Source organism: Coenobita brevimanus, chromosome 95, assembly GCF_032717465.1.
Source record: "Coenobita brevimanus isolate Jiangsu-jjx chromosome 95, ASM3271746v2, whole genome shotgun sequence".
Lineage (NCBI taxonomy): Eukaryota > Metazoa > Arthropoda > Malacostraca > Decapoda > Coenobitidae > Coenobita > Coenobita brevimanus.
In genome coordinates, this window is record NC_137048.1 from 1023628 (window position 1) to 1095716 (window position 72089).

At 42.0% G+C, this 72089-nt stretch overlaps 1 protein-coding gene across 1 annotated transcript; it reads right to left on the minus strand.

The window, feature by feature from the left end:
• Window positions 1-5698: 5698 nt before the first annotated feature.
• LOC145413169 (dipeptidase 1-like) lies at window positions 5699-51748 on the minus strand. Its single transcript, XM_080282895.1, has 12 exons — window positions 51566-51748; window positions 45394-45523; window positions 30676-30856; window positions 26991-27147; window positions 18329-18461; window positions 15726-15876; window positions 14662-14737; window positions 13614-13790; window positions 12985-13069; window positions 12728-12803; window positions 7440-7578; window positions 5699-5818 (listed from the first exon to the last, which is right to left on the minus strand). Exons 1-12 carry the CDS (start codon window positions 51746-51748, stop codon window positions 5699-5701), a joined length of 1608 nt encoding a protein of 535 aa, XP_080139021.1.
• Between the last annotated feature and the right edge of the window lie 20341 nt (window positions 51749-72089).

The window sequence follows — 72089 nt, forward strand, 5'->3', positions numbered from 1 at the left end:
TATACACAGTCCCACCTCAGTGTGGAGAAACCCTAAGGCTCCTTTCACACATTCGTTTTCTGCCGGGCAACATTTGTCACGCGACTTAGATATACATGCAGTTAAATAAGACCATTCATACGAGGCGTGAGCGACAAAACTGTCGCCACGACAGCCACCACCACCGCATACCCGGCCAGCAAACCACAGGCGTGGTCAGTGGCTACATGGGGCCACGGTTATGAGTCTGTTCACACGAGCGTTTTCTGTCGCGCAACAGTTGTGTGCACCATCCTTCCCAGCATCATACAACTCAAACATTTGTGCTTTGGTAATTTCTGTTTGATATTAAGTCTATTTTTCAAAGAATATAGTTGACCCTAGAACATATTTCATTATGCTGCAGATGTAACTTTTCGTTTCACTATATAATTCTGTTAGGAATATATCATTATGCATCAACTATTTTAATAACAATAAAAGATATGAAAAATGTTTCTTTGATTAATTCGGCGGAACAGAGAACAACAGCATTAGTTTGTCACATTTTCGTCTTACCTGACGCTAAGAGCCACTGCTTCTTTAGGTGGAAAGGATGGCCTCTTGTTTGTGTCTTGTAGCTGGGGTTTATCTCTCGCTTTTGGCCACAAGTTCTACAAATATAGGGTAGGACACGAGAAAATAGTTGAAAACTTGGCATCATTAGATTTTAGGTCTTCATACAAAGAGTAAAATGCACCATATAAAAGTCTATTGCTATTCAAGGGATGGATCTATCATTTACTTTTTTTTTTTTTATGACCTCAGTCACTAGATAAACACAGTTCTCTTCCTCATGTCCTTCACCACGAAGAGACGCTGGCACACTGACCGAGGACAATATTCGCGGGCGGAAAAAAAACGCTCGTGTGATGGGATGACAAAAAAATAAATAAATAAATAAAAATAAAAAACACTACCGGTATGCTGGAACCCGTGACAAATACTGGGTGACAAAAAACGCTTGTGTGAAAGGGCCTATAGCTTGGTTTACATAATCAGTGTCCACACATGGTTTGAAGCACATGCTTAAAGCAGGAACTCGCACAAATGCCTTAGCTCTCTGAATACTCCTTTCCAACAGAGCTGGTGGTTCAGCATGCTTGTCTTCACAGTTTAGGCTATTGTACGAGGGTAAATAAAACGGTAAATGCATTTTTTAAAACACATACGAAATGGAATGTACAGGATAGCAGTAACTTTTTCTTAGCATATTCTTCCTGTAGTTCCACATAATTTTTTGTAGGGATCTGCTAGTTTCTTAATTGCATCGGAGAAAAACGCATTAGTTTATTCCCAGAACAACATATGCAGCACGACTATCAGCTCATCATCTCTACCAAACCCACGGCCGAAGACATGGAAGACATGGAAGTCGCATGTATGAGGTCAGGACTAGGCTGCATGGCTGAAATATACACTTGAGGTGTAGAGTCCAGTGTTGCAGCAGCTGGGTGTGGATTAGAACTGTCGTGGTGCAGGAGAATAGTTTTTGACAACAGTCTTCTTCTGATGCGAAGTGCAGATTGCAGCTTGTCTTCAGTCAGCTGAGTAAGATGCACTGTTACTGTTTGTCCAAGTGTTTGCACATTTTACAAAGTAAGCCTCTTCTTATCCCACAGTAAGGTTAACAAGACTTTGTTGGCAGAGGGGACACTTTTGAATTTTGCTGGGGCAGCAGGATGTTTCCACTCCATGCCTCGTCTCTTGCATTCAGGGTGTGTAGTATGTATCCACTTAGTGTCACCATGACATTCCTGTCCACTATACCTGGTCATCTTCGTGACGCATCATGCGACGTCCATGTCTCTGGCTCATTTAAAGAGACATTATGTAGTCATTAGTTAGGTAGTGATGAGGTACATGAAATTGTGCAGACGTGACTCTGAGTACAGTCAAGAACGTTCTTCTCACATGGAATCAGGAACCTTGTAGATCACTACAAAAAGTACGTGGCACTTCAGGTAGAGTACAGGATGTTAAAATAATAACTGGTGTCTTCATTGTACTATGTTTGTATTACAGAAAGATATTACATTTGCTTTTATCTTTAATATTGTACCTTACCATCTGGACAGGGATGCATTCCTGCGATGGAACAAACAGAACAAGACAACAGTTATACCAAAGTGCCTCGTCGTCCTCTCTCTCCCTAAAAGCAAGCTGGTGGACTGCAACAGGACAACTTGCTCTTGCTGTCCATTAGGTTCTTGTCTAAATGAGACCGATGTCATAACAACAGCAACAATGTTACTTCAACATTATAGTTTAAAACTGATCATACCAGCCTGGATGAACACACGTGTGTGTGTGTGTGTGTGTGTGTGTGTGTGTACAGGACAGGAGTGGACAGCATACTGACGCTGCCAACAAGCACTGGACAGACTACACTGGCTACACTGAAAATCCAAGACAGTAACCCAAAGGCTGCACTGACAAACCTTGCTGAATTTGTGTGTTAAATTGCTTGTTGATAATTTTGTCTTCTTTCATACAACTACCATAAACATCGCAATATACAGTGATTATGAAAAGGAGAAAACAGGAAAATTCAAATGATTTCTGACGATAACTAACTGGTTGTATGGCACTTTCCGTGTTGCATGGGTTGCACAGTCAGTCTTCTCATTGTCTACCCTGTATCATTTATTCATTTATTGTTTCCACTGCCACACCCACACCCAGAACTGAGCCGCCACCACAGCATGTAAGATACCGCCAGAGGAGTGTCGAGTGAATCTTTGTTTACGCACACTACCACCCTGTATACAAAGCCAGGTGTAGCTGTGGCAGCAACGGGTGGGAGGAGGTGTGGTGAGCAGTAATGTTCAATGTTTTTTTTTTTTTTTTTTTTTATTACCCATATTAAACTTTTTCAATCAAATTTTTTCAAGCACACTTTTAATCGATGATTATTCGCATTTTCAAACTATTTTTTTGTACCCTTTATTTTATTTTTTTTAATTGAATCAAACTTTTGAGCTGTGTGGAATACAGCATTTTTTTTTTTTTTTTTGCAAAATAAATTCGGAAAACTGCAGTCTCTTTTTGTAGTTATAATAGGAGCACAATAAACTCTAATATATACCATAAATCTCACATGCTTCATTGAAAGCGCACGCACACATGCACGCACATGCACGGCCACGGCACGCACACACACACACATACATATACACACACAGCAAATAAGTTTAAAAACTGATGAAAATTTCAAACTTCCAGAATCGAATACCAGTTTAATCAAACTTTTTCACCGTTTCAATCGTTTCCAATCAACCAAACTTTCTGAAAAACCATTGTAACGTTGAAATGTTTAAACGATTGAACATTCCTGGTGGTGAGCTGGTAGGGTGGCACGGCACAGACACTTCCAGGCGAGTTTGCACCAGACTGCATATGGCGGGGAATTCAGAGCAACAACACTTAGATTTATGCCTACCGACTACATGAAGGTCATTTAGACAGACAGCCAAACTTGCAAGATCTCCCTTTGGATCAAAACTCGCGATAGTCGATATTACTCTCAAATCTCCGTTTGTTCTGGTGCCATGGGTGAACAGGGACAAAGGGGGAATAGTGCAAAAAGCTCCGGGTTCTGGACCTTGCATCACCACACACAAGTAACTGTTGACAAGTTTGTGGACATTTTTTTCTATTTACAGTTATTTACTTAATAATATCACTGCCACAATGCACAATAGGTAAAGTATGTGACTGTACAAGTTGTGTTTCCGTGACACAGTAACTCCTGATGTAAAAATTGCCATTTCTCTTTACTCATACAATATCATCACCTCACACTGCATCACTTGGAATATGACAGGCGGGAAGCTTTACTGTGTTTCCTCATCCCTTTTGTTACAATACTTATGTACAGTCAAAGAAACACTGCCTTCCCTGTTCCGTCTGTAGAAAGTTTACAAATGGCTAAATACAATGAAAACCCTATCTCTACCAGTGCGTGTTTCTGATTATGAGATTTTTTTTATTTTCGTTATGTATCGTCAAACTTTGGGAAGATACTTGTGTCTCTGCCTGTACCACTGTTATTGGTGCTCTAACACTGGATATAGTAAACAATTCTTCCATCAAGCCACTGACTGGTCTCTAAACTAATACTGTACCGATATTATTCACTAAACATCATCTGTAAAAAAACTGTAGAGCTTTTATTAGCACATGTTGTTAGTTCGTCAAATTGATAATGATGTTGTTTTATATTTTTAATTAAACAATAATTTGGAATAACAAAGGCGTTAAAACCTGCGCCTCCTTTACCACCATTTGATCAGCCGTGTTCTGTGTTGTGTGAGTTACGTTGAATATTAGTGAAGTCATCTTATCTTAAGGGCAACATAAATTTTGCTTGAATAATTTGCTACTCAGCGTCAGTCTTTACCAATATATATTCATGAAACTGACGCTTTCTCTGAACATGAAACAAGCACATATTTATCTTTCTACCCATCCGATTTACTCGACATCAGGTAAATTGAACATTATCTGATATAATTATCTTCTCAGCCTTTCCTCCTTGACATTTACTTTTTATCAGTGAAGGTAAACACACTAGCTCCCTACAACCTCCGTCATTTCGCCACACTATTGCATCTTTATCTCTTTTCTATCGCTGCTTTAATGGTCACTGCTCTCTTGGACTGTCTGCTTACCTCCCTCTCCATTACGGCAGACGCGTATCACTCGCCTGGCAGGAAACTTTCACCCATTTCTGTTCTAGTCTCTAATTCTAGGGTTAACCGATACTCCCAGTCCTTCATGTATGCAACTGGTCAACTATGAACTGTCTTCCTCTGTCTGTACTTCCCTCTGGCAATGACCTCCAGTCTTAAAAGATTGTTCAGGCATCTCGAAATGAATAGGTCTTGAATTTGACTCTTTTTATTTTCTTGGAGGGAACTTTCTTGCAGATTCTAACCTTTGGATCATTCTTCCTTGCATTAAAAAAAAAAAAATACTTTACTCATACTCCGTCAAAAAATGATATTGATCTTGTTTTCTTTTGATCATCACTCGCTGTAAGGAACCTGATTTGCATTGTACCACCTTTATTTTCTTTTCTTTTATTATACAAAAATAAAATGCTCTTTAGTTTATCCTAGCAAAGACACTCATCCCCTTCATTAGCATTATGTCAGCACAGTTCTTTATTTCCATCTCATTCCATAATCTTTTTCTCCTTTATTATTTTCTCAAGTCACTGTATCTCTGTGACTCCAGCGACTTCTTTTCTTCAGGTTAGTGAAAAATTCCCTTGAGTATTCTCACTCACAATAGCCAGACAATAACGTGTACGTTAAGACCTCCAACATATTACACAGCATAATAAACCAGGCTTCACTTCAACGGCAAACGAAAGCCTTTCATGTCTCTGTTGCTCTTTTTTTTTTTTTTTATACTTAAACCACTTCGATGATAAAACATTGCCTTTATGTAAACAAAAGTATAATTAGTAGCTCAAGACAAAAGAAGAGTAGAGTAACGGTTTTCAGAAATTAAAGAGAGAGGACTGCATGCAATATAGGCAGTGAGGTAGGGTCATTATTTGTTGAACAAGGGGTTCCTCTCCACAGGTGTGTGGGAGGTGAAGGGCGGGAAGGCATACGGGAGTTGTAGTGAAGGAACAAATCATCCAACAAGTGGGTGGCGGCGCGTTGGGTCACTCAGCGTCATCAGGCGGCCTGAGGAAGCGATAGAAGCAGGCCTCATGGTGGCCGGCGGTGAGAGGCACGTCCTCCTCGTACGGCACCACGCCCTCCTCCCGTAGCTCCACCCGCACCTGTGTCAGACCACCACGCCACGCCACGCCACGCCGGAACACGTATATGCGATTATTAACCTTCTGCATCAGGCAACTATGTAGTGATACAGAGACACATGTACAGTGATATAGACACACATGTACAGTGATACAGACACACATGTACAGTGATACAGGCACGGATGTAGAGTGAGACAGGCACGGATGTAGAGTGTGACAGGCACGGATGTAGAGTGAGACAGGCACGGATGTAGAGTGAGACAGGCACGGATGTAGAGTGATACAGGCAGTGATACAGGCACGGATGTAGAGTGTGACAGGCACGGATGTAGAGTGTGACAGGCACGGATGTAGAGTGAGACAGGCACGGATGTAGAGTGATACAGGCACGGATGTAGAGTGATACAGGCACGGATGTAGAGTGATACAGGCACGGATGTAGAGTGTGACAGGCACGGATGTAGAGTGAGACAGGCACGGATGTAGAGTGATACAGGCACGGATGTAGAGTGATACAGGCACGGATGTAGAGTGAGACAGGCACGGATGTAGAGTGAGACAGGCACGGATGTAGAGTGAGACAGGCACGGATGTAGAGTGATACAAGACTCGTCCATACACAGGTTCAGACATGGATGAAGCATAAGAGACATTTGTCGAAGTTGAAATGAGGCTCAGTCTTTGAGAGCCAGATGTAGCGCATAGACATCAAAGTTATCCCCTTACCATCTATATATCTATCTCTGGCTGTATCTATGTCTATCTATCTATCTATCTATCTATATTTGTATATCTATCTATCTATCTATCTATATTTGTATATCTATCTATATATCTACCAATCTATACAGAGAGAGAGAGAGAGAGAGAGAGAGAGAGAGAGAGAGAGAGAGAGAGTGCGTCCCATGAAGATAGGTCATAACCTTTTGATATAATGAATGAAAGTAGCCCATTCCAGGTCTAAAACATTTTCTGAACATATGCTGCATTCTCAATCGTTACTTAGTACAGACATTTTAAAGTTTGGTGCAGCAGACAGATGTAACCAGCCTCCCCTGCTGGCCAGTGGCGGGGCCTTATTTGGAGGTTCATAGGAATACTTCATCGTTTTTAAAACATCTCAAGTTCAGTCGCATTGATAAAGTTTCTTAAAGCTATTTATAATTGCGCTATTATTACTTATTAATATGACTTCCCGCATACTAAGTGGTATTTTTAGGTCCTCTTTTGGGTCTCTTTGAGCCAAGCCTGAGTCCAGTGTTGACCTGCTTTGTCGTGCACAAGTGGAATTGAGCTGATTACTGCTGAGTGCACGATTCACCATCTGGATGATTTTATTCAGCTCAGCAGGGACTTGTTGAACAAGAGGGTTTAAATATTACCTTCACTAACCCTGTTCTGTCTTGTGGCACTGTGCAAAGCTGAATACAGTTGTCTGGCAGCAGCACAGATATAATGACAATGACATCCTCGGACTGAAGTTTTAAGAAAGTGGTGATTTGCTCTGCCATGTACAGTGCGTGTGGGACAGGGTGGGTTGCCTGTGAGCCAATGAGATATAATAAAGTACTGACTTGCCATGCACATGTGGGACAGGGTGAGTTGCCTGTGAACCAGTGAGTTGCAATGAAGTACTGACCTGCTCTGCTGCACGCATGACCCTGAGCAGGTTGTGTCCTGCTAGCTTGGCCAAGTCATCCATCGACCACGTGGGGTCACTGAGCAGCTCCGCGAAGAGGCGAGGGTACCCAGACACGTCCTTCAGACCCTCTGGCAGCCTGGCCACACACACACACACACACACACACACACACACACACACACACACACACACACACCACGAAAAATATGTTATAGTTGCATGTCTTAGGTAAGTACAGTAGGTAAAATGATTCTTACCGCGACACCACGACGGTCCAACGGTGTTTTAGCTCCATCATCACAAGAAAGTCTTTTAGCATTTATATACATTTTTAAATTCTTCAAAAGCCCAACTAATTTCCCGACCACAACAGTTTTACCATCCTAAACAACGTCCCAGCTGTGCATGCTGTTGTCTAACTTAAATTTCCAACATTTGGTGAATTTTGTATAATTTGTAATGTTTCTTATTTGATATAACGACGGAAATTGACTTAACAGAGATGCTTCTATTTTTTTTTGGTAGTTAGGATTAATGTGGGAGCAAGACAAAAATCGATACGAAGAGTAGAACATTTCCACAGTGCCGTAGAACAATAAATGTGTTTAATACCCAATTTATTGCAAAGGAAAAAAAATCAGATTCAAAAGAGTAATTAAAAGTATTGAAAAATTAGAGAAAAAAAAAAACGTTTCTCCAGAGAGCTCTGATTACTGGTTCCCCATCAGTGAAGGCCTGACAACGAACTGGCTCTCCTACTACCAAAACAGAGTACAGAAACAAACCCAGTGCCACCAAACTACTGCCCCATAGACAAACCCACCGCCACCAAACTACTGCCCCATAAACAAACCCAGTGCCACCAAACTACTGCCCCATAAACAAACCCAGTGCCACCAAACTAATGCCCCATAAACAAACCCAGTGCCACCAAACTGCTGCCCCATAAACAAACCCAGTGCCACCAAACTACTGCCCCATAAACAAACCCAGTGCCACCAAACTACTGCCCCATAAACAAACCCAGTGCCACCAAACTACTGCCCCATAAACAAACCCAGTGCCACCAAACTTCTCCCTCATCCATGCACATTGCCACAATCCCCATTCCACCTAAGCAACACTTCCGTGCCGCCAGTTGAGTGATCTCAGCCCAGTGGTTTCCTGGGATGTAACTGTTGAAGAAATCTTTTGACCCGTCGCAGACGGATCAAATTGGCAGTAGGAAAATATGGTTATAGTCAGGCCAGATCCGAAATGGTATAACGACTTAATGAATTGAGTTCCCAATGTAGGGTTTAGATCATGAACCCTCACTCATGTCTTGATTATCCAACCTTTTTATTAACTAGTTACACTTGTAAAGTACCGGTACGTGGGCAGCTTTATGATTTACCTAATGTTTTCTGACCCATGACTTAACATTATGTTTTGAATATTGCCAGCTTAACAGAAGTATACTTGGGTGCTTCATGTACCTGTTAACTATGAACAGCTTTCTATTCGTTCATTAATTTAAATATTTTGTTTATGTTTTCGGTCAGTACTTTATTCAGCATTATGCTGGGTACCAAACACATTGGAAGGTCATAATAAAGAGTGGTAATAAGGCGAGGATATAACAGAGTGACAGTATCTCTATTATGCCTTTACTTTATATAAAGGATGTAATTAGGCGAGGTTGTAAATGTTAATTATTACCAAAGGTACCACTGATAATTTATACTACTGTAGTAAAGTGCGCTTTGTGAGCGCGTGACGAGCGAGCGAGCGCCATGTTATCACAGTTTCCCTCTGATATATTATTTCTTCATGATGGTAGCTGAACACAGTAACAATGGCTAAATGCATGTAAATCGTAATATAAAAACTGAATCAAGTAAACAATGTCACTCGCGTAGCAGGAATAACAGAGAGAGGATTGCCAAGCTTGGTATTTCTCAAATTCGAGTCAAGAACTTTGGTTATGTCGTTTCCATAGTAACTGCGATGAGGTTTGAATATTCAGTGGCGCATCGACGTACACTGAAAGAAACTCACACGTTGTGTTTTCAACTTTGCTCCTGCATAACAGAAGCATCGCATCGTACGAACCAAGCAGAATATTCACAAAGGCCGAGTAGTGTCAGTGAACTACGGCAAACTGTCGGCTATCAATCACGGGATGAAATTATGAAACAGGGTTTCTCCTGGGTGATTCTCGGCTATTGATTAAATTTAGATTCGCTCTGAGTAATGTGGAGCACATATTGTGAAGTGATAAAAACCGAAGTTCTTAATATAGTGCAGGGTTTGTTTGAGCACAATAGGTTCCAACGCTACGCTAGTGCTGGTGTAAAGCGAGGCACCGTTGCATTCACCACACGCGCAATGCTAAATTCTACAATCTCCGCTGCCAACCTGCCATGTCGACGAAACTGAAATGATGAAGACTTGGTTGTTGATGAAAAAAAGCCTGAAACTGGAGTTTTTCCTTGGTGATTCCGCCACCAAAACATAGCAAAAACGTTTATGTATAATTATAGGCGGAATCTCCGATATTTAATTGCTGGAGGTGTTGCAAAAAAAAGTGTTGCGCCGGAAAAGCTTTTTAAATTTGATTTCGTAAATGAGGCTTTCACCGATTAACAAGGAACATTCCCTTAGAAAACTGAGAGATTTCAAGGGGTTTCTAATCCTTTATGGGTGAGTTTTTAGTTTATAAAAAATGCATTGAGTGAATGTACCTCAAACAGAAAGAATTTCGTCTCTGCTTCACATAGGAGTAATGTTACTAACTTCTGCTTAGCATGAAGGCCGGGTCGGGTCGGGTCGGCGCGCTCATTTCCAAGCTTAACTGACAGTAACATTGGTCGCTCGCTTCACTCGCTCGCTCGTGAAAAGGGTAATGGGGTGTGGGTGTAACAACTAGGATTGCTCAAATTAATAGATCAGTACTGGTGTTATACAGTATAGTACGGTGGTGATGGCATGATCAGAAAGTGTAATGCTAGGCTACCCTTGCAAACACTGGAAAGTTACAACATACAAGTGTGTGTGTGTGTGTGTGTGTGTGTGTGTGTGTGTTCACAAGCACTGGAAAGTTACAACATAGTAGTGAAGGTAGGGGAGTGTTCTTACCTAATTGTTCATACTTAATTGTATCTTTACAGGAATGAGTCAAGCTCGTACTGTCCCGTGTCTTAAACCATATTAATCGTACATATCCTTAAATTTGTGAATTGTTTTGGCGCACACTATTTCATTCGGTAGTGCATTCCATTGATCAATTGCTCTATTTGGGAAACTAAATTTCCTCACGTCTTTATCACCTCTCTTTTTATGCAGTTTTTTCCAGTGTCCTCTCGCTGATGCTTCCCCATATGTTAAGTAATCATTTATGTCTATTTTCTCCTTCCCTGATATGCATTTATATAGCATTATCATGTCACCTCTTTTCCTTCTCTCCTGTAGTGTTGGTAGATTCAGTTTATTTAGTCTTTCTTCGTAGCTTTGATCCCTTAAGCTTGGTATCCATCTTGTAGCAGCCCTTTGAACTTTTTCAATCTTGTCTATGTGTTTTTTGAGATGAGGACTCCAGACTACTGATGCATATTCCAGGGTTGGTCTGATGAATGATGTTATTATCCTTCTTAGCATGTCTTCATTTATGTATGTGAATGCTATTCTCATATTTGCAGGCAGTGTATACATGTTCCGTACCTTCTCGCTGATGTGGTCAGCCGGAGATAGTCTCTTATTGATAATCACACCTAGGTCCTTCTCTCTTTCTCATGAGTGTAGGGTTTTATTTCCTAACGTATAATCCCAATCAGGTCTTTTTCCACTTTTACCAAACTTGATTACATGACACTTGTCCACATTGAATTCCATTTGCCATGTATTACTCCATTCATGAAGTTTATTTAATTCTTCTTGTAGCTCTTTACAAGAGTCTGTGTTAGTAATTCTCCTTTGTATTTTTGCATCATCTGCAAACATATTTAGATAGCTTTCATTTCCAGTGTTACTGTTTATATCATTTATACACACTAAAAACATGATTGGTGCCAGCACTGAGCCCTGTGGTACTCCACTAATCACTTCTTTCCATGATGAGTAGTTTCCCCTTAGTACTGTTCTCATTTCTCTTTTTATGAGGAAATCTTGCATCCAACAAAACAGTTTGCCTCGAATTCCTCCTTGATGGTACAGTTTCCATAAAAGTCTTTGGTGTGGTACTGTGTCAAATGCTTTCTTGAAATCTAAATAGATACTGTCCACCCATCCTTCTCTTTCCTGTATTGTGTCTGTTACTCTGTCATAGTAGCTCAACAGATTAGTAACACATGATTTTCCTTTTCTGAAACCAAACTGTCTTTCTGTTATTATATTGTGTTCTTTTAGATGATTTACCCAAGCTTTTCTTGTAAGCTTTTCTAATACCTTGCTTACAACACTGGTCAGTGATACTGGTCGGTAGTTGAGTGGATTTTGTCTATTCCCTTTCTTGAATAAGGGGACAACATATGTGTGTGTGCGTGTGTGTGTGCACAAGCACTGGAAAGTTACAACATAGTAGTGAAGGTAGGGAATGTGTGTGTGTGTGTGTGTGTGTGTGTGTGTGTGTGTGTGTGTGTGTGTGTGTGTGTGTGTGTGTGTGTGTGTGTGTGTGTGTGTGTGTGTGTGTGTGTGTGTGTGTGTGTGTGTGTGTGTGTGTGTGTGTGTGTGTGTGTGTGTGTGTGTGTGTGTGTGTGTGTGTGTGTGTGTGTGTGTGTGTGTGTGTGTGTGTGTGTGTGTGTGTGTGTGTGTGTGTGTGTGTGTGTGTGTGTGTGTGTGTGTGTGTGTGTGTGTGTGTGTGTGTGTGTGTGTGTGTGTGTGTGTGTGTGTGTGTGTGTGTGTGTGTGTGTGTGTGTGTGTGTGTGTGTGTGTGTGTGTGTGTGTGTGTGTGTGTGTGTGTGTGTGTGTGTGTGTGTGTGTGTGTGTGTGTGTGTGTGTGTGTGTGTGTGTGTGTGTGTGTGTGTGTGTGTGTGTGTGTGTGTGTGTGTGTGTGTGTGTGTGTGTGTGTGTGTGTGTGTGTGTGTGTGTGTGTGTGTGTGTGTGTGTGTGTGTGTGTGTGTGTGTGTGTGTGTGTGTGTGTGTGTGTGTGTGTGTGTGTGTGTGTGTGTGTGTGTGTGTGTGTGTGTGTGTGTGTGTGTGTGTGTGTGTGTGTGTGTGTGTGTGTGTGTGTGTGTGTGTGTGTGTGTGTGTGTGTGAGCCCTGGAAGGTTACAACATACAAGTGAAGGTAAGCAGTGCGTGACTCACAAGTTGATGCCGTCGAAGTCAGCGCCGATACCGACGTGGTCCACCCCGGCCACCTTGCGAACGTGGTTGATGTGCTCTGGCGGCGGCACAAGCCAACACTCAGTGCACCATACACTTCAGTACTGACACTATCATTAATTTCACCAGGCTTTTGGGCAGCGATTGAAATGACAATGACATGGTTTGAAAGAAAACCAGCACATAAAAAACTTCAGTACATTTTTATAAGTGTGGAGAATAAGAGGCTGTGAACATACCGATGACGTCACTGATGGTTGCGTCCTTGGTGCAGGTGAGGAAGTAGTTGTAGAAGCTGATCATGACCACTCCCCCGTTTCTGGCCTGACACCCCACACCATTGCACCGCCCAAACAGACCAATGCACAGTTAACAACACAGTAACATCACACACTCAAGTGTACCCAGATATTTACTCATTATAACATACACTGTTATATCCACTTTTGCAGGGAGGCATGGAAATCACTCCTACCACCAAAAAGTAAGTACTGTATCTAACTATCTATATACAGTATATATATATATATATATATATATATATATATATATATATATATATATATATATATATATATATATATATAATACTATGTGTGTGTATTTATAATATATGTAGATTGATTATAAGAAAACTGAGATTTTCCGAAGTTTACAATTATGATCATACGAACAGATATAGTTTCCTCTTGTAAAAGACATATTGACCAAAAATGCTACGATATTTTTTTTGTCTGAAATGACAATATTCTTGTCTTTTTTGGCTTTTAATTCTCAAATTCACACAAGAAATTGACTCTGTGCCAGTGACACTCACCACTTTGGTACCCATCGTGTTATGTGAACTGGTAACCAGTGTGACACTCACCACCTTGGTAAGGATGTCGTCGGGCACGTTCCTGGGGTTCTTGCAGATGGCGTAGACGGAGGAGTGGCTGAAGATGACTGGCGCCCGGGACACCTCCAAGGCTTCCCTCATGGTGGCCTGGGACACGTGTGACAGGTCCACCAGCAGGCCCAGCCGGTTCATCTCCTTCACCACCGTCTACCGATTCACAGGCATTGATAATGATACGTTAATACTGCCATTTATAACTGTGGACTGAAAATGCCTTCATTCATCTTACCATCAAAATTTAATGTAGACCCAAACCATTCACATAAAACTCATTATTACCTAGGCACTACAGCAACCACTGTTCTTCCCCACCTTCACAAATGAGCCACAATGAGCCACACACACACACACACACACACACACACACACACACACACACACACACACACACACACACACACACACACACACACACACACACACACACACACACACACACACACACACACACACACACACACACACACACACACACACACACACACACACACACACACACACACACACACACACACACACACACACACACACACACACACACACACACACACACACACACACACACACACACACACACACACACACACACACACACACACACACACACACACACACACACACACACACACACACACACACACACACACACACACACACACACACACACACACACACACACACACACACACACACACACACACACACACACACACACACACACACACACACACACACACACACACACACACACACACACACACACACACACACACACACACACACACACACACACACACACACACACACACACACACACACACACACACACACACACACACACACACACACACACACACACACACACACACACACACACACACACACACACACACACACACACACACACACACACACACACACACACACACACACACACACACACACACACACACACACACACACACACACACACACACACACACACACACACACACACACTCTTCAGCCAAGTACCAACCTTGCCAAAGTCGGTGAGTCCCCTGGGGGCGCTGGGGTCCTCCTGGTCTGACTCTGTGGCACGCGCACACTCGGCCCTGAAGACACAACGGCACTTGAGTCAGGGTGTGCACAACTGGCTGTGTGTGTCATGTGGCTCTGTCCTGGGAGGTCATTTATTAATTCATTGGCATCAACAGTATTGCCAAGAGAAATCTACGCATTTATGTCCACCTATGAGTTAGCGGCTGACGAGGAGCCTACACGTGGTGGCGCTGTGTATCCTGGGTGGAGCAGCAGCGGCATCCACCCAAGAGCTAGACCTCTCATACATCCCTGCAACTTGTCGTGGGGAAGGACCCTGGTCTGACTCTGGCAAGGCGCTGTCTATCACAGAGGGGCATCGGATCCCTATACGGTGTATATACTGTATTGCACCTGTAGAACGCCACCAAAGAAGTACTTGCTTACCTGTTGTCAGTGAGTCGGCTGGGTCAGACGAACAAAATAAATGCAACAACAACAACAGCTATTAGCTTCATCATCACCTAACGCACAATACAATACTATGATTATCTCAACGTTCAGACATTGTTAAGCGTACTTATTTGTGACCAACCAGAGCAACTAAATATTCATCAGGTAATCATACACACAACTGGTAAACAGTGTTACTTAAGGCTGTTTTTCCCAATGTTTTTAACTACCGTAGGAGTCATTCAAAGGTAGTAATTTCAGGCTTCCTGAAGAAAGTGTACAGTACCTTCAGTTTGGCTTGATGATGCCAAAGTATCAGTAGAAAGATCTGTTTTAATTGCGTAGATGCATTTGTTCCATGTTTAGATTGTGCACTATAGCTACGAGTTAACATATGATGACAAAGAAAATGATAATGAAGGTGAGGATAAGGATGATGCCACTAACCATGGTGTGCTGCAAGAGCGAGTTAGGGAGACGATGATGATGATGATGATGATGATGATGATGATGATAATACTAAGGTGCAGGTGTATTTTAGGGTGACAATGATACCACAAACCATGGCGTGCTGCAGGTGTGTGTTAGGGTGATAATGATACCACAAACCATGGCGTGCTGCAGGTGTGTGTTAGGGTGAGGTAGCGAACTCCCAGGTCCCTCAGCGCCCTCAGCACGCCCAGTGAGTTCTGTATAGCGTGGCCGCCCTCCACCCCGATCAGGCTGGCTATCACACCCTCCTTGAACGCCTCCTCCACCTCTGAAACACAAGCAAGTATCTCACTTCCAGCCTCCGTGCAGCTGAATTTTTAAGTGAGTATTGTGATATTTGCAAGGTAAACCACCAGAAATATAGACTCAGGGTACATTTAGAGGCGATGACGATGGACATTATTGTGGTTTTTGAAATGGTGGGGTAGTTATATGATATATATTGACAAGTGGAGGGAAGGAGGAATTAATTAAAAAAAAAGATTCTATTGCATCAGTTAGATTTAGCAGGCAGGTTTAAAACCAGCTGTGTCATAGCCTTAGCAGCGATTGGTGAAGTAACTGGAAAAGCGAAGGGAGGAATCATTAATATATGAACAGCCTGGGTTAGATGTACAGCTCAGAAGGACATAGATAAATGGCTAAAACTGAGTTGGTGAAAGAACAGAACTGTCAGGAGCATCGTTACCAACAGTTTTATAAGAACAATGGCTGCCCACAACAGCAGCTACAGAACACTTAGAAACTCGAGATGAAAGCAGAAAGATGAATAATAGCTGTAAGAGGGTAGTTTACAAATCAAAGCTTTATACGAATCCCGGCTGAGGGCATCTGAGGTGCTTAACACAATAACAAAAGTTTCCCTGAAATTGCAAAAGTAGTGTGATCAAGAATCTATACTGAGGACAGAGTGTGCTAATGGACATCTTTAAAGACATTTCTGTGACAGGCATGAAAAAATCAAGAATGGAAGGAGACAGAGATATAACACTGGAATTATCCAGAGTAGAGGCGAAACTGCAATAATTTCAGCTTTATCATATAAGGTTTCAGCAACAGAGTTGTTTGACTGGAATAAAGGGGCAACAGAAGGAAAACTGTTGGGGAGGTTTGTAACAAGATGCTGAAAAAATAGGAGGAGTCTGTAATGGAAAAAAAAAAAAATGGCATTTAGGACACACGAAGTTTAGGGCGGGAAGACGAAGAACATATTTTTTCAGGACGCCGCGCAGAGTTAATTACCTTTTGAAAGCTTTTTTTTTTTTTTTTTTTTTTTTTTTTTAGGCATAAGAAAAATAAATGTATATTTCCATGCCCAAGAGAATAACTTTGGGAATTCATACAGCACAGTCTGATGACTCTCGGCCATCCAGGCAATAATCATTTCCGAACAAGTAATAGAAATACTGCCTAAGGGTAAGCTGTGTTTGGAGGAAGAATGAGCCGTGAAGTGAGGCCGGGTATAAAGCAGGAGGTGAGAGAGGGTGAGGAGTGTTTTTGAAGTGAGACAGGGATGGTAAGGTGTGAAAGAGGAAGCAGGATAGTGTGTAAGGTGGGAAAGAGTGAAATGTGTGTGTGAAGGGGGCTTAGGTGTGTGAAGTAGAAAGGGATGAAATGAGGGAAGGGGGAGGACCAACAAATGGTACCTGAAGAAGAACCTAACTAAACAGTACAAACGTAAGAAACAGTAGGGAAGAAAAAAAAATGATTGACGAAAGAGGAAAATAATAGACTGGATAACTGAGGAGCAAAGGTATAATATAAAGGAAAAGGGGACTAAGAGCGGCCTATGAAAAAGGGGAAGGGAGAGAAGAAACTAATGAGGGAGGAATAGAGGACGTAGAATGGTGTAGGGGCTGAGGGGTGGGAAATGACCCTTGAAGATATCTGCGACCACCTCCCAATTCGCCTGCCAGAGTCAGTGTACACACGATCAGAGAAGTATCTTTACTCAGGTAATCGATGGTTTCACAATGAACGTTGCTGCTGCTAGCGTTTTCTATCAAAGGCAAAAAGTTTTGAATGTTGCATAAATTTCATACTGTAATAGGTGTTTATAGCAATAGCAGGCATACACATAAATGAAAATGACTGAATAACAGTATCAAATGGTTCGTCCACAGTTTTAGAAATTAAAAACGGGAAAGTGAAGATACTTTTTGGATCGTGTGTACCTGTTTGTGCATCGTGAATGTGTGTACAGGAGAACATGTAACCAGTTCTGTGTGCTAGGCGTGTGCTCTGATGATGAACTGTTCAGATTTTGTAGTCGCCAAGCACATTACTTTGCTAACTGGAGATTGATAGCAAACTTCCTTTACTGTCTGTTTGTCGGGGGGAAGTAAAAGCAATCGTTTATCTTTCATACCTAGCGTTGACGTAGAGGACAACTACATAAAACTATGAATATTTTCATACAAGAAGACATAAAATTTAGATCATGCAGCCGAGCTCATCTTCTTTTATTCAGCTAACAATAAATCACAGAGGTCTCATTGCTCAATGCTCATACAAACATTATTAACCTTCTCATGGTCAGGACAAATCTATTATTATCTTCGAGCAAAACTCAGGCGATTGTATCTATGTGGCAGTGAATCTTTGGAATCTGTGAGTGTTAAATAAGTCATATTGCATCATGAATAATCATAATGATTACCTTTTATAATTAATCACTAATGCCAGTCACCAAGACCCTTATGGCTGAAACATAGTCTTACCATCAGCCGAGGTGACAAGCCTAAGATGTTGTGGATACTGGTCGATGAGTCGCTTGATGAGGTCGATCTGTTCTATGGTCAACTGCACCGCGTTGAGCAGCTGACTCTCACACGGCACGTAGCTCACCCAGAACTGCAGCCAAATACACATGACTCACTTCACACAGTTCACTGACAGCAGTGACAAGGCAAGAAAACATTACACTTACTCACTGACTTTTACATCACTGTGAATAGCTAACAAACAACCCATCACTGCCAATGGGCAGGGTGTCATGTGTGCCACACCATTCATTATGAATCTTTCCTGTGAGACTGATGGAGCTTGATGACTGGTAACTAAACTGAGGCTATGAGAGATATGGGAGAAAAATTTCCATACCTACCTACCTATCTATCTATCTATGTATCTGTCTGTCTGTCTATAAGTATATACAGTATATGGATGTATATTTACAGTGTATATATATATATATATATATATATATATATATATATATATATATATATATATATATATATATATATATTGCCAGACGCCTCAATCCCGTTTGGGGTGGCCACAAACAAATCGCCGCCAAGTCGCCCTGTCCCCCGCCATATCACTGCCCTGCTCACAACTCACACCCCCCTCTCATATACCTCCTCCACCCCATCCTTCCATCTCATCCTCGGCCTCCCCCTCCCTCTTCCCCCCTCCACCTCACTCACATACACTCTCTTCGTCAGTCTTTCACCCTCCATCCTCTCCACATGGCCAAACCACCTCAGTGTGTTCCTCATAACGCTTCCTATCACATCCACATCCACACCACAACGCTCCTTTATATCCTCATTCGTCAGCCTGTCTCTCCACGTGACTCCACAGGCTCCTCTTAAATAACTCATTTCCACTGCTCTCACTCTTGACTTGTGTCCTTCCAACAATGTCCAAGCTTCACTTCCGTACGTTAGAGTTGGTATCACAATACTGTCATGTAGTAACTTTTTCACTTCCATGCTCACTTCCCTGTTTCTTATCACTGCTTTCAAGGAACCAGCAACCTTTCTTCCCTGCTGTACCCTTTCAAGCACTTCACCCTCCAAACCTCCATCCTTACTCATCACACTACCCAAATACTTAAACGTACTCACATTTTCCAATTCCTCACCATCTAACCTCGCTGTACATTCACTAACTTCACCTCTCTCAAAGACCATCACTTTACTCTTCCCTACATTCACCTTTAGGTTCCGTTTCATACACACTCTCTCAAACTCATCCACCAAGCCTTGCAGCTCCCCTTCGTCATCACTCAACAACACAGTATCATCTGCAAACAACAGTACAGGGAGTTTCCAAACACTATCCTCTCTCACCAGGGCCACTCCAACATCCACTACCCTACCTTGTACCTCTTTTATTACCCCATCCATGTACAGATTGAACAACCATGGAGACATGACACATCCCTGTTTCAACCCAACTTTCAAAGAGAAAAATTCACTTAGTTCACCATCCACACGCACTGCAGCCTTCGCACCATCGTACATACTCTGCACAGCATTCAACAACTTCCCATCTACTCCATATATTCTTAACACTATCCACCCTGTCATATGCTTTCTCCACCCTGTCTATCCACCCTGTCATATGCTTTCTCCAAATCCATGAAAGCCGCATACAACTTCTTTCCCTTCTCTAGAAACTTTTCCACTAAAGATCTAAGAATGAATATCTGATCTACACAACCTCTTCCCTTCCTAAAGCCTCCCTGTTCTTCTCCAACTAATTTCTCTGTTCTTTCTCTAACTCTGTCTATAAGTATCCTACCATACACTTTTCCTATTATACTAAGAAGACAAATGCCCCTATGATTACCACACACTTCTTTTTCCCCTTTTCCTCTGTACAAGGGAATAATTATACCTGACTTCCAATCCTCCGGGACTCTACCTTCCTCCCAGGCCAATCTGCACATCTTCCACATCCATTCTACTACTATCTCTCCCCCATGCTTCAGCATTTCACCACACACTCCATCAATTCCTGGGGCTTTCCCCGATTTAACTTTCTTCATTGCTTCCACAACTTCTATCCTACTGATTTCTTCCTGTCTTCTCACCTCCCTCCTTCTCCCAGCCATTCCCCAGCCACTTATACTTGCATTACTTCCATCCTGTATGTTCAACAATTCCTTAAAGTGTTCTTTCCATCTGCTCACTTTTTCTCCCTTCTCCACTAGTAATCTACCATTTTTATCTTTCACTCCCCTGCTAACTTCACTTCCACCCTGTCTTACTCTTTTCACTTCTCTCCAGAACATTTTCTTACAGTCCCTCCACTTCACACTCAAATTCCTTCCAAATTCCTCATCCACTCTCTTCTTACTCTCTCTTACTAATCTTTTCACCTCTCTCTTCCTTTCCACATATAACTCTCTCTTCCGCCTCTCAACTTCTTCCACGCCCCTATTTCTCACCCATTCATTGTATGCTTTCTTCTTTTGTGCCACAGCCTGTTTCACCTCTTCAGTCCACCACGCTGTTCCTTGCACCCCCCTCCGTCTTCTCTTCCTTCCCCACACCACATCACATGCTGCACATATTTCTTTTGTAAATATCTTACACACACCTTCCACGTCTCCCATCTGCTCCAATTCATATTTGCCCAATCGTTCCTCCACTTCTCTCTTATACTCTGCCTTTTTCTCATCCTCTTGTAACCTTTCCAATCTCCTTGCAACTACTCCTTCCTCTCGTCTTTCCCTTCTTCTATTCCTCCATCTCACTTGCATCCTAATTCTGGCCACCACCAAGTAGTGGTCAGAAAGTCCACTCCCCCAACCTCTATACACTCTTGCATCCTTTACACATCTTCGCATCCTTTCATCCACACACACATAATCAATCATTGCCTTCCTTTCATTCAGTTTACCACCCACCCTTCTCATCACTCGCCATGTATACCTGTGGCTCATTTTATGCCTGAAGAGGGTATTGGCTATCACCAACCCCCTCCCAGCACAAATGTCCACTAACGCACTCCCATTCTCATCTATCTCGGCAGGCACACCCCACTCACCAACTATTCCATCCACCTTCACATTACCAACTTTACCATTCATATCACCAATCAAAAACACTCTCTCATTCCTTCCAAACTTTTCCATGCACACTTCCACATTGTCCAGAACTCTTCTCTCACTCTTCTAGCACGATCTTGCGTTGGCGCATACACACACACAATCGCCCACATTTGTATTCCAACTTTCAACTTTACCCACACAATCCTTGACCCAACTGATCCATACTGTCTTATGCTCTTCTTCTATCTTTTACTCACAACTATACACACTCCTTCCTTTGCCCTCTCATTCTCATCTACTCCTGCACATATACCCCATCCATACTCCCATTCTCTCACACTTTCTCCTCTCCATTTTGTTTCAGTTATTCCACATACATCCACTTTCGCACCCTCAAGCACCTGGACAATCTCTCTCTCTTTCACCTCATCATTCGCTCCTCTTACATTCCATGTACTCATTACCAAGTCCTTTGTCCGGTCCTGGGTCGTCGTCGTTTAGTCAGTCCTTGTCCGAGGCTTCTTGTTTGTTTTTTTTAGTTAGTTGTTTTCCGGGGAGGGGCACTAACCCTCCGCCAACCCTTTTAGTCGCCTTTTACGACAAGCAGGGATACTGGGGGAGTATTCTTGAAAACCCCCCTACCCCCAGGGGGTGTATATATATATATATATATATATATATATATATATATATATATATATATATATATATATATATATCGGTGGAGAGGCGGCCGCCAGTCCTGATGGATCCTGGTTCGAATCCCGGCTGGGGCAGGGAACAGTTTAAGGACTTGAATTTCATAAAAGCAGACTTTCCTGATCTACCAGATGACCCGCCGACATGTCATAAAAGTACCCCCGCTAATACCAATACACCAGTCCTGTATGAGACAGCCCTAGCATGTATTCAATATGGACGGAGGGTGTTTAGCGCCGAAGTGGTGACATGTAGAGAGGTGTATGGTATGTAGGAGGACTACTGGGCCTTGAGAGCTGGCTGTGAAGCCTATGCCCAGAGTCGGACACATAATATATATATATATATATATATATATATATATATATATATATATGTTTATTTATTTATCATCATCATCATCATCCGGACCTCCTTTCCCACCTTAGGACAGGGTGAGGAGTGACAATGTCCAGACAGCCCAAATTTTCCCAATCCACTGGGCCACACTTCTATTCGCTCACCACGCACTCCCGGAATCCTGGTTCTGTCTGATACGCCAGAAACATTCACCACGTTCTGTAGCTTCACATAAATGTATCCGATAGAGTCAATCCGGACGCTGTCACGTTAAAAAGGAGTGCCCAATCCCCGATCATGCGCTTCTTCTCACAATATTCATCCGGCAAACTCAATCTCTTGTCAATTTCCTAGCCTCACCAACTTCCAAATCTCTCTTCCTCACACACTCATCCACCATATCTCTCCACCTTCTCCTTGACCTACAGTCCTTCGCCTCCTCCCTCCCTCATATTCGCTCAGATATACCTTTTTCACCATTCTATTGTTGTCCATTCTCTCCACATGACCATACCATCTTAGAACACTCTCTTCGATTCTTGTGTCCACAGACTTCCTCACTCCACATCTTTCGCGAATCACATTATTTCATATCCTATCCACTCTCTGTACTCCACAAACATTCCTCAGCAGTCCCATCTCCATTGCTCTTACGCTTGACTTCATTTTCATGCCACACCATGGTCTCTCATCCATATGTTAAAGCTGGCACTAACACTCCTTTATGTAAGCCTCGTACAGCTGCAACACCTAAGCCTCTGTTCCTTATCAAGGCCTTCATAGCACCATCAACTGTCCTTCCTTGTGTCATTCTACTTTCCACTTCTTTTGCACGTTTTCCTCTCTTTTCTCTCACTGTACCCAGGTATTTAAATTCTCTCGCCAATTCCAGTCTCTCTCCATTCACTGTTTTATATATATATATATATATATATATATATATATATATATATATATATATATATTTATATATACACACACACACACACACACACACACACACACACACACTGCGTAGAGAGAGAGAGAGAGAGAGAGAGAGAGAGAGAGAGAGAGAGAGAGAGAGAGAGAGAGAGAGAGAGAGAGAGAGAGAGAGAAGTAGGTGGATCTAGCAAAGGTTATGCATATGTAGCTAGCAACCGTGCAATGAAAGATTTCTACTCTACCTTTTAAAGCTTCTCATCTACTCAATCATTGTCAACGCTTTTTCTTATTCGGACTGGTCTATTAGCCGCCAATAATCACATTATGTTTTAAAGCACGTTTGCAAGAACACTAGTTACTCACTCATCCTAGCTTGTAAGGCAGCTTGACTTCACGCTATATACTTGATTCGTCTCACAGGAAAAAAAAAAAAAAATCAAAATGTGAAACACAAACTGCAGGGATTTGGCTCATAAATACCATGTCCTCTAATCCATTTCATTGTGAAATGATAGTGCCGCCATGAGTGTACAGCCTAATGTCTGCACCGTGAGGACCGTCCCGTCCTGCATGAAGCGAAGAATTTTCATGTTTTTCCCACAGCGAGATGACTGGACACACTCACACTCAGTAGACTGCATCATTTGCGAGTATTTTTCGCCATTCATTTTGCCCTTAAAATGAAGGCTGTTACAACCTCGGAGAATATGTCGCTAGATCTGATTGATATGTTTTGATTATCCACACACTGGTCTGAGTTTTCTGTAGCTCAGTGACGAAAATTGTGTTCCTTCACGATCTCAGTAAAGTGAAACACTGGATTGTTGTTAAACATCGTCGACCAGTCATAATCCCCGCTCTTAAAACTCCCAGCAAGTTCCACCCCCCTGCCGTAGTCATTAAGACGCAAATGACGCTCATAATGAGGTTCCAGAGCTTAAAAGACAAGTATTTTCTGGGTGTTACAAGTCAATCCACGGACATGGACCCTGCCAGCAAGCACTGGTTTTCTTAGGCGTGTGCTGAACACTGCATTCATTTACCTCTGACTTGCTGTTGGCAGTCGGAGAGGTTATGGTCGCCTGGATTTTTTTTTCTGTACGTGACAGTCTGTTGCAGTTCTGGTGACAGTTTTTAATAACTCTTGCATTCATTATTTTTTGACCTTCATGTTTAACCCACTACTCCCTCTGAGCTCGTTGCATTTGCCCCCCAAACTCTTGTGTACTGTACTGCGCTGCCATTTTGGATCTGTGTCAAACTTCAGACTGTATACATACAAGTAATTCACAGGGAAGAGAAAATCAGGTTAGTATAAGCACATCGTTCAATAATTTATCATCTGCAGTCCAGATTGCTATAACCAACTTGTAAACAAAGTACTAATACCATCATAGCGGAGGCACCGAATCTTTAACCACCTTCAATGTCACTGTTGATTTGTTTGTTGTTCGTTATGCATGGCAACAAGTTTTAAAACAGAGTGTTTAGAAACTTGCCAAATTAGAGATAGGTGGCAGAGGCAGGTTTTGCACAGAGTAGGGAATGTAATGGCTGTGTGCGGGTACTGAGTCCCCTTGAGCTCAATATGTTTATTATTTACATCTTGAAATTTTGTACGTGAATTTCTGGCAGGAGATACATTTTTGCCTCATAATATTCGCGTACCTGGGATCAAAGGAGGGGGACAGATTTTTCTTTCATTTTACTCTGTGGAAGTTTTGCAATAGCCCTCGGTGGACTCCGCGATTATACTTTGTGTAAAATATATTCTTAACACTGGTAGCACTAGCACCGCCATACTCATATAACACTGTCACATGATCCACAAGAAGAAAAGATACAAGAGGAGAAATAACAAAGTATGAATCTGCAATTAGCACCGTGGAGGACCACCCTGCAAAATTAGGTCAGGTGCACACGTGGGAAGACACAAAACACAGAGCCTACCGTGCTGTCCCAAGCCATACTAACATCTACTTCAAACCAGCCTACATCAGTATTAGCCTAAACATCAAGAGGTCTCTGTCACTTCTGTGGAACAGTAATCTCACCGTTACTTGGGACACTACAGCCCCAAATGTCTTCGAAACTAAGCTTATGAATGAACAGATGCCTTATTTAGATAGTACAGCAACTTTTTAAAATACCCGGATACTGTATTATAACCCTTTTTTAGAATATGAATGTTACTGAATGTTAGCTTGAATATTTTCATAAAGACTAGACTTATTTTACTTCTTGTATTGTAGACAAAGTTATAAGTAGAACACATCCTGTAATTTTTCCAGGAATTAAGGAATTTCTTCTTCTTGATTTCCCTTTCACTATTCATCCACTCGATATAAGGTATATTTACAGCCTGTATTGGCTACAGTATATGCAAGGCTGTACGGTCACATACGCCATCCATGCAGCAGTACGTCTTCTTCAGCTGTCTGCTGGTGGGGACCAACTTCAGTTTTCTATTGAAGTCACTGAACCTTCGCCATTCCAACATCACTTAGACAGAAGCAAGGTTCAGCCACCCACCGGATCCAGGCCTCTTTGGATTCATTGGCGTAGCCCATCCTATTCTCTCACATCTGTTTTGCAGTCTTCGTCTTGTCTATTTCGTCTTCGTCATCATTGTCATCTGCATCATCGCTACCATAACCTACTTGTCACCCACACTCTAATTATCGTCATCTTCAGGCATTTCTTGTCACCTGTGCTGATCAGCCAACTTTCAAATCCAGGACAATCAGGATGCCTTTGGTCTCTCACAGACATCTATATTAAGCCTGGTGTAAAAGTGGGTCCTGTGAAAGGAAGAATCACACATGGAGTGCCAAAGCAAGGGCAACGCCCGACCAAGGAACAAGATTCACACGCAATTACCTTAAAGTTAACTACTTCACTAAAGGTGCTCCTCTAAAGATGGTATCCAGCTTTAATTAGGATATAATATGAAAGACGTTAACGTACTGAAAAGAGGAACATGAAAGACACTCCTAGTCTCTCTCCCAAGGACCCTGGCACACCATCATGCTTCTCCTGACGCATCTGCCCTAACCAGTTAGCTCCCTTTCCAGGATGATCACACCAACTTCATCCACAGTTAATTCTAACCTCACCCTAACAGACAGCCTAACCTTACCACAATAACCCAGACTAGCCTAAACCCACCTATCTTCCCTCCAGTGATCTAACAGACCAGTCTAAATTAGACTAAAAAAACTCACTTCCACACTAGTCAAACCAACCTAGCCAAGTGTAACATAACAACGTATTCTATCCTATACTAGGCTATTCTTGCCTTCCCTAAACCTAACCACACGCCAGTCCAACCCACGGGCATTCCCACCGTGCCTCTCAGCTCCATCCACCCTCCAACCCAACCCACCTAAACCCCCACCACCCACCCCAACCCAACACACCTAACCCCCACCATCCACCTCCAACCCAACCCACCTAAACCCTCACCATCCACCTTCAACCTAGCTCACCTAAAGGCCCACCATCCACCCCCAACCCAACCCACCTAAAACCCCACCATCCACCCCCAACCCAACCCAACCCATCTAATCTCCCACCATCCACCGTCAACCTAGCCCACGCAAGCCCCGACCAACCTTTCCAGTCCAACCCACCTGCGCCCCCACCATGCCCTCCCTCAGCCTGGGCAGGTCAGTGTGGGACCAGGAGGACCTCGACCACGGCCGAAGTTTCTTGAGCTCGGCCGTGAAGTTGAAGCTGTGCAGGCGGTTGTGCATGAACTTCCGAATGTTCCACGGCAGGTCGTTGTGGCTGCGGCAGAGAGAGGCGGGAGGGGTGATACACAGGGCAGTTATTATGAAAAGGCGTTACTGGAAGGAGTGAAGGAATAAAGAGAAATGAGAGGCGGAAGGATTGTTACACAGAGCAGTTATTATGACAAGGCTTTATTGCAAGGAGTGGGGGAATACAGAGAAGTGAGTTCTTAACTACTGCAACCAAAGGACGTTTTATATATATATTATAATCCTACTCTTTCTGGATGGTTTTATTCAATTTAGGAATGATTTCTGAATGTGAAGACTTTTTGGAGGTGAAGTTATACCTTATTTTGATTTACAAAGTCTCCCGTAAGCTGAATTAAATTACCTGTCAGCTTTAATAATAGACGGCTCGAAAGATGCCCTCGAACTGAAGGGGTTAAGTCTTACCTGAGAAATGGGGCTACAGTGCATAGGAGAAGCAGTACAGGGTATAAGAACAAAGAAATAAACGTCATATGCAGAGAAGGGACGCGAACTCATGTGAAGTTTTTCCAGCCCTGTCACTACTTGAGGAGGCTTACGGAGGCGAATCTTAAAATAAATATGGGTCACGTCTCTGCCTACAGTGCTTGTTGTCAGTAGGGAAATAGAATGAGTGAGAGTGAGAAAAACTTGCGTAAAAAAAAAATAATAATAATAATAAAAATGGAATCCCGGATGATGAGTTTCGTGGGATGAGGGATTAGAAGCTTAGAGACGGGACTTACATGGGTTAGTAAATGAGAGCCAAGATTGTACACTACGTCTTATCTGAAAGGTAAACAGGATGGAAAGTTTAAGGAAGGAAAAACTGAAAAGACAGATTAATCTGTGCGTCGCGATATTTCAATGATGTTTGGGTGTTTTTGAGACCGTGACTGAGATAAGAAGTTCGAGCTGAGGCCCAGGTGGACAGATGAAGAGGGAGACACTTTGAAAATAAAGATTAGAATGTACAGCTGATATACTTATATGTTTTGGTATATTTGAGAACGCAGTTGATAAAGAAGGTTTTACTGAGGCCATAGAGTCACCCCTTGGCTAATGTACCAGGTACTGCCTGGTGATTTTACTCAGCGTAGGGTAACCGTTATTAGACAGAAAATAAAATGGTTTGCTACCTGTTTTCCAAACAAAAGACGCCATGACCACAAATTTGGGTTACCAGCAGAGGTTCATTTTCAGTACAAAGCAACAGCACTCTAGTAAAGAATAATGTTTGTCGGATATCCAGTGTTTGTAGCCAACCTAAACGAACAGATTCTGCCCATGGACTTTTAACTGACATTATTAAAAAATCTTATTTTGTTAATAGCACACGAGAGTCCCAACTGAAACGTACAATCAACTCACAAGTAGACGATTTACAAATCCTTCCAACATGCAAAAGACACAAACATCTGTGGACTAACTCATTCCACCAGTGAGATAGCCACACACCTTCCATCACACGCTCTTGGCCAGCCAATCACGTGTTGACACGTGTCGGCAGCCGCAGCATAATGAGGTCTTGCGGCACCGCCATCACACACACCACAATGCCAGCCAGGAGACAGGCCGTGTGTGCTGGGCAATCCCCAGGCCCTGTCATCCCCCCTTACTGTTTTCTAATCAGCCCATACCCCACTGACCGGGCTAATATATGGCCCGGCCTGCACTATAGGTGCAGGAAATCTACGAACGAAGGAACGAACGCACCCGCCATCAGACTGGTCTGAAGATGTTCCCAAGAAGGAACGACGCGTTACCAAACACACCATCTTTTAGACAGCTACTCAGATGTCTAAATGAGAATCAACGAAGCTTAGCCCGACGCATCATAGGCAATGAACAGAAGTCAAATAATGCAGAAACAGCAGCTGCAGCCAACCTCGTTTGCTTACAAGAACAGAGAGAGAGAGAGAGAGAGAGAGAGAGAGAGAGAGAGAGAGAGAGAGAGAGAGAGAGAGAGAGAGAGAGAGAGAGAGAGAGAGAGAGAGAGAGAGAGAGCATTACATTTTCCCCTGTGTTTCCAATCTTACAACTCATCCTGTGTTTCTGTCTCGTATCTTCTTTTCCTTGGGATCCTGTGGGAGTGAATTTGTATCTGATTGTGATAAGGCAATAAACAGACCTATATATCTAGCTAGTTACCTACAGCCAGACACCTTAATCCCGATCACCATGTTACCCTGCCCTCTGTCATGCTGCCCTACCTCTAACTCACACCTCCCTTCCTCGTATATCTCTCCATCTCTTCCCTCCACCTCATTCTCTGCCTCCCTCTACCCCTACTCCCCTCCACCTCACTCACACACACACTCTTCTGATCTAATAAGCTTAAGATTTTAAGCAGGCTGTCATCAGATAATATATTATATTCAGCGTGAAGAATTCAGTAGCAAAGACAGGGTCGAGAATTACCTCAGTTAATATTTTGGCGATTAATAAACCCACTGCTGGCTATATTTAAGGCTGTCAGGAAACGACTGTCCTTAAGATTACCTTCAGATGATTTTACTCAGACTATCTTCCAATGTCTTTATTCCGGTATTTGGATGTCATTTTATTTAGCACAAAGAAAGTCTGACTGTGTAAAAACTATCTGTCCATATATAGCCAGACGCCTTAATCCTGAAAGGGGTGGTCAAATTTTTTTTTTTCCCGATGTCATCGTGTTCTCTGCGATTAGGTCGCCCTCCCCCCGAACTCACACGCTTTCTCTCATACATCTATCAATCCCATCACTTTAAGCTTGGGTCACTTCCACGTCCACACCACAACGTCGCTTCGCTTCTTCGATTGTCTGTCTGTTGTAAAGTGAAATTTTGTGTGGATCGTTTGGCTGGAGTGAAACATTTCGAAAGCTTGTGTGATGAGTGAATGGATGTGTGGCCCAGTTTACGGGTGATCTGCTTGCTAGGTCCTCAGCCTTTTTTTCCGTTTCTAAATAATTCTCATCATGTGTTTTAGTTTAAGAAGTTTGTGATGATGATGATGATGATGATGATGATGATGATGATGATGCAGACCGCCCACCTAAAAGAAATTATCATACATATCCATCTCTTACAAGAAAATCAGGAAAATGAAAATAATATTCTTTTTCATATTCAGTTGTAGAAATGAATATGAAAAGCACCCACTAGTATTATTAAATCATGGAAGATTTCAAGTAATAAAGTCTTGAAAATTATGTAGTGAGGCACTATGGCGCCACAAGTTAGGAGAGGACTTACCTTGTCGTGGATGCTGCTTACCGGTATTTCACTTCTTCGCCTGGTGCCTGGTCTGGCCGCCACACATTCCCACGAGGGCATAATTGCCAGCGACAGAATTACTCTTACTCTTGTCATTTTAAAAAATAATACACTGGTCAAATATACGTTCCGTGCATACAGTAACTAAGAGTTTTACGTTCATGAGGAGACTGACAGATCGACTCTGCACCCTGACATACAAAATAAAACTGTTATTGGTAGTGAGGCAAGAATGAGTTGTTGAGTCGTGATGGGTGGCGCGGGCAAGACCTGAAACGCGTTTTTAGCCAGGCACCTACCCATCGACGAGTGGAGTGTCCCTGAGCAATGACTTGGCGGTGGAGAGTCGCTCTTGCAGGGAAGCCCCGGGGTCCACACGCAGGGCCAAGGGCACGCCCACGCCCACGCCAGCCACGCCCGCCAACACCAGAGCCACGCACACCCACACCCGTCCTCGCACGCCAGCGCTGCCACCCTCACCTGTGGTATAGCCAGTGCTTACCATGGTGCTGGTATACAGTCCCTTTACCACAGTACCAAATATTCGGAAGTTATTTGAGTGCTAATGAGATGACTCTACTGTCTTCACGTCATCACTACTGTAGGACTGTGTGTGTGTGTGTGTGTGTGTGTGTGTGTGTGTGTGTGTGTGTGTGTGTGTGTGTGTGTGTGTGTGCATTTTTCTCCAGTACTAGTAATTAATGATAACTCGAGCGCACTTGTGGTAGGCAGTGAAGGAGTTGATGGAGTTTCGATAACACATCAAGGCGAGGCACAGCTGTACTATGGTAAGTGACTAAAAATCTTATATATGAAACAGATTGAAACGACTGAGGTAGGACGTTTGTTTGGCGTGGGAGTCTGCGATACAAGAAGATGAGAAGGTAAACCTTAGTGGAGGGCAAGAACGTAAGGAAAGCGTGCTCAGAACGAAATGTAAAACTCAAGTGAAGGATGAAAGTACGCTCGATTAACTTATGAGACAAGTAAAGGAGGGAAATGTATAATATAATGAAACACTATAGGCTTCATCGTCAGGCGCTATGTCCCTAAAGACTGACAGAACACATGTAGCGTAGTTATGTGCACAGGCAAACACGACACAAAAAAAGGAGGGTGGGGATGAGAGTTTTAAAGATATAATATTTTTAGTATATCAGCAGGATATATAGGAGACTGGAGATTTACAGGCTTATTCAGGACACAGACCACTATATTAGGGCAAAATCTGGGAACGTTTATTTTAAAGTGCGTGGCAGGTGTATGCAAAGTACTGTACGTTGAGAAAGATGGACACAGATAATGAGTATGACAAATAGTGTGGCACTATGGAAAGTGTTATAAATGTTTAAAATAGAGTGAATATGCTAAGAATAATGAAGATCTGGGCATGTAAGTAAGTCATGGGTGTAGGTGGGATGGGATGACTGTGGATTGCATCAGGCTGAGGTGCTTTAACAACAATGATGTGTGACGTTTATATAACCACTGAGTCTATTTGTGTTCATGAAACGGTAATGAGGAAAGCGGAACTTAAACTAGCTGGATGGGAGGGAGAGACTGAAAGATGCATTGCCTTTTTTTCGTATTCAACATGGCGCTTACAACAAACTCAGAGGAAAGTTTGAGTGAGTAGTGAGAGAGGGAAGTTATGGCTATGAAAACAAGCAAAAAACTGCTGAGGTTCTGGAATACGAAAGCAAGATATGAAGAGAAAAATACGGAGGGAAAAAAAAAGAAAATTGGAATACAGTGTCTTTGAGTATTACGGAGAGGAAAAAAATAGCCTAAGATAAACGATTAGCCTGGAAAAGGAGGATGATCAGTAAGAGGTATATGAGAGATGGGGGTGTGAGCTGCAAACAGGGCAGTGAAATAGCGTGGGACAGGGCGACATGGAGGCAATTTGTCTGTGGCCACCCCTTACGGGATTAAGGCGTCTGGCAATAGATAGATAGATAGATAGATCAGTAGGAACGAATGATTTGATGGAATGAGAAGTCAGTGTCGGTTTGGGCAAAAAATGAGTGTTGGCGGCACAGTGGTAGTGGCTGTGTTGTGAAGCTATCAGATACTTATTGTGAAAAAAAAAGAAAAGAAAAAATGAGCGGGTGCAGTAACAGGTTCTGACATTTAATGGAAAAAAAAAGAAAAAAAAGATGTACACGTCGATACAAACTAAAGGCATCTGAGTGGTGAGGGGCAGCTGAAGGATGTACTGTAATGAGCAAATCGTTGAAACAGCAACATGACCTTATTTTCTACATTTCGAGTCGGAAAACAATAGCACATAACATGGGTTGTTCACCTTGTAACCGAGGTCTTTGAGCCCACGACTCATGGACGTAAAACAAATGGCCTTCAATTTTAAAAGATTGCTGTCACTGTGGAATACATTCGTCTTCCATTTACATGTTTATGCAGTCTGCCAAATGCAACATGTTGTGCAAAAGTGTACAAAATATTCAACGTGACCGAATATTTAGGTCAGTGATGTCTGTTGCAGTTCTTAAGACATCTGTTTACCGATCCTATATTGGTAACTTTGTCGACATTAATAGTAGAAAATATTTATTATAAGTAATTGTAACTCTGTCAACATTAATAACAGAAAATATTTATTATAAGTAAATTAAAATACAACCTACATTTGGTTCTTATATTATATTACGCATAACTACCATTTTATTCAGTTATATTAAATATATGGTGCGGCGGAGAAGTAAAATTAATTACAGTATATGGATGGGCGACATCGAACTTACACACACACACACACACACACACACACACACACACACACACACACACACACAAGTGTGTGTGTGTGTGTGAGGAAGGAAAGGAGGGAGGGCATAGTTGATACTAACCCGAGTAAAGAGATGTTACAGTACAGTATTGTGGAAGTGCTGTCGAGATGAACTTAATTGGCTCTGGCAGATTTACTGTATACGCAGACAACAACAACAACAACAACAACAACTCTTTATAAGGAGCCGATACAAATGAAGCGAAGTGATGCTGCACACTGGACGGGGAACCGCTGAGAATTCTGTTCCTGGTAATTCTTTTATGCAAATCAGGAAATCGCCGCCTCCTGCCCCACACTCCCGCCAAAAATCTCACCCCCCCACCCCCACCTTGCCTCACTCCAACCCACCTCAGTGAATATTAATAGCCATGGCAAACCTTTTTTTTGTTTGTTTTTGTTTTTAATTACATGCAAACAATATCTTACCATATTTTTTTGAGCTTTCACTATATCTGCCCATCCGGCCTTCTATAAATTCAGCATAAACACAGCAAAGAGGAGGGCTAGAGGAGTCAGATGATACAATATACTTTACAGAAACCAAATGCTGAAACAACACATAATAGGGAAGAAATGAGCATAGTGGTGGAAGCATTCTATGGCAACTATACAACTCAGACGGTAGACCAGGAGCCGCAGGAGACCCAGTACATCAACAGAAATTCCAGCCTTAACTGTAGAAGAGACAAAAATAGCTTTGAAAAGTATGAAAAAATGTACAGCATCTGGAGAAGACAGTATCACAGTAGATTAAGTAAACGATGCACAATGATTGCCCTGGAAAAACTATCAAAACTCTTTAAGAATTGTCTCAGAGAAAGAAATGTCCCAGCAGCATCTGAATACGTGGGAAAGAACACCAACTAGCCTGTTGTCATTTATATAAAAATTATTCATAAAGATCAATAGAATTTTAGACGTGCCAGGCTGGGGAACAAGCAGGCTTTCGAGGTGGATTCTCAACCATCGATCACATACATACAGTATATCAAATAACTGAGAAAGACAAAATACAGGAAACCTTCATGTATGGCGTTCTTTGATTACGAAAACGCCTTCAGCTCGGTAGGAAAAACAGCAGTGTTGAGTGCAATTTGTAGACAAGGCATAGGTGAGATTTATTTTGGATTATAGGAACACACAAGTCGCGTGGGCCCTTCGGACCCCTCGCACTTGCTCCTGCGGAGGGCTCTCGCATTTATGTGCTGTTCTAGTGTAGCGTTGTCACTTGGATTTTTTGCAGCTAACCAACTGATCATGTTATTTGCAGCTTCGGGAATGGAACCCAAGTTGTCCGAACGCAAGTCCGAAGTACACACACAGGCACACGGCTACTGCTACAGTTTATTTTAGTTCTACCTCTGGGCAAAAAATTTTAGGGAGATCCTATGCCTGGCTTCGGGAGCAGTGATTTTTGGTCAAAATGTGATCGCTTATTAAATATAGTAAAAGTTTTTCATTTGTGATTGGACCAAGTTTTTCACATCAGCGATTTTTTTGCGATTTTTGTGCCACTTTTGGTGCGATTTGAATGTGTAGTTTTGGCTGCCCAAAACACACACACACACACACACACACACACACACACACACACACACACGGCTAGTTCTATAGTATATTGGATGAGTGCTCGTGAGCCCTTCGGGCCCCTCGCACTTGCTCCTGCAGAGGGCTCTCGCATTTATGTGCTGTTCTAGGGTTATGTTGTCACTTGGATTTTTTACAGCTAACTAACTGATCGTGTTATTTGCAGCTTCGGGAATGGAACCCAAGTTGTCCGAACGCAAGTCCGAAGTACACACACAGACACACGGCTACTGCTACAGTTTATTTTAGTTCTACCTCTGGGCAAAAAATTCTAGGGAGGTCTTATGCCGGGCTTCGGGAGCAGCATTTTTTTTTGGTCAAAATGTGATCGCTCATTAAATATAGTAAAAGCTTTTCAATCGTGATGGGACCAAGTTTTTTCACATCAGCGATTTTTTTGCGATTTTTGTGCCAATTTTGGTGCGATTTGAATGTGAAGTTTCGGCTGCCCAAAATACACACACACACACACACACACACACACACGCCTACTGCTATAGTATATTAGATATTCAGAGACGGAACAGCTATCATTAAGCTCCATACAGATACTGGAAAATCCCAGTTTAAAAAAGTGTAAGAAAGGACGATACTCTCTCACCAAAATTGTTAACAGCATGTTTAGATGAAGTATTTAGATATCTGAACTGGAGTAATAAAGGGATTAAAGTAGGCGATGAATTTATGAGTAACTTTAGGTTCACAAATGACAATTCTCTCTAGTGACTCAGGCGGACAACTGCAACTGATGAGAGAAGACCTAAACAGGGAAAGCCTTTGCTTAGGACTGAAGATGAATCTGACGAACACTAAAGTCATGTTTGATAACCAGGCTCAAATTAAGAAAAAAAAAAAAAATGAAGTTTTGAATTTGTTGATGAATTTGTATACCTAGGGCAGGTGGTACACACCAACCCGTCCATCGAATCTGAAACAAGTCTACGTATGAAGCTGGGCTGGAGCGCGTCTGGTGGACAAAATAACATATTTAAGGTCACTATACCATTATATTTAAAGGGAAAATTTTAAACTAATACGTTCTTCCTGTAATGAATTATGGCTGAAAGACATGGACAATGAACGAGTTCCTGGAAAGAAAGTGAAGACGTGCCCAGAGAGGTATGGAACAAGAGTACATTTGCTCTGGGACCTGGGGCGAGGCTCTTTTATGTCTCATTAGGGTTAGATTAAGCACTTCTGTTAAACTTGTCGCTAGGTGGAGCCACCTCAAGTGTCAGCTGATGGCAGATTTGGATTCTCCATGCCAAATAACCATACTTGGTACCACATTTACGTCTCCAATGGCCTCCTTTTAACAAATCCACCAGAAGAAGAAGAAGAAAAAAAAAGAAGAAGAAGGAGAAGGAGAAGAAGAAGAACGCTGGCCACTCACTGACCTGCAGACTATCGCCACAGGTATAAAGCGAACTAGAAATCATTTTAAGCGATAGGAAAGAATCAGCCTGGATGAGGAAATGGACTGGAGTAGAAGACGTAATAGAGTCAACGAAAGAGAAGAAATGCCAGTTAGACAGCCATATCTGTAGAAGACGCAAGTGATGTCATAGGGAAGGTTAGGGCAAACTGTTAATGGGTGAAGGGTGGTGTGGTATACACAATACCATAATCAATAGCACATGAATGGTGTCGGTTCTGAAGGCAATCACTCTGTTCTGTTTAAACTTGCTTTTAAATTTTTATGACATCTTTTACGATAAGATTAAAATCACCCTAGCATCATCTTGCTACAACTGCAGCGTTAAGATGTCTGAAACATTTGATTGCGTAATATCACAGTAACCTAAGTTTGTTGACAGTTAAGTACAACCCCTCATTTCTGAAGAAATCTTAAAAGCAAATTGTTAGGCGGTGAGAAAACAGAATGGAAGGTGGCTTGTAGTAGTGGGAAGGGGAGGGGGGGGTGTAGCGTAGAACTTTTTTTGGCTGCTGATGTTCTAGGGCAGGGCTATTCAACTGGCAACCTGCGGGCCTAATTCGGCCCTTGAGTCGTTTTTCGTTGGCCCTTTGACAGACTAGGAGGAATGCAAAAAGCAAATAAACATAAAACAGACAATTTTGCATTTTTCTTTCTATTTATGTGCTTAGCGGAAAACGCAAAAGCATATTATTTGTGAATATCTCCTTCCGTTCTATGTGTATGTGTTTAGAGAGAGGAGAAAATGGAGCTAAAATAAATGTGTCCCTTCAATCAATCTGAGTTTCATAATCCCGTCCTGCTCCTAAAGTACTTGAATTGCTCTGATGTACTGTAGGGAGTTAATTTTGTTCAAATTGAAGGCATTTACCAAACGCATTCAGAACATGGTGGCATGTTTATGAGATTTTCTTTCTTTGAATCAGAGGTGAAAAGAACATTCTTTTACCTTAGTAAAATTTCAAGCATTCTCTTGTTAGCATAATCGACTAACGGGGTACTTTTGTCATGTAGTGACATTTGGGTCATCCCTCTTCTTGACCTCCTGCCTGTCTCCTCTGAGGCCTGTCTCCTTCTCCTCCTCCCTGTTCTTTGGCTAATCTCCGTCTGAGCTCTCTTTCCTAAATTCTGGTGTAGCAGGGGTGTGTCACGTGTGTTCCTCGTGGATGGACTAGGTCTTTGTTCACGAGAGGACTGCTGACAGCTAACTGCATCATCTCCTTACTGGCCGCTGTTGTCAGCTTTCCTCAGTGTAAGCATGTTTAGCATTGCTCGATTCTCGCAGACACAACACCTCTCATCATCTGACTCCCTGCTTCTATCTATCTATTTATCTATCTATCTATATAATATGTAGTTCTACATACTGCTCGGCCGCGCAAAAATGGCGTACCATCGACATTTAATAGTCATAACATATTAATACATATTATATATATATCATAATGAACTTATAAGCTAATTAAGTGAAATACATAATATTCTAAAAGTAACATAATTGTATGAATATTGTATACATATAATATTCATAGTAAATAGTGATTATTCAGTAATAATACATTTAAACAAGTTGTATACATATTTGAATAAATGCAATGGTTGTTGTATAACACTTTGTAAGACGTGTATGTACAACAGACGTACGCATATAATTGTGCAATGGTAATACTGCTAGGTTATACATTACATATTTGAGTTATCACTTTAGTAATGTCTAATATTTCACCTAACTTGTATGATGATACTGGTAATACAGAATTGTGCTATAATTGTATGACTTATAATATTGTACTAACATTGTGGTACTACATAATTGTAACACTTTTACAGCCTTCCTTTTTGGATATCGTGGAGTGACTTATTCACTTCTCTCAGTTTCGTTTGCCCATACGAAATGAAATATAAAGAAGAACTTATAATTTTCCACTCCGTATAGAGGTAAGTGAAAAGTAATTGTAAACAAATAGAAAATTTCCAAACAAAGCAAACTAGGAATAAAGAAAGTGTTTAACTCCTAGATACAATGAACACCGCAGCCCTTCTCGGCCGTGATGCACGTACAGTCAGTTTATTCACAAGCTGTTGGTTAGTGAGAATAAGATTGAATGTCGGTCGTTGGGACGGACAATAACACGCTTAATATAAAACGTGAGGAAATTTATGAGTAATCCTGGCAGTCTGCTAAGAAGTGAGGTGGGAGGGTGGGTGGGGAGAGATACTGGCGGGGAAGCAGGAGAGGGAAGAACTAAGTAAAGGGGAAGTACTGGGAAAGGTGAAGAACTGGGATATGATGGAGTGCTGAGACGTCATGTATTGATGTGGAAAGTCGAGATGAAGTGATGAAGGTGGCGATGCGGAAGGAGCACTGACGATGAAATAAGTGAAGGGAGAACTGAGACAACCTGACGTTATGAACAGGGATGAGGGGTTGGGAAATAGTGAAAGGCTTAGAGAATGTGCTTTGATGGAGAAAGTTGAGGAAAATGGAGAATAAAGATGAAGTGTGAAGAGTTGGAGAAAAAGCACAGGATAGGGCACACACGCACTCACGCACACACACACAGCACACAGAGAGAGAGAGAGAGAGAGAGAGAGAGAGAGAGAGAGAGACACACACACACACACACACACACACACAGAGAGAGAGAGAGAGAGAGAAAGGAGTATGAAAAACTTTGGCAGACAAAAAAAAAAAAGTTAAAATCTGAAGGAAAGAAAGGGAAGAGAAGGAACAAAAAATTAACTAGTAATTGCAGAGAGAAGGGAGGCGGAAAGTGAACAGGTACAGAAGTAGCAAACAGATGAGGGACCGTATGGGGATTAGTTCAAGTAAAACACCATATGAGGCTTAACTAGAGTGAAGCACCTTGCGTGTGAAAATCCTTAGAATGCCACACTGCTCCACCACATGGGACTTGGTTAGAGTGAAACACCTCGCATGTGAAAATACTTAAGCGTGATTGACTAGGCCAGTCCTAGATATGCTCTTTCATCTAAATTGTAACACCTTGGCAAAACCAATGGAAAAGCACTTCTTGAAGACTAAGGAAAAAAGAACACAGGTGAGAAAACAATTGTGTAAAGTAAGAGGACAATATATTTTGTGTGGAAGAAACAGAAAAGAAGATGAAGAAAAATAAATATAAATGATTGTTCCGTAGGGAAGAAGAGTGATGCACTTTTGAGCTTATCAACGTACAGAAGAACGAAGGAAGTAAGAAAGGGTAAGTGAGATGCAGATATTTTTAGAAATCCTATTGACATAGGCTAGACAGCCTGTATTCTGGGACCCAGCGTCTCTCCTATCGTACATATGGGACCACCTAACTTCGTACATCACCTCTTGTGGGCTAATACCCTCCGTCCATACCAGTTACATACTACCTTTAACCTGTCTTCCTACCTGCTCTTTTCGTTTCCCAATAATTCCCTCCCACCCATTGCTTCACTGATGATCTCTTTGGGGACATAAATTATCAGATATAAGACTGGTTCACTACAAGTGCAGAATGCTGCAGCCATCACATCCCCTCACCAATACTATAGGATTCGACTCTCTTACCCTCTAGTCACACCCTTTATTTTCCTTAAATGGACAAAATCCTCTCGTAATAACAAAAACAAATATCATCTACTACTAACACAATAGGTTGATGCAGTGTGTGCTGACGTTCTTGGATGTTAGCTTCGATATTCCCAGCTTCATCAATATATCCGTGGCCTCTCCCACTACCCCATCCAGAAATAACTAATACTCGTACACTCGGGAAGGACTAACAGCTAGGTAGGATGCTGGACTGGCAAAATGAGGCGTTTGTATTTGGAGAGAGGAAGAACAACAATTAAGGAAAGGTATAAACAGCGACGGAAACAGTGTGAAAGAGGAGGGCAACACGGGGATGATGTTTAATAATTCAAGGCAGGACAAGTGACAACAAGGTGGGGAGAGGAGTGGCAGGGAGGGATAGGGTATGACAGACTTGAGGGAACAAAGTTAAACTAAAAGGTCATGATATATAAGGAAATAAACTCATGAAACGTACGAACATAATTCCTGCAAAATATAGCACAAGAGTAACTGGAAGAATGAAAAGATATGGACACAACAAGAAGGAAAGGAAGAATATACAGATAAATGAGGGAAAAGGAAATTATGGGATGGAGAAAACGTGTAAACTTTTGATCAACGACAAAGCATATGTAAGAGGTGAAGGCAAATGTCTGAAAAGGAAGGTGGAAGGCAAGGGGTTCGAAAGGAGACTACACAACGTAAAATTATAAGAAACTGGAAAAGGAAGCAAAAGGCGGTAAGTATTGTACACATACACACAAACACACACACACACACACACACACACACACACACACACACACACACACACACACACACACACACACACACACACACACACACACAAAGGTGAGCAACACATTAGGAAAGCCAAAAGTTAAGGTGAAGATGACAAAAGAATAATAAAGGATATTCACAAGGAAAGAAAGGAAACAGGAATTTTAAAATATCGTTTCCGAAACTTGCAACTTGAGCTTAAAAAAAAAAAAAGTAATGGATGAATTAATTACTTAGCATCTGTCTGTCTGTCTGTCTGTCTGTCAGTCTCTCTAATAATTAAAGCAACAAGCTAATTACCACTTTTAACATAAGCAGTAGACAAAGAGAGATTAGTTTTACAAGGGCTGCGTGATCTGATACTGTGCCGGACAATTTCCTGGCTTAAAACACTGCGGCACCAGCAGGAGAGCCAGAGCCCAGCCTCGAAGGGCAGGATATCACCAGCATCCCGGAAAGCCTCTATATATAAACAAACTAACATGAGCCTTTACTCCCACGGCCAGTAGTGCGCCCTGTGCTTGGCTTCTCCAGAACTACAAATACTGTATCGACCGCATATTCCCGATGTCTGTTGCTATTCGGCCCTCTTGGGAGTTGCTTGAGCCGTAGGTGACGCTCGTATCGTAGTTCACAAACTAACCACATGATTCTCTTCTAACTCTTCTCAGTGCATATCCTGGCAAAAGGTACTACAAAACACCCTATCTAACCTATCTTATCCCAACCTAACCTAACCTTGCCTAACCTAACCTAAACCGGGTCGGGTGCCGAACATCAGCAGAATTAGGGAATATGCATCCAGCCTGCTATGCCCACGCTGCTATACGTACCTCCTGCCTCACATACCTACCTACCTTCCTCCCAGTCCTTCTGTGCCATTAAAAATGCCTTTTAACGCCCTCTTTCTTTTCACGCAATCATATTCTCAGTGACTGCACATTCTGCTTATTTCTTCTCACCTTCTTGTGGCTTAATATATATATTTTTTTATTGCTTCTCATTTATTTTATTAAATACCTACCCTCTATGCACCTTCATACTTCCTTTACTTTGAATCTTCTCCTCTACGTACTTCCTAACCCTTCCCCTCCTTTGCTTTAATGCTCTCAAAATAAATTTATATCTAATATACTATAACAGTAGGCGCGCGCGCGCGCGCGTGCGTGCGGGCGTGCGTGTGTGTGTGTGTGTGTGTGTGTGTGTGTGTGTGTGTGTGTTTTGGGCAGCTGAAACTACAAATTCAAAACGCACCAAAATTGGCACAAAAATTTCAAAAAATTCGCTGATATGAAGAAACTAAGTCCCATCACGATTGAAAAACTTCTACAGTATTTAATGACCGATCACATTTTAACCAAAAAACGCTGCTCCAGGCGCCCGGCATAGGATCTCCGTAGAATATTTTACCCACAGGTATAACTAAAATATATTATAGCAGCGCAAGAACCCTCCGCAGGAGCGAGTGCGAGAGGCCCGAAAGGCCCACGATCCCTTGTATTTAGCTATTGGAGAGAGCAACATCTCTCTTAATCTTCTCGTGTCTCTCTTTCTCCCCCTTGCTTCATATCAGCATCAGTATCCACCCATTCCCTTCCTCATTCACTCGCACCCTCACTTCACCTTGATGGAAAGGGGGAAGAGATGGTTATAGCTATATTATATAATTCTGTTTCACATCTTAAGAGTCTCTCTCTCTCTCTCTCTCTCTCTCAAATCTATAGAATGATAAGCGCTTTGGAGGACTACAAAACTAGCACCAAGTCCTACAGTTGTATACTATGAGTAAAGGTTGACAGGAATTAATTTCTCCTAATCACCACTCATATATTCATGTATATGTGGAAAAATTATTGTAGTAGTAAAATCATTTCCTTCAATGACAAAGGTAAGTTTGATAAATAAAGTAAAAGGGGCTCTTTTTTTTATATATATATTTTTTTCTCTGCATGCTTCTTGTTACCCAGTCCAGCAGGAGGTGACATATTCAGTCTTTTATATATATTTAAAAGTAAAATGAGATACATGAAGTAATTTCTGAACCAAACATAACCAGGCCTCACTGATGACTGTGGTTAATCCGAGGCGCTGCAAAGCCAGCTGACGGTTACCGAGAGCAATCTTCCGAAATACTCTTACAACCATCACAGTTTACTGTCTTCCAAACACACCACCCTCAGTTCCACCAGCTGCTGTGTCTACCTTAAATATTTTAAACAATTCACTTTCTCTAAATATACTCCAGATACATTCATTCATTCATCCATCATCCAATCCTACGTTGCCCAATGAGGAGCGTAGGAGCCCGGGGTTAGGCAAGTTGGTCCTGACATTTAAGATGAGTGTGACCAGTCTCACTCATTCCTGAGTGGCATTACGTGAGCAATAAACCCCAACAACCCCTTGGATATAAACCCCCACTGGCTCAATCCGATTGGAGCGCCGTAATTACTCACTAAACCACCAGGCGAGAAAATTTGGTAATATGGTCACCACCCAGCGTAGCAAATGGTTTCCTGGTGTACAGGAAACCATTTGGCTTGTCACTCAGTGTAAAGCCACCCATAGGCAGAAGGAAGAGGAAAGAATGAAGGAAAGAAAGACAGAAGAGGGAGTGTAAAGTCACCCGTAGGCAGAAGGATGAGGAAAGAATGAAGGAAAGAAAGACAGAAGAGGATGGAAGGAAAGAAGAATGGAGGAGAGGAAAGGGCAGACACCCCAGAGCAGCACTACATCCAGTGAGTGGATGGTGAGCTCCCGCACCTACCACATCATACTTCAGATACACTATTCTCAAATCATTGTGCTCTGTCTCACCACTACTTTTCATCACAGCACCATTTTTCACAGTCGCTCTCAATTTCCTTCACTTACAAGCTTTCCGAACTCAAATACTACAAGGAAAGGCTGAACTTCTGAGTCTGAGGTCAACACTGTATACTTGGTGGTCTCCTCCTTTCCCAGCATCACTATTTTCCCAACTCAGACCAGTATCCCTACCTCTCTCACCATACCATCCTTGAACATAATGAATGCTATCAGGACATCAGCCATCCCTCACACACTCCACCTTTATCTAAAACTATTCATTCTCCTCCGTTTCTCCTTGCAGACTTACCTAACTATTTTAGCAAAAACTCTTTATTGCAGTTACATGCTCCCCTCCCACCACATACATGTATAACTTGTCACAAAGCTTCTCTGCCAACTCTGTCGTATGTTTTCTGGAGCAAACAGGTGAACTTTTAGTGTAGGGTTGTTATGCTAATTAGAGGGAAGACGGATAGGACAACAACGGTGCAGCAAATGTGGTTGAGTGGAGTGAAAGAAGAAGTAAAAAATATCAGACATTGTAATCGACACAGGGGAAGATGCAGAGGGGTGTTTATGCTGTTCAGAATCTTAGTTCTCCGCTGTCCTGTTCTTATTCTCGTAGTTTAGTCACCAGACCTATTGGAATCACTTCAAGTCTGTGTGTGAGGGATATTTAAACATGGTCATTCCTTAGAAATATCCAGAAAAAGCATCGTACACAATAATGCATTACATCTAGTTACATCACAGCCTACATGGGATGGATTGGGGTCAGTGAAATTTATGCTTCGACAAATGATGAGTTAATGATACTTGTCCAAGATTAATAACGAAAATGACAAATGACGTCACAACTGAGAGGAGACGGACTGCCTGACAATGCACGTAGTTCACTATGCGCATAATGACCGGTGCAGACAACACGGTGAGGAGGCAGATATAACTCTCGATAGCGTAGTCGTAGGTACTTGTAGATCGTCGAAGCATTGCCAGGATAAAGTCGTGAGACGCAGTATAACTTAAATTTGTCGCTGCTTAGTAAAATGGTGTGTCGTCGGCTAGAGTGAATAGGTAGGTCTGTCTGCCTCTCTTTCTCACCTTCCCCCTGTGTGTATCATAAGTGAGGTTAGTTACAGACCAACTCTGGGGTTACGGAGTTTATTGTACAGTTATATCGAATTATGATTTACAGCGTAACTTAGCGTGATGGCAAAGCCTCCTAGGTGACCCTATCTCCTGCCTTCCGCCGTCGATCGTATTCCCCGGCCCTCTCTAACCCCTTCTAACCTGAAGGGAGTCTCTCCGACATTATATATAGCCTGGAGAGGATGTGTGTGTGTGATGTAGTGTCTAGTAGATTTCCATTCACGTGGACTAACCGACTAAGGCTGGTTACTCCACGTGTGTGAATAAGTCACGAAATTCTTGGTCGTCTGGACTACAACGAGATTGTTTGAGATACATCATATGTTAAGAATTCTTGATGGTCTGGGACAACAAGATTGTGGATATACATCATGTGGAACTATATTCCTAGTGAGAAGCTGTGTATGTCTCCAGCAGACACATCCTGTACATTGTGTTATGAGATATATACTAGTGCCTGCATATCTGGTGTCAAGTTGAGGGAAATATTTTGAGGGTTAAGCAACATAGAACGCAAAGTTTATAGTGTGAACAGAAAATGCAATGTACGAAAGAGGGAAGGGAAAGCATGAACAAGGTGGAAGGTGCAAGGAGAAAGCCAAAAAATCAGTTATTTCTGTCCTACTTGATCTTCTTTCCATTTCTTCCAGTCTCACCCTCAGCTTTAGCCACGGCAAATTCTTGACCTAAACTCAATTTCTCTTCTTTCCCCCTTTCATCCATGTTATCTGATATCCTTTCTTATTCTCCAACCTGTACTTTTCCTTTCATTTCCCGTCCCTTCCACCTAGCCTTACATTTCCCTTTCTCTTCCCCTTTGCATTTCTCCTCTTTCATTCCACCCAACCTTGATGTGGCTGTGGTGAGTGGCTTACCTTTGAGCTTGGATGAGGCAGTGGTGGTGGATGAGGACGAGGAGGCGAGTGTGTCGGGGTGGACGGGGTGAGGAGAGAGTTTCTTCATGTGGCCAGAGCACCCATTGGTCAGCCGGGACAGTGACGCCGTCTGGAACACAAAACACATCAACCACTACCAGTACAGAGGTTACACTCAACACCACACATCATCAACCACTACCAGTACAGGAGTTACACACAACACCACACATCGTCAACCACTACCAGTACAGTGGTTACACTCAACACCACACATCATCAACCACTACCAGTACAGTGGTTACACACAACACCACACATCGTCAACCACTACCAGTACAGTGGTTACACACAACAAATACCCAACAGTGAGAGATGGAGTTCAACCGTGCCTTCCCCTTTCTAAAATCCTAATCTCAAACTCTCAGTGCTTAACTGCTGTAATGACTCATGTGTAATCGACAGGCGTATATTTTGCTCTTAACTAGCAAAAAAAGACAGCCAACAAAAGCCTTCCAACTAAAACCAATAATAAGTAACAGATGTGATGGTCATACTGTTTCTAGTGTGCCTCACCTCAGGTTATCTGCTGGAACATCTGTAATGGCAGTCGATATCTAATGATTGACCAATTAATTGAATGCCAACAAACCTGATGAGTACATGGAAAGGAAATTTTCGATGTGGAATTATTATGCAAATAAGAATATAAAAATTGTAATTATATAGATAGTGAAGAAAACTTGTGAAACAAATGCAAAATGTTATGGCTGTTATAGATCTTGAAAAAAAGCTTATGACAAAGTGAACAGGGAAGGATTATGGCAGGCGTTATGTATGGGCGACAACCATCCACTCACTCGATGTAGTGCTGCCTTCGGGTTACTTTACACTACGTGACAAGAGAAATGGTTTCCTTTAAAACAGGAAACCATTTACTAGATTTAGTGGTACATATGAGCAAATTGCGCCTGGTGGTTTAGTAGGTTAAGGCGCTACACTTCGATTGCACCTATAAGTGTTCATATCCCAAGGTTGGTTGGAGTTCATTGCATACATACTGACACTAAGAGAAGGATGAGGCTGGTCACCCCCACCTTAAATGTCGGGAGTGAGTAGCCTAACCCTGGGGCTCTTCCATTCCTGATGGGGCAGAAGGATTGGCTGGCTCGCTGAGTACATATGTGTGGTATGGAAGCTAATCTGCTGAATGCTGTCAAGACCGTATATGATCGTAACAAAGAATGTGTAAGAGTAAATGAATGTTTGTTTGTGGTTCAGTATCAGGCTGGGAGAGAGAGAAGGGTGTGTGATATCCCACGACAAACACGAGTCCTGGAGATCAGAGCAAAGCTGGTGATGAGTGGAGAGAGGTGGCGTATTTCAAATCTGACGTGCCCGGATAATGCTTTTTTGTTTGATGGTAAAGAAAGGAATCTCTTCACCCTGTCTCAGAGATCTGTAAATATTCGTGAGCGACATGTTTGAAAACAGAAAATGAATAATGACTGTTGAATGAAAAAGGGACTCAGTGAGTAATAAGTTGATAAATGAGAGAAGATAAAAGAGTTGGAGAAGCTGAAGTGTAAACTGACAGAAATAGAAGTAATGGAAACAAATGTTGCTGTTAATACTTAATACTTTTATATGGAAGAAAAGCCAAAGAACAGACACTGAATAAGAACTACAATGCTGTATTAGTATTCGGGGTGTGGTGGAGTGGCATAAGTATCAAATATCAAAGAGTGTGAGCAGTGGATGAGAGGATATATATATATATATATATATATATATATATATATATATATATATATATATATATATATATATCTATCTATCTATCTATCTATCTATCTATCTATCTATCTATCTATATATATCTATATATATATATATATATATATCTATATATATATATATATCTATATATATATAAGTGTGTTTACCATGTTTGACAGAATCCAAAATTATAGAGATTTATGAAAGTTGTGGAGTAAGTAAATCTGTTCACAGATGAATGAAGGAATGAAAGATAACGTTCAGACAGGTTGGTTACACTGACAGACTGTGTACAAAGAGGGAATGAAGACGATGCAAACTGCAGTACTGAAGGTGAGTGTAGGAGGCGGCAGAAAACGAGTATAAATATAAATAAATCAGTGAATCAGACATGTGGAAATAGAGGGAGGGAAATAACTTACTGTTGATCAAAATGGGTGGATGAAGAATTTATGGAGATGAGCATGTCAAGGATTGTGCTATATTTTTAAACTTTGTAATCCAAGAAAATATTTATATTCCACATACATCATGAAATAAATTTTGTATGCATCGTTAAGCCAGTGAGATGGAGCCGAGAATGTCGGTGATAAAAGGAAAACAAATGTTTGTTTCTGTAGTCTCACAGTTAATGATTATACACAAGCACACTTGGCCTAAATCTAATATATATATATATATATATATATATATATATATATATATATATATATATATATATATATATATATATATATATATATATATATATATATATATATATATATATATATATATATATATACAGTATATATATATATATATATATATATATATATATATATATATATATATATCATCATCATCATCATCATCCGGACCTCCTTTCCCACCCTAGGGCACGGTGGGGCCTAGCAATGTCCAGACAGCACAAAATTGCCCAATCCAATGGGCCACGTTTCCATTCACTCATCATTCAAGCCCCCGGAATCCTGGCTCTATCGGTTACGCCAAAATCATTCACCACGTTCTGTAGCTTCACATAATCGTATCTGACAGAGTCAATGCAGACGCTGCCACGTTAAAAAGGGGTGCCAAAAACCCTGATCATACATTTCTCACAAAATTCATCCAGCCAGCTCGATCTCCTGTCAGTTCCCTAGCCTCACCAATTTCCAAACCTCTCTTCCTCACACATTCATCCACCATATCTCTCCACCTTCTCCTTGGCCTACCTCGCCTCCTTCCTCCTTCGAATTCGCTCAGATATACCTTCTTCACCACTCTATTGTTATCCATTCTCTCCACATGACCATACCATCTCAGTACACTCTCTTCAATTCTGGTGTCCACAGACTTCCTCACTCCGCATCTTTCACGAATCACATTATTTCGTATCCCATCCACCCTCTGTACTCCACATACATTCCTCAGCAGTCCCATCTCCACTGCACTTACTCTTGACTTTTCATTTTCATGCCACACCCTAGTCTCACATCCATATGTTAAAGTTGACACTAACACTCCTTCATGTAAGCCTCGTGCAGCTGCAACACTCAAGCCTCTGTTTCTTATCAAGGCCTTCATTGCACCAGCTACTTTTCTTCCTTGTGTCACTCTACTTTCAACTTCTTTTGCACATTTTCCTCTCTTTTCTATCACTGTATCCAGGTATTTGAATTCTCTCACCAGTTGGAGTCTCTCTCCATTCACTGCTACATTGCACTGGAAGTCACTTTCTCTCCCAGTTACCATCACTTTACTCTATTCTACATTTACTCGCAAGGAACGACGCTTACAGACATCAGCAAAACTCTGCACTAGTTCTTGTCCGGTATTTGCAAGCAGTACTGCATCATCAGCATACAACAAATTTGAGATATTCCAGCCATCACCATTCATTTCCAGTGCCATCCGTCTCTCCATTACTCGTGTTTTTACTTCTCTCGTCACCCCATATATATATTGAACAAACATGGGGACATCACACAACCTTGTCGCACGCCCACACTGATCATGAACCATTCACTTAGATGCCCATTAACCCTGACACATGCTTCACTACCATCATAAAAACTCTTGACGGCACCTAGCAGCTTACCCTCTACACCGTACACGCGCAAAACTTTCCACAATCCTTCTCTGTCCACTTTGTCATATGCTTTTTCCGGATCCATGAATGCCATAAACACCTTATGGTCCTTCTCACAAGCCTTCTCTACTATCTGTCTCACTGCAAATATTTGGTCCACACATCCTCTGCCACTCATAAAGCCACCCTGTTCATCAGTCACTGGGACTTCTGATATCTCTCTTACTTTCTCTATAATAATTCTTCCATATACCTTCCCTACCACACTCAGTAAGCTTTTGCCACGATAATTCTTGCACTCACTTCGCTCACCTTTATTTATGTACAGGGGTACAATCACAGTCTTTTTCCACTCAGCAGGCACAGTTTCACTCATCCATGCCTTCTTACATGTCTCCAACAAGCACTTCATTCCATTCTCTCCACTACATTTAAGAATCTCTACATACACCTCATCAACCCCAGCTGCCTTCCCATTTTTCAGCCGCTTCACAGCACTCTTCACCTGTGCGAGTGTCACGTCTCCCGGCACTGCATTCCTTCTCTGCACACCCCCAAAACCAATCATGTTTACAGCTGCTATGCTCTTTCCATTCCCATTCATCAGGCTTTCAAAATATTCTTTCCATCTGGTCCTTACTCTCCATGGGTTAATAATCTACCACCTGCATCCTTCACACCATCTCATTTCTTTCCGCTTTCACTTCTACATTTCCGCACCTCTTTCCAGAATAACTTTCTATTTTCAAAGTAGTTCGCATTCATATTTTTTTCCTAGATCCTCATTTACCTCCTTCTTTTTCCTCTTCACTAGTCTCTTTACGTGCTTCTTGCTCTCAACATATTCAGTTCTTATTTCAACTGAACCCCTATCCTGTAACCACTTTAGCCACTTCTTCCTCTTTTCCTCCACCGCTCTCTTTACCTCCTCATCCCACCATGCCGTACCTTTCTTCTTTGTTGTTACTCTTGCCACACCACACACCGCTTTAGCATTCCTAACTAAGCAATCCCTATATGCATTCCACAGTCTGTCCAGATCTATTTCATTCCAATTCAGTAATTCTAACTCGTCCTCTACTTTGGTCCTGTATGCATCTGCCATTTCTTTGATCCTCAGCTTCTCAACTCTCAGCCTTTCTCCCTGACTGCTCCTCTCTCTCCTGATCCACCTCACTCCTCTCAGCTTGATCTTGCATACCACAATCATATGATCTGACAGACCTCCACATCGTCCTCTCACAGCCCTCGTATCAGCAACCATTCACATCATCGACCTCTCTACGAGCACGTAATCAATCAGGCTTCTTTCAACAATATATATATAATATATATATATATATATATATATATATATATATATATATATATATATATATATATATATATATATATATATATATATATATATATATATATATATATATATATTCGCTCGCGGGGGGAGTGATTTGAGTTTTTCCAGAGTCCTTTCAGTCATAAGCGCAACAGAATGTGCCAAACACTTTCATGTCACCACTTAGTCACTAATACTGACAGCTCATAATGAATACAGGCTCATTCAGGGCTGGTATCAGCGAGGGGGCTTCTGTGAAATGTCTGTTAGTCTTGTGGATCAGCACTTGTGATCGCTTTATCGAAATTAAAAACCCAAAACTGTTCCTTTCGCCAAGCTGAGGTAGAATTTGTGCGCGTCCAAACGGCAGTTCACTACACCACCACTTAACCACTTGTTCTTACAGTTTTTCCTACCCTATGTTATCCCATGAGTAACAGAATTCACACGTAATTTTAACATGTGCATACTTTATTTTTTTATTTATTTATTCATTTTTTTTTTTAGGATTTCCAACCATACAGGCAGACGAAGGCAAGTTGTTATATGTCTCCCCTATATGTAATTCTGCTTGCACTTGCAGTAAAAATATCAAACATAAGTCGCTTGTAATCTCCTTTGATCTTTATATAAGTATGCAAGTAAATAAATAAATAAATACGGACAGATAGATAATATGACTGAAAAGAGTATTTCTTTTATAATTCCGCTGAGCAGCCTTTATCTCTACACAAGAGAAAAAATAACTGCGAGATGGCTATACATACGGAAGCCAAAAGACTGTGGCAAGAAACGGCCAAAGTTTTTACTTCTAATATTAACCCAGACATACTATCATTTTCACGTGCCATGAGACTGTAATAGGGCTCATAATGTGTGTGTGTGTGTGTGTGTGTGTGTGTGTGTGTGTGTGTGTGTGTGTGTGTGTGTGTGTGTGCGTGTGTGTGTGAGGGTGAAGCTGCAGTATCAATGAAGGAGTAACTGACCGAGAAGTTTCCATATCCGAGGTGGTCGCAGGAACACTGGCAGCGTAGGATGTGGTCCTGTATGTCGGTGGGGAGGTCCTCCAGGCTCTTGCTCAGTCTCCATGTCCCCGTACTCCACGCCTCCTGCCCCACCATGCCCTCGCCCTCACCCACCTCACCCACCACCAGGCACCCAGTTGTCATGGCAGCACGTCAGGCAGGATGAGGCAGCAGGTACCAGGGGGGGCAAGGCAGAACAGGTCAGTATTAAGAACAAGGCATATCAGTACATGGAATGGAACAGTTAAACTTACTCAATGAAACTGTAAAGACTCAACAGTTTTGGTCTGATGTGGACTTACAGTACTTTCATATTAGCAATGATAGCATTTGAGGTTATTTCTTCCATTAGAGCATTGCAAAAATAAGGTTTAAACTTAAAAATCAGAAGAAGGAAAAATCTGGTGTTGGTAGATACAATATTGTTAAGCTTAGAAGGGAAGGAGAAGAAAAGGAGGAATTCAGATTAGAATGCAGAAATAGGTTTTTGGTGTTGGAAACGTTGGAAGAGGGGGAGAGAAGTGTAGATGAGATGTGGGAGGATGTGAACAAAGTTTTGCATGAGACTGCTGAATGTACGATTGGAAGGAGACATAGCTTCAGGAGAAAGAAATGGATATCAGAGGAAACGTGGGATATGATAAAAAAGAGAGGTGAGGCTAAATTGAGGAGTGAGATGCAATGCGTTGATGAACAAGAGATTGAATTAGCAAGAGCTGCGTACTGGAGTTTGAATTCAGAAGTAAGAAGGTTAGCTAGGAGAGATAAAAGAAGATGTGTGGATGAAAAGGTTGCAGAGACTGAAATCTTAATAAACAAAAATGATGGACAGAGTCAAAGAATAGCATATGAATCGATTAGAGAACTGAGTGGTAATGCAGGTAAACGCAAGGAAATACCAGTTAGAGACACGGAAGGAAATTTATTGACCAAAGATGGAGATATTAAAAATAGATGGAAAGAGCATTTTGAGACAGTTCTTAATAGACCAATACCACCAGAAGAGGATATACCGTCTGCCCAGGAAGATTTAAATATAGAAACAGGAGAGTTGAGGCTTGCAGAAGTGGAGAAAGCAGTAAAACAGTTAAAGAATAATAAGGCACCAGGGGAGGATGGTTTATTTCCGGAAATGTTTAAAGTGGAGGGGGATAGATTAATAATGATCTTGACCAAGCTATTCAATAAGATATGGGTGACGGGGTTACTACCATCAGTTTGGAAGAATGGTGTAATTGTTAAAGTTCCGAAGAAGGGAGACCTGAGTGAATGTGGTAATTGGAGGGGAATCTCTTTGTCACTGATAGCTTTGAAAGTTTTCAGTAGAGTGTTGTTAAATAGGTTGGAGCCAGTGGTTGAGGGTATTCTGAGGGATGAACAGGCTGGTTTTAGAAAGGGACGTGGTTGCAATGATCAGATCTTTATAGTTAGGCATTTGATGCAGCAAGTTAATGAAATGAGAGTGCCGTTAAGTCTTTGTTTTGTTGATTTTGAAAAGGCTTTTGATAGTGTTTCGAGAGAGACTATGGGGAAGATCATGAGACATTATGGAATACCAGAGGAGTTTGTGAGGGTCATTATGAACATGCATGAGGACACATTTTGTAAAGTGATGGTTGATGGTTGTCTGAGTGATTCGTTTGAAGTCAAGTCCGGAGTAATTCAAGGTGGTGTTCTATCGCCTTTACTATTTATATTGGTCATTGATTACATTATGAAACGCGTTGGAACAGAAACCGGTGCAGGTATACTTTGGGGAGAGAACAGGAAACTTTTGGATTTAGATTATGCAGATGATATAGTTTTGATTTGTGATGGGCCAGAAGAGATGCAGAGAGTGTTGGACTGTTTGGTGAGTGAAGGTCGCAAGGTGGGTTTGGTTATTAATTGTGGAAAAACTGAAATAATCAATATGAATATGGAAAATGCGCAGGAATGTGTAATTGGAGGTATGGTTGTAAAGCAAGTTGATAGGTTTAAATATTTAGGTACTTATTTAGCCAAGGATGGTTCTTTGAACTTTGAATTCGAGGAAAGGTTAAAGAAGGCTAATCAGGCAATGGGAATGCTTAAAAATATTTGGAATAATAACAATTTCTCTGTGCATACAAAAATCAAACTTTATAAGGTAATGGTTAGGAGTATCTTAATTTATGGACACGAGTCTTGGTACAGCACAGTGACTATGGAAAATAAATTCTTGGTGTTTGAAAATGAAGCACTTAGAAGAATATTAGGAGTTAAGTGGTGGGAAAGGATACCAAATAGTAGAATTAGAGAAATAACGGGAGTGCAGCCGATCGATGAATATGTTAGATTCTCACGATGGAAGTGGCTAGGACATGTGTATAGGAGACAGGGAATAGTACGAGGTACACCAGGGTGGGTGGCACTTGGTAGGAGAGGTAGAGGAAGGCCAAAAGAGACGTGGGTGAGGACAATGAGACGGGAAGCTGGAGATGAGTGTTGGGGAGATCTTGAGGAGTTAGCACAAGATAGGATGTGGTGGTGTGAGTTCATCGAGGCCCTATGCATCCCCGAGGGTGACACAGGAAATGAATGATTGATTCCAATAGAGCAATTCACGACACTCACAAGTTGTCACTATTCCTGCCCACAAATCTTCTCTCTCTCTCTCACACACACACACACACACACACACACACACACACACACACACACACGCACACACGCACACACGCACACACACGCACACACACGCACACACACGCACACACACGCACACACACGCACACACACGCACACACACGCGCACACGCGCACACGCGCACGCACGCACGCACGCACGCACGCACGCACGCACGCACGCACGCACGCACGCACACACACACACACACACACACACACACACACACACACACACACACACACACACACACACACACACACACACACACACACACACACACACACACACACACACACACACACACACACAGATATATCTGCCCTAATCAATTACCCCTTTTCCTACGCTCTTCCCACTGCACTGTGACTTACCTGCAGAAAGACATGTCAGACACCAGAAGTGGGAAAGACAAGTGGGTCTTTATCATTAACCTTCATTATACCTCTTCATAGACACCCAAATCGGGAAACAGAATTATAGGCAGGCAGATAGATGATACAGGTAAGAGGAACAGTAAAACTAAGGACTGGAAAAAGAGAAGTCAGAACACCAGATAGAGGTGGGTGAAGGCGATGACCCTGGGAATGGCGGACCAGCTGGTGGGAATAGAACCTTATTATTACACATTAAGACATCTATCACACGTAAACTAACACCGAAAAGGCACATTAAAGATATTACAGTGATAGTTAAGTTACTCACGGGACAGAGAGGGTGGTAATGTGAGGACAGAGGGACTTGGTCATAGTAGGGATGTGGGGCGTCCACAGTCCAATCCTCATCTGACCTGAACCTCGACAATTGGTGACTGGCCAAGTCCGGAGACGTGGCATAGTATGGGGTGGCCATCACTGCCTCCTCCCAGTCCAGACCGCTGTCCATCCTGTGCAGCCCTATGGTGTCCGTCACATCGGGTCTGGCGTACCGCACTCTACGGTACGACTCCAGCAGCTCCTGTGTGTCATGTACCTCGTAGGGTCTGGTGGAGAAGTCCTGGGGAAGGAGAGGAGTGCTGGGGATGTCCTGGCCTGCCACCATGGGCTGGCCAACCCGAGGGCGGATCTGGACCCCAATACTTGTCATTGTCAGGATCACTTAGTCATTCAGTTGTCGTCATCCGGAGCAACATGCTTCAGGGTTCAGTTTAATACCAGTTATTGCAACTGCTGCAACCACCAGGCTTTGCTCTTTACCTCACGTCACATCTACTATTGATAGAAAAAAAAAAATAGTATCGCACAGGAGGGCTCCGATGTTTCCGAAAAGATCAAACCAACTCATGATGTCCCAGTAAGATTAATATGTTATGATCTAAACATTTTCACAATAACAGTACTGACTGGAAAGATAACGAACATACAGTACAGTGCATCCTTATGAAAGTAGGCTGATCAACGTGGGTGGAATCGTCAGGTACTTTTTATAGCCATCGTTTGTGGTGTCCGACTGTTTCATGTGGAATGTGAATCAATACTTTTCTGATCTATAGTGCACCATCACCCACATCATTACCACAGGTTCCTTCACCTTCATTACACTTCACGTCACAGCACATGTACACCGCCACCCACATTATCACCACAGGCTCTTCCACCTTCCACGCACACACCAGGATTCCTTGCATTTGTGAGTTCCACTGGATCTAGTTTTCAAATAACTGTGGGCTATTTCTATCATAGATTGTGGTCCCACCCCAGCTTATTCATCCATTCCCTTCCTGAAGGAGAACTTTACACTATCCTTACCATTATTTTCTGTACATTCTAATCAACAAAAGTATTTCTCGACATCTAAAGTTTCAAATCTCATCTTGGGTTCTTTACCATCAACACATTCCTGTAACACTTCAGTCTCCTCTCACTCAACAGTTCATTATTCCTCTTAACACTGTTCAGTTTTTTACATTATTCTCGTCTGAACTCCATTTTCTAAGCTCATCTGGTAATGAATGATTGCATTAATGTAGTGTCGGATTTTTATATGTGATCCTTGTGTTAACAGTATTATGTATCAGAGCATCTTTACTGCCGTTAAAGTATTTTGTTAAAAGCATTAATAAATACTATTTTAATATGACACAATGAACAAATAGGATTTAGCATTCAAGAAATATAAACATATGAATTATATTATTAATAAATACCACCTGTTTCTTGTCATGATCAGTGACTCAAGGTTTGACTTGCCATGGTACATTTTCATATTACTGTATTGAGTTTTTTGTGTGACTACTTAATTTCTGTTATGTCCTGAGTTCACTTGCAGTGGGACCTGGAAAAAAAGAAAAGAAAAATATGTCAATTTCCCAAGTTCAGGTTCTACAGGACATTCAAATGCTGTGTTTGAGTAGTCTGTAGGTCATGAGTTACATTTTTGTTGGCACAGAACACTTCATAGCACATGGTTCTAGCAAACCTGCTTTGCAATTTGCATTTTTGTGTTTCTTTGTATGTTATTGATATCTCTGTCATATCGACACTGGGTGAATGTTTGCATCTGTAACGTGCAAAAAGATGGTAATGGGTACTGGACAAAATAAATCGCTGAGGTACAGGTGTTATAGTCACCTGAGGCAACGAAACTTATGGGTTATTGTATAAGCTAACACGGTAACCATGGTCTAACGAACACAACCATGCAGTGATTGCATACGGCGTGACGGGCGGCTGGAATCATCAGGAACAGGTATTGCATTTCTATTCACCTGTTCAATACGTTGATGCCGACCGACAGACAATTTTACTCACATTGGAAAAGCTTTCTAATGGGAGACAAGAAAATTAAGCTATGTCTACACAGAATAAAATGTATTGGTGGCAAGAATAATATGTAAATATCGCCTTTGGGTTGAATGAGTTAATAAACTGTGTTAAGGATGCCTTTGCTGTCATTAGCGTCCGGTTCTATTTTTAGATTACACCAGAACATTTCTCTCCCGGCTTCCTTTTAGGTTGGTCGATGCCCATTTTTATTTTTTATTTTTTCCCCTATCAGCGCTCATTGCCTTGGTTTTACACTTCCATACTTGAGCCGACTGGCCTGGAAACATCCATGGGGAACGCCTGGGCCTTGTACCTAGAGATGCCTTGTCATAATTTCTTTTTTTTTTCCGCCTTTAAAATTTACGTCTATCCCCAAAAGTGTAAGTAGACGGACAAGTAACTACCAAACGACGGATGCAAAACTACCTGACACCAAAATACCCATCCCAGTAAAGGCACGTAGGCCTATTCTTTTGAGAGTGGAGCGTAATTATAGTGCTGAGTGGGTTCCATTGCCAGGGGCCCCTCCACCCTTTATGTTCTGTGACTCGCTCATTTCACGTGACAAAAATAAACAAATAATATATGCATGATAAATATATATATATATATATATATATATATATATATATATATATATATATATATATATATATATAATGTATATATTTATACACACACACACACACACACACACACACACACATATTGATGACATATACAGTACGTAGTGGCAAACAACAAGCAACACCTACGGATCTTAAAACGAAGATGGAGAATGAGTCTGCACTGAGGTTTACTTTTGAGCTAAGTATGGCAACAAAATTCCCTTTCTTGATGTTCTAACTGAAGGTAACAGTGCTCATTATAATACTACAGTTTATACAAAGATTACTGACGTAAGTATATGTCTCAGTGCTGAGAGTGTGTATCCTACACAATATACCGTAAACTGTCGGTCTTAAAAGCCTACTTGTGTCTTGTTTATGATGTTTGTTCTTCCTAGGACCTGTTTCATGCAAAACTGTCACATACGAAAGAAATTTTGGTAAACATTGGATTTTCTAACTCCATTACAGATAAACAAATTCATACATGTAACTCCATCATGGAGAATGTGAGTGCATTCAAGTACTTGGGTAGTGTGATGAGTAAGGATGGAACTTTGGGGGATGAAGTACGTGAAAGGGTACAGCAGGGAAGGAAGGTTGTTGGCACACTGAAAGCAGTGATAAGAAATAGGGAGGTGAGTATGGAAGTTAAGAAGTCACTGCATGATGGTATTGTGATCCCTACCCTGAAGTATGGAAGCGAGGCGTGGACCTTGCAAGAGGGGAACAAGTCAAGAGTGAGAGCAGTGGAAATGAGTTACTTGAGAGGAGCATGTGGAGTGACATGGAGGGACAGGTTGACAAATGAAGAAGTGAAGGAACGTTGTGAGGTAGATGTGGATGTGGTTGAAAAGATTAGGAGAAATACACTGAGGTGGTTTGGACATGTGGAGAGGATGGAGAATGAAAGACTGACTAAGAGGGTGTATGTAGGTGAGGTGGAGGGAGGGAGAGGGAGGGGTAGACCGAGGATGAGGTGGAGGGATGGAGTTGAGAGGTATATGAGGGAGGGGGGGGTGAGTTGGGGGGAGGGGAGTCAAATGGTGGGTGACAGAGTGACTTGGAGGCGTTTTGTCTGCGGCCACCCTTTGCGGGATTAGGGCGTCGGGCTATAGATAGATAGATAGATAGAACTCCATCAGACACACTGGAACGAAACAGTCTACCATACACCCTAATAACTACATCTTTTAATGTAACCAAACAACTCCAGCTTACCTCACAAATGATCGGAAACTGAGAGATATCGTAAATCACAACGATACTTGCACAGATACTAAAAACAAGTTAAACTTACTCATTTAATACCAAAACAAAAGTTTATTATACTTTAGTGAAAAACAGCATAACCTCTAAGCCTGTCCCACTTCAGTGCGCCACAGTAGTTTTTGAAGTTTCATGTTCACATGAGGATTGCAAGCCTCGTCACATAAACTACATTGGTATGGCAAATACTAAACTTGGCAGGCGCCTAACTATGCACCTATCGTTTGGAGTCATTAAAGACCACTTGCACAAGCAACATAATGACAGACTAACAAAACAGCACCTAGATGAAAACACACATATATTGAAACACTACCAGGAAAACACCGGCCTCGCGACTGCAGATTCAGTATTAATCATGAACAAAACACTGTACCGTACTGAATATCCAGACAACAGGCCAAGACTGAATACTAAAAGTTTTTACCCTCCACCTGATACAGTCAGAGGAGGGTGTTGTTATCACTGGGATGTGTCCGTCCGCAGAACTGGGCGGCAGGGTAGCAGGGCAGCTGGCCGGGAGTAGAGATTTAGTGACCGGTCAAGAACACAGAAAGTATTCACTATAGAGTCATAAAATTTCAAAGAGGTATGTGTCTTATAGTAAACTGGTGCCTTTTGATAGAATGCTGGGTCTTAGTATTTTTTTTTTTTATAATGAAAAAGTAAAAAAAAAAATTCCAGAAATTTCAATGCGACTTGCGCAAGGCATCTGAACGGCCCAGGTTATTATGTCCTCAAGGCGTTCTCCTTACTCCCACCTTTAAAAGAAAAGATTGAGGGGAGGGGGGTTGAGGGCCGTTATGTGCTTGGTTAGGTGTGCAGGGAGGTGGGGGGTATGTGCTTGGTTTAGTGGAGGGTTGCAACAATGTAGCATTGCCAATATTTCCACACACAGCTCCTATTCAAAATATGTCCAGCCAGTGCAGGTATGAGCAACAGCCAGATGGGCCGTTTCCTATCAGGGTCACCACCTCTACGCAGACAAGCAACCTCTTTTCTTTTTTATGCAAGAAAGAAGGAACCAAAGGCTGCCGTTCTTAACACTAACTTTAGTATTGGCCACATTAATTATTATAAATTATAAATGCACTGAAATTCTGGGTACGGCTCTGACTTCGTTATGCAAGAATAGAATCAGCTTAACTAACAACACATCACCCGGCGGCGATGGAACCATGTTAGACTACCAAAAACATCATGATCATATACCTCTTTGGCTCTCTCTTGTATTTTATTTTTCTCTTGGAAGGAACAACAATTGCGGGCTGCGGCCTTTGGTTCCTTCTTCCTCGCATGAAAAAAAAAAAAAAATGAAGACACGCATACCTAACATACCATGGCAGTGCCACATTATATTCATTATGTTTCACTAATCCTGTAATAATTAATACCAAGTCGCCTATAAGGATAAATCGTCAGAGTTTTGATACACGCAGTCTGTTATAAATAACTGCTATTGTGAAAGGGATTATTTTCTCCATTTATCACTCTCTAGCTGAATCAGGGTTTATACACAATTTTATGTTAACACTGTTCCGCCAGCCGTACCACTAGGAAGGTAAGGTGGCATGCGGGCCGAGGGCCACAGGTTACCGTTGTAGCAGGGCGTTCGTCCGAGTGGCGTCGGTCTTTAAAAACACTTGGAGAAGACGTGATAAGGGGGGTAGGGAGAGACAGGGATAGGGGGACGAGAGACCAGTTGTTGATTTTTAAAAATATTATTTTTATTTCTCAACAGGCCAATCTGAACAGGTTCCTCGGAACGTCAAAGCCTAACCTGGCTGCGCTAATGCTAGCTGGAGTCGTCAGACCGGGGTGAGGGAAAGTATATTATGGACTAGGAGTAAATGTGGAGTCCATCCCACAACTCCTGGTGGCCGGCAAGAGCCTTGATTTCGTGACCCTTCGGGCACGAATCCAACTACCTAATATCAGAATATATGAGCAAATACCTCAGATAAATTATTGGCTGGCTGAAGGAATTAACAAAAACTACTCATCGATAATGACATAATAGACGAGAGAAATGCCGTCTCAGGCGAGGTAAATATCTGGAAGCATGAGAGAGAGAGAGAGAGAGAGAGAGAGAGAGAGAGAGAGAGAGAGAGAGAGAGAGAGAGAGAGAGAGAGAGAGAGAGAGAGAGAGAGAGAGAGAGAGAGAGAGAGAGAGAGAGAGAATAAGAGGAACGAGGAAGGAAGAATGAGAGAGGAGGGGAGGATAAGGAGATAGGCAATGGGGAGTGGAAGGGAGGGAGTATGAGAGAGAAAGAGGGAGGGAGGGAAGGAGGAGGAGGGGGAGCAGAGACCAGTTTTCCTTACACATAAAAGTAATATCAGAGATAATAAACATTTGGGGGAGGCAGTGGCTCAATCGGTAGAGTGTTGACCTGCAGTCCTGACGGACCCGGGTTCAAATCCCGCTGGGACAGGGAATAGTTTAAGGATTTGAATTTCATAAATATCAGACTTTACTGATTTACGAGAAGAACCCCTGACATGTTGTAAAAATACCCTCGCTAATACCAATACATCAGTCCTGTATGAGACAGCCCTAGCATGTATTCAATATGAACGGTGGGTGTTAGCGCCGAAGTGGTGACATGTCGAGGTGTACGGTACGTAGGAGGACTACTGGACCTTGAAAGCAGGCTGTGAAGATTATGCCCAGAGTCGGTCACATTAAAAAAAAAAAAAAAAAAAAAGGCTGACTGGAGGGATTAAAACAAAATTCATAGAATCTGGCCCCGAGGTAAGTAAATAGCTATTATATGTGAACGGAAAATGAAGCGGGGAACATAGGCTATCGTACGTCTGGACATGGAGTCAGTGTTACCAGATGAAATCTGGGAAAGGCAATTCTGAGGTGTGTAATAGTTGTGGCTAATAGTACATATGGGTATATATGCGTATGTATGCATCAGGGTCAGATCCAGCACCTTGGAAAAGGTGGGCTGGGATTCCGGGTGATATTGCCACAAGTTTAATTCATGATGACTCATTACCATATTCCTCAAAATTTAAGGCAAAGCCTTTCCGTTCACTGAAATGATTCTGTGATAGTATTCATTTCATTCATTCATCGTCTAATCCAGTGTTTTCCCATGAAGAGAGTAGGAGCCCGGGGCTAGGCAAGTTGGTCCTGACATTTAAGATGATAGTGACCAGCCTCACTCGTCCCTGGGTGGCATTATGGGAACAATAAACCCCAACCACCCCTTGGATATAGGCTAAACCTGCATCGGCTCAGTCCGATTGGAGCGCTTTAAATACTACCATCCAGATTAGTAAATGGTTTCCCGGTGTACAGGAAACCATTTGGCTTGTCATTCAGTGTAGAGTCACACTTAGGAAGAAGGAAGAGGAAAGAATGAAAGAAAGACATAACAGGAAGGAAGGAAATGAGGAAGGAAGAGAGGAAAGGGAAGGCACCCGAGAGCAGCACTACATCATGTGAATGGATGGTGAGCGCCCCGACGTACCACTATTCATGTAAGATATTTATAATACATTTTGGTAAATAACACAGTTCTTTTATTATGAGTTACAATTAGTCTATCTGAAATCATGGGCGTACATCCCAGATAATTCCATGCCTAGTGAATGTATGTAGGTACAGTATGTAAGCATGTATGTATGTTTCTATATACACATGTAAATGCATCAGTAGAGGTGTATACACGTATAGGGTCACAAACCCTTAATTACGGTTAGCTGGTCCACAAAACCACCGTAACATGGAAAACCTGCAAAAACCAAGTAGAAGAATAAATGGAAATTAATGTAACTGGTTTGGTGCCCCTGCATCTACCGTTACGTTTTTGGTCCAACATCTACTGTAAGTATTAACCAGCAAACAGGCTGAAGGGACTGGGTGGGTGGTGTTTACCCCTACACCATTTTTATAATCTTGGTCGTGAACCATGCAACTCTCCTCCCATGTGTCTCTTATTTAGTGAGCCACCGTTATTAACAATAAGTTTTTTGAAATACGAAGTTCCCAGAATTACGCATTCCTGACCATCAGTTTCTGACCCTGTGAATAGGACAGACCCCGTTATACAAGCAACGTTTCTTTAATTATACCCAATTTAACTCTAAAATAATCCTATCAATACTCTGACTCCCGGTTATTAATTCCATCTCCATCACTGATATATACTGAGGCGCTTCATAAGTGACTATGGAGTGCACAAAAAACAATTACCTTTCGGGGTTGTTGGTGTAACAGGAGCAGTGGCTACAGCGACCTATTAGTGCCCAGTGACCTACAGTACAACCAGCCTGTGTCATCACGTATATTTTCATTCACCAGTCTTGTCACAATGGTGCATCAACAGCTATAAGCAGCCGTAAGGGGAATTTAATGCAGTGGCTGGGGTAAACCAGCTCTGCTGTCGGGCCCTGCTGCGGATGTCACTGATTGCACTGCGCAGTTGACCCTCGTGAGGTGTGGTGCGGTGAGGATTTGTCCCTTCTCTTTGGAGCTAAGATGCGAATGAATGTGTTGAGTGAATGAGTAAATGGGGAGTGTGTCGTCCTGTCTCGGCTACCTCCCTTTCCTTGGGGGAAGCAGACTAGGTATATAGATTGATAGAAAAACAAAAATAATAAAACAGTTTTTGTGTTTGTGTTAAATGCTCTGATAATGAGTAATAATTGTTTTTTTCTTGTTTTGGAACTTACGCTGTAAAGAGGAACACAGTATTGCCGACGCTGCCATTGATTTTCCTTGATTTATGTTATTGCCTAACAGGGATCAAAGCGATTTTACCCGGAGTTATTAAGTGTGTGTGTGTGTGTGTGTGTGTGTGTGTGTGTGTGTGTGTGTAAGACCGCAATCAAGAAAAACCGCAATAACGAGTTTAATTCAAAACCACTAGGAAATCGCATTGTCGGGGCCAGTTTTCACAAGATTCTAGGTAAGATACTATATAAACAAATACAGATTATTGTAATGAGATTGCTGGAGGATGGCGGGAGAGGTCACGAGTAATGAGAACGAGATGAGTGAGGAACAAAATGAAAATGAAAGAGAGAATGAAAAAAGAAAGAAAGATGAAAAATGAGGAGGAAAACGAGGACGGAGAAGTAAGCAGGAGGGAAAAGAGGACAAGAGCTTACAGAGAAAGATAAAGATGAGCTACACAGAGGGCGAGTCACTAAGCCCTGCCTCTAATTTAGTTGTTTGTCTCCAACGTTAATGGTAAAGACAGTCCGGCCGGGGGAGGGGGGATGGAAAGTTGCAGGAGAAGGGGAAGAAAAAGTTAAGAATGATTGGTGAGGGGAGGGAGGAGGACGAGGAGGAAGGCTGGAGAATGGGAGGATGGGGGGACAGGGTGGGGAAGGAAGCTGGAGGGAGGGAGGAGACTGAGGCGAGGGAGAGAGAGGATGAAAAGGGAGGTGGGGGATGGGGTGGAAACTTTTTGTGGGAGATGGGAAGAGTGTTGAAGAAGAGGGACGCGGAGAGGAGGAGGAGGAAGGAGAGGGAAAAGTAAGGTAAGAAAAGGAAGAAAAGGTTGGGAAGGAGGACGAAGGTTGAAGATAAGGGAGAGACTGGCGGAAAGGGCAAGGGGAAGGGAGGGGGAAGGATAGGAAAAAAAGTGGGTGGGAGATGGGAAAGGGAGGTGAAGGTTGGATAGAGGGGAGAGAATAACAATATGGTTGAGTCTGATTGCTGGCGATTGTGTGGGAAAATTTAACTGACACATGCACAGTATTTAACAAGATAGTATGTTTGTGCAAGAAGTATGTAGACAAGTGTGATATTAGGAGCCTGTGTGGGATAGAGTGTTTGCTTGATCAGAGGTTATTTCAAGTGTCTGTGTATATTTCCATTGAAAGTGATTAAACATTTGTCTATGATGACGCCTTCGTTTTATTCTTGACACATTCAGACGCTTAGTACCTTCATCCCGATGATGTATTTTTCACAGGATTCCTGCTACCTCTATACCATTTTGCTAATTTTAAGAGAGGGGTTAATAATTGAGAGGTCGTATAATATCTATCAATCCTTTCACTACAAGACGCTTTTCCTAAGCTGAGTAAAATCCACTGGAATTAGCAAGGCAAATTGAAAATATCCGATCGGATCAATGGGGTTAATAGAGACGTTTGAAATGGAGTTACATCTATACACCATTAATCCCTTCCGTATGATATGCTTTCGTAAATGTAACAAACCTTCTGCAGAAATCAAGACTATAATGAAATGACCTCATTGGATACACAGGATAAGACTGACACTTTTTATTTGACTTTGTACACAATAATAGTTCTGAGTCAAATTCAAGGTAAGGTGGTGCAAAGCGTCATGATTAATGTGATGAACGCTGTGAAAAGTAGGTGAAGTGAACGGTGGTGCCAGTACATTCATTTTACTTTAACTTCATCTCAAACTGCCATCTCGTCATCTTGAAAGTTGTGTTGTAGTAATAGATTAACACTTGATGATGATGCTAGTCAGGAAGAACTATGGAAAGGATACAGAGACAACATTATCGTTTTATGGCACTGAATTACGTGAAATACTCGTAAGCTACAAAAGAACGAGAATCTGGGCGAGGCTGAGGGAAAAGAACTCTAGCAGTAATACCTGCAATCCTAGGCTCATCTATGCCTGATGCCGGTGGACTGCAGGCTTAAGTTGCCCTCCCAAAGGGGTCTGCCAATATCATTTTAGGGGGATAGGGATGGAGCTGGGGGACGTAAAGATAACCCTCTGTAGAACCGTACGTGCTGGTGACAAGGCATGATAGAACCCTGGGGAACATCCCTACTGATGATTTTTGAGAAATGATCGTCTACAACACCATCTACAGAAAGGAGACTATATTGTTTTTACCATCCATCCATCCATCATCCAATCCTCCATTGCCCAATGAGGAACGTAGGAGACCGGGGCTAGGGAGTTGGTCCTGACATTTAAGATGAGAGTGACCAGCCTCACTCGTCCCTGAGTGGCATTACGCGAGCAATAAACCCCAACCATCCCTTGGATATAAACCTTCACCGGCTCAATCCGATTGGAGCGCCGTAATTACCCACTAAACCACCAGGCGCCAAAATCTGGTTATACGGTCACCACCAAGCGCAGTAAATGGTTTCCTGGTGTACAGAAAACCATTTGGTTTGTCACTCAGTGTAGAGTCACCCACAGGCAGAAGGAAGAGGAAAGAATGAAGGGAATAAAGACAGAAGAGGGAGTGTAAAGTCACCCGTAGGCAGAAGGACGAGGAAAGACTGAAGGAATGATAGACAGACGAGGATTGAAGGAAAGAAGGATGGAGGAGAGGAAAGGGCAGACACCCGAGAGCAGCACTACATCGAGTGAGTGGATGGCGAGTGCCCCCACCCACCACTTACTGTTTTTACACTAACCTGATTTAAAAATGACATCCCTCCATCATCAATGCTAAGGCTTAACAGAAGATTAATATCAGAATGTAGTTCTAGTCACGAATATTTTCTGTTAATTGATGCAGGGTCCTAGCATTATCTTTTTCTATCACTGAGCTTCCCAAAATAAGTTACAAAAGGATGGAAATTTGTTTCAAGTTAAGGTGAAATTACATCTTTTATTATTATCCTCCACTCGTCTAACGGTAGGCAGGTAACGGAGGGCAGACAATAATATTCACTTCAATTAATTATATATGATAAAACAATATCGCTAGCAATTGACTCTTAACAGCTAACAGAATAGGAAAAGAACAAAAGAAAAAAATAAACACCATTTCACTGAATTAATTAACGTGTGAGTGCTGGGCTGAAGGGAGGTTGAAATACCCTAGTATGAGCACAAATCACGCTTAAAATAGAAAAATATTGTGCTAAAATAGATGTGGCATAAATATGAATTATTTTGCTCAACAGTGTTATGCATTCATTTTGCTATAAATATAAGTAAAACACGATATCAAATGCTGTTCATCTTTTCACGGTATTTGAGAAACCGAGTATTATTTTCTTTATTTACGGCTAAATGGATGCATAACACTGTCCATCAAGTATTTGAAATTATGACAAAGCTACTCTCACAGATATTTTTCTATTTTAACCTCGATTTTTGTTTTGATATCACGAAAATGAACAGTGCTGATAATTTTGAATTCTTTGTAGCCCCCAAACTCGCATGTGGCCAAATATACAAAGTGGCCTATATACAGTATAATTCCGCCGGACGTTACCAATGTCTAACCTGCATCACTCACTCACTTCCTGCTCTAACAGTCTCATCCACGCCCACATCAGCAGACTGAGCCGCTCTCACACCACATCAGATGTCGCCAGGGGAGTTTTTCGTGGAGCGCTATTGACACACTAACCCCTAGGCCTAGATGCTAAAACTGTTTCACTGAACACTGAAACTTAACACCTAACAGACTAGGAAAATTACCTTCATGTGATCAGGTAACCGAATAGAAGGAATACAGACTTAACCACTGTGAGCGATAAAGTGAATGTGCGTGACATAAATATGAAACCAGTGTAATTTCTCTCTCTCTCTCTCTCTCTCTCTCTTTCTCTCTCTTTCTTTTCACCGGGGTTCAACAATTACTGGCACAAGGCCTCGCTGACTGGGTCGCGGGATTAACCACATTTACATAATCACCACCACACTCACCTCACCACAGTGCATGATTTTCTCAGTGTTAAGAAAAATAGCCTACTTCAGTTTTTCGTTTGATTTCTATATAATTTCTAGCATGGATTCCCTCAGCAAAAGTCATTAACAGCATAATAAAGGTACTGAAGAAAGTTGCGTTAATAATAGTGCATGCTGTTTATTGGTAATGTATGATGTACAGAGGGTAGAAATAAATCATACATGAGATACTGGACCACCACCATGCAAGGAAAACAGTGAGGTGGGGAACTACGAGAGTAATTCTGGGGTGTTGGAAGGAGGAATCATTACAGATGGGAAGAGCATCATGTGTGTGTATGTGTGTGTGTGTGTGTGTGTGTAATTCACCGGGTCGGTCAGGATCACATGATGGTCGTGATCGTCAGCTTTTACCCTCCCGGAAGGGAGCTGAGAGCTCATATAGTCCGATCCAAGGGCAAGGCTGTGACCTTCACACACGCACACACCCGTTCCCTAGCTCAAGGGGGACAATAACCACCCACTTCGTCAGTGAAACTTTTCGCAACCTGAGCGAGGCGCGAACTCCCGCCCACCAGTTGGCAAGCGAGAACGTTACCACTGCACCAGCGAGCGGTGTGTGTGTGTGTGTGTGTGTGTGTGTGTGTGTGTGTGTGTGTGTGTGTGTGTGTGTGTGTGTGTGTGTGTGTGTGTGTGTGTGTGTGTAATGACGATTTCGTACTTTTTCTTGGCTATCACCAGCCAGTTTTGCTCTGCTTACCAAAGACACTATGAATTAAAGTTATAGCCTGACTTCATATTCTTAATATTACACAGACCACCAAACGAAACTTTTCATCAGGTCCTGGGAGGCTGCATATAGGGCGGGGGTTAAAGTGGCAGCCAAGGTGGAAACAACACAAGGAACCTTTATTTGTCAAATACCTCGACACCAGGCCATCTCAAAGAGCTGTATAATGTAGTTTGTTAAAAGAAGTTACTGAATACATTTTTGCCATGATTCACAGCGTTCATCATTCTTTGAGTATTATTATTTTACGATTTCATTTTTTATTCAGGTACTTTGTCTCTGAGTTGAGGGATGTAAGTGGAAAATAATATACCGTACGCGAATAAAAGACAACGGACAGAAGAAAACACCGCTTAAAAACTGTTAGTTGGACTGGTGAGAGATGTTCTCTAGGGGAAAAAACTTAACATTGGTGGTGTAAAATAGAGGAATGTAATCCCTGTAACTGTGTCAACGGCAGACGTGAAGTGTCATTAAAAAAATGTGCAGGCAAGTGCGTCCAAGTGTGTGGATATCTCTCTCTCTGTCTCTCTCTCTGTCTCTCTCTGTCTCTCTGTCTCTCTGTCTCTCTGTCTCTCTCTCTCTCTCTCTCTCTCTCTCACACACACATTGTTACACATTCAATTTTCAGCTCTCTGTACACCATTTTGTTCTCCAGCCTGCTCCACTCCCGTAATCTCAGTTGCTGTCTCTACTTTCATTGTTCTGCCCATTAACCTGCAGCTCCTGGTTTTAAGAGGCCTAGTGGCTGTTTCATTTCTCATTGCAGCTTGGATTTTTTGGCAGTACTTGACAAAGGTAAAACATTACGTTCCTCTAGGTACTCATTGATACATATTTTTAATTTCTTACAGCTTTTAGGGCATCCACTTGGTGCAAAAACACGCTGTCAGTTTTGCAAAATCAGGTCAAGGGGAAATTCGGACCCAAAGCAAAATGTTACGGCCTGTCATAGTCTGCACACCGGGCGTGCAGAAAGTAAATATTCGCTTTAGTTGGTATGAATTACTTCTGGCAGTTTTAGTAACAACCCGCGTCGCAGGGTGTTTGAATAACATTTCCTGAGGGACTAATCTTGGTAAAAAGGTTTATGGAGAACAGACCTTGATTTGGAGTGGCCATTTTGACTGCGGATAAGAATCGATGTCCATTATCTCCAGTATGCCATTACAAATCCGTGCTTCTTATTGGGCACAGCAGGACATCATTCGTTTTATTCACCAGCCATTACATTTAAACTGTCTCCAGGGAAGCAATGGACTCGCAGGACTACTCTCGATTCACTTTGGCGTCCGAACTGTCAACCTGGTTTTTCAGCTCTTTCATTATTACCTTTTCTATAATCTGTCTGCCTCCATCCTCTCCTAATCCACGTATCCAAATCATATCTACGATTCTGTACCTTTTCACTCTAATGATGATCTTTCTGTATTTCCCTTCTCTCTCGCTTTATTGACTTTTTCCTTCCTCTGGTCACTACCACTCCCCCAAACCCCCTTTAATATTTTTACCTCTCCGTCCCCTGGTCAAGCATTTTTTTTTTCGAGCATGTAATCTTTTTTTTTTTTTTTTTTTTTTTCCTCCTGCTCCACCGCTTTCCAGTCTCTCTTTTCACCAAACTCGCTTCATTCCTTCAACCTGAACTTCGTCTAACTGTTGGCAGTATCGATGAAGGTGTAGCAGTCGTGATTCAGTTGTTTATACTGTATATATATATATATATATATATATATATATATATATACATAGGTATATGTACGAATGTAGGTTATATATCTATATCTATTTGTCTTTATCTATCTATCTATCAATCTATCTATATTTATACTCGGCCTGTCCTCTAATTTTCTCCTTGGTGAATACCACCTCTCTCCTGCTAAACCTCACCTTCTCTTCCTAACCGAGACTCAGCTGTCTGAGGGGTATGAGAGCAAACCCTTCTCTGTATCCTCCTACTTCCTCTTTACTCACTTCAGAGCCAAAGGAGGCTGTGGTGTATATATACACAACTTGCTCTCGTGTTCCTGAAATTGAATCTTCTGAATTCTCTACTCTCTGGCTTCAACTGTCCTGTCATTCTCTGACGAAATATATCTGTGCTGTTTACTTATCCCTTAATTCAACTATGTAAAAATGTGCTGACTATTTTATTTCTACTCTTAAGTTGGAACACATCCTATCAATTTCTCCTTTCTCTGAAATCTCCATTCTAGGTGATTTCAGTGTTCACCATCATCTTTGACTCTCTTCTCTTTTCACTGATCCACCTGATGAACAAGCCTACATCTTTTTTGTACTGCACCCTACCCGTATCCCTGACCACCTTGGAAAGAGTACCAACAAACTTGACCTTTTCCTTCTGCTTACACTGTTAATCTTTTCTCTCCTTTGGGCTCCTCTGACGGCAACCATATCACGTTTACCTGTCCTATCGCAACAGAAAGGCCTGTGGCTCCCCCAAGAAGCAAGGGCTTTGGCACTAAATGCTCTTAACTCTCCAACTCAGATTCTTCCTTCTCCTTTTGGCACCATGCCAAAAGCCTTTCTAACAGCATTACTTCATCATCCTTCCCTCCTCTTTTCCACTCTGATGAATCTGTATCTGTTTCTTCTACTGATATGCAGAACTCTTCACTCAGAGTTTCTCCTCCAGTTCCACCTTAGACGATTCCAGTGCAATTCCTCCATCACTTCCCCCCTCTGGCTTCCTCATGTCTAGCATTAAAATTTTTTCAGTTGATGTACTTTCTGCCATCTCTGGCCTTAATACTAAGAAGGCATGTGGGCCTCATGGGGTCCTTCGTGCTGTCCTCAATGAACTGTGCTTCTGTACTTACACCTTGCCTAAGTAAACACTTTCGGGTTTGTGTGTCAACTGTGTACCTTTCCTTCTTGCTGGAAGTTTGCTCACATTCAGCCAGTTCCAAAGAAGGGTGACCATTCCCAGCCCTCTAACTCTCGCCCAGTTGTTTTGACAACCTGTATTCCTAAAGTTTTTGAATCTATTTTTTAAAAGAAAAAAATTAAGCACCTTTCTTATCATAATAATCTTTCCGACTGCCAGTATGGGTTCTGCTTGGGACACTCCACTGGCGATCTTCTCACCTTCTATTCAGACTCCTGGTCATCCTCCTTTCGGGACTTTGGTAAAAGCCTTGCCATTGCGCTTGATATATCAGAGGCTTTCTATTGAGCCTGGCATAAATCTTTAATTTCCAAACTGCCTTCTTAAGGTTTCTCTCCCAGTATCTGTGCCTTCATCTATAGCTTCTTTTCTGGTCGTTCTATAGCTGCTGTTGTAGACGACCACCGTTCTTCTCCGAGACCCATCAATAGTGGTATTCCTCAGGGCTATGTTCTGTCACAAACTATTTTCCTTTAATTCATCAGTGACCTTCTATGCTGTATATTTAACCCAATTCACTCATATGCTTATGACTCCAACCTTCATCTTTCCATCCACTTCTCGCAGCGTTCATCTCCGCAGTTACTTCAACAAACAAGAGATGAGACTATGGCACACCTAATATCTGACTTGGCTCATATCTTTGACTGGGAGTAATCATCTTGTTTTTAATGCATCAAAATCTCAGTTCTTACATGTTTTGACGAGTCAAAATCTTCCACGGGTACATCCTCTAATTTATAACAATACCCAACTCAATCCTGCATCAGCTTTGAACATACTTGGGGTTTCATTCTCTCGGGATTTATCTTGGAAATATCATATTACCTCTCTTGTAAAATCTGCTTCCAAGATCAGGTGTGCTAAGCCGACTCCGTGCCTTCTTTACC

Coding starts and splice junctions, on each gene's coding strand:
- LOC145413169 (XM_080282895.1), bottom strand. CDS start 51,748: ATGACAACTGGGTGCCTGGTGGTGGGTGAGGTGGGTGAGGGCGAGGGC. Junction 13,070..13,613: donor ACGACATCCTTACCAAGGTG/GTGAGTGTCACA, acceptor GTGGGGTGTCAG/GCCAGAAACGGGGGAGTGGT. Junction 7,579..12,727: donor GACTTCGACGGCATCAACTT/GTGAGTCACGCA, acceptor GTGTGTGGCCAG/GCTGCCAGAGGGTCTGAAGG.